Raw genomic sequence first — 71,158 nt, forward strand, 5'->3', positions numbered from 1 at the left:
TCTCGTTCTAAGCTGAGCAAGCTCCCAGCACAGCAGGTTGCTGCGGCCCCTGTCCCACCTGGCCTTGGATGTCGCTGGGGATGCGGCATCCACAGCCTCTCTGCACTGGTCCCTGTGTCAGCGACAAGCACCCTGAGAGTAAAGAACTTCTTCCCATCATCAAATCTCTTCCATCTCTTGCAGTTTGATCCCATTCCTCATTGTCCCGTCACTAAAGTTCCTGACCAAGAGTCCTCTCCCACTTCTCTGTAGTCCCTTCCCTCACTGGAAAGGTGCTGAGGTCTCCTGTGACTCTCTGTACAATGTTCATAAGCTGAAATCTGCAAGTTGAAGCTTGTAGGCCCTCTACAGTTATATAGTGGCACTGGGGTGGTTCCTCAATTGCAGCATGAAATTCTGAGGTATCAATTGATCAGCTGTTTTTATTGTGGTGGGATCTGAGAATTTGGGTCAGCAGAGCCCTATATTGTCAGGGAGAGGTGTCTGTGAGCCTGATACAGAATCCAGCACTCAGACTAATCTTTGCTTGAGTATGGTTGGTTTTTTCATTCCTTTCCTCCTGCCCTTAGCCATTGCTAGAATGTCACAGTGAAAATAGAATTGAGGCCGTTTTTCACTCATTACATGTTCTTGTTTGTTTTGTTTCTTCTGCAAGGCTGGGCAAGGTTGATCTCGATGCAAATTCATTCACATCTGAGGAGCTTAAAAAGGCCTTGGCTAAAATGAAGGAAAGTGAGAAGGCAGAAAGGAAGGTGAGTTTCCCATTTCTAAAGCAATGCACATTGCAGGGATCTGAAAACACCCTGTTACACTCTGCTGAAACACAATGGTTAAAATGATTGCTTGGAAAACACTGTGCAAACTAATTTTGTGGTGAATATGGACCTGAAATACCTTTATTAATCTGTTAGTGATATTGTTCCCTGACTTTTCTGTACGACTCGAAGATTCTGTGAGTGGTTTGGGTTGGATAGGACCTTAAAGCTGATCCAGTCCCACCCCTGCCATGGGCAGGGACACCTTCCACTATCTCAGGTTGCTCCAAGCCCCATTCAAGCTGGCCTTCGACATTTCCAGGGATCCAGGGGCAGCCACAGCTGCTCTGAACAATGTAATTTATCTGTTTCACTGCAGCTCAATTCACAAAAATGTCTGCAGACCCCAAAGGGAACTGGATTGTAGCTGACGGTATTTACAGAGGGTATTTCCCTTTACTCTCCTTGCTTTGGGTTTCCAACCTTGTGCTCTGGATAGCAAAACCCAAGTGGCCATGGGGAAGCAGGGGCTGACGTTTCCTTACACAAGCTCCAAGTTGTCCATTTAGTTACAAAACAACCCACAACCCGAAGTAAATAGGTGGGAAGATGTGTGACTCATCAGGTACATCAGAGCCTCTTTCCCTTCTCCCCCTCAGCAGTATTTCTTTAACCCTCTCTCCTCCTGCTGCCTTGGTCCTTGCTCACTCAAACAAAAACTGAAAGAGGAGTCAAGGCTCTAAAGTTCTGGTGTCACAGAAAGGCTTTTTCTTCCCTTATGTGGCAGCACGGCATGATTTCATTTGCAGGACATTATTTCCGTAGCAGCATTGCTGATTGATTGCAGGGCTGCTAAAAAGGGCTGCTGGAAATGAGGATCATTGAAATGCAAAAATTAGTGATACTCTATTAGGTGAAAATAAGCCATATTTTAAAATCCCCTGTTAGAATAGCTTTTGTCCCAGCAACTGGGCTAAAAGCAGCTACATCTAATGGACCTAAAGTATTCCATTTGCGGTCACTCCTGCAGAGAGCAAATCCATCCCTGAAGGCTCAGTGTCAGAGGAAATGGAGTTACACTGAGCCTCTCTGTGCTCCGGCAGAGGCAGCTCGGGGAGGGATGGGTTTGGTGTGGTACCTCTGGTAATTTATCATTCCATTGACACAGCTTTCACCTCCATTGCTCACTTGTTCTTCCTCCAGTCCTCTCTGATCCCTCATGGGGAGCAGGACAGTGCAAACCCTCCAGCTGAGGCTCACTCCACATACAAACACATCTTGGCATTTGTGACAAATGCCTTCCAAAAGGGGCTTTCTGCCTTTCTCCTGTCCTTGGGGCAGCCCAGCTCCAGCATGGCCTCTCTGCTGCTTCTGTCCCCTGCAGCAGCAGGCTCTGTCCCCAGTGCCACCAGTGCTGATGTTCCTGCACCTCTGGGGCTCTCTGAGATCTCTGACAGAGCCTTTCCTCCTCACCACATGTTTTGTGTCAGCTCTCTGTTCAGGGCAGCCCTTGGGGTGCTGTTACTGCGAGGGAGATGAGCTCAGGACAGGCTGTGTGCTGGCCAAGCCCCATGGCACAGCACGTCAGCTGCCCCCAGCTTATCACTGCTCCTTCTGCCTCCCTTTCTGACAGCTTCTGTCCTCACACCTCTCCCTAGGAGATAGACCCTTCCAGGAATTTGCTCAACGCTTGGAAAGGCAAAAGCATCTTTGTCTGTGTCTGAGAACTCGTTGGAGTCACTGGGCACTTTGGGCTGGATGGGACCTCTGGAGCTCTCCAGCCTCATGTCCAGTTCCAGAGAGGTTCAGCTGTAAGATCAGGGAGGTGCCTCCGGGCTTTTTGCAGCCAGGTTTTGAGAAGATCCACTTGCAGGCAAGCAGAGAACAGCAGTACTGCTGCCTGTGGGCTTGATGTTGAATTGGATGGAAATGGGATGTAGAAATAGTGCACAAATGCTGTAGAGATGTAGAAGTGGTGCACAGAGCTCTACTGTTCTCTCATATTGTGGGTATATCACAGCTAACTGGGTTCCTGGGCTTCTCAGAAGGACCCTGTCCCTGCACCTCTGATGTAGAGCAATAAATCCATTGGCACAGAGAGCCAGGTTCCCTTTGTGAATTTTGGGGCTGGCATTCCTTTCTGTGTCTGTCTTGTCTCTCTTCATCTCCTATCTTCTTATCTCACATCTGGTTTTTCCTCCTTTTGTTTCCAAGGCCCGAGAGGAAGAGGTGAGGAAGAAGTTCCAGCCCCTAGAGCAGCTGAAGGAGGAGTTTGAAAAGCTGAACATGAAGATAGAAACAGATTATGAAATTATGGTTAAATTAATCAGCAAATTCAACAGCTCTGCCTCCACGCTGGATGAGAAAGTCGCGGCGCTTTATGATCTCGAATATTATGTTCACCAGGTAACAAGAATGCCTCAGTAACTACCGTGTAAAATCCAGGGGATACGGTGTCATAAACGGGGCTTTATTTTTCTTATCAGTATCAGGTAATACAAATTGCTTAATTACCATAATCCTGGGACAATAACAGACAGCAGAGGACTAGTGCAGGCTTATTTTATATCCAGGTTGGAATTAATCATCGCTTGTGCCAGGAGCCAGCAGTATCCTGGTGGTTGCCTGATTTGTTGTCTGTTCTCAGGCTGGTTTTCTTATCCTCTCTTTTTCCTTTTTTATCTCCTTAATGTTACAAAATGGCGTTTTAGCTGCCATTTTTGGGTAAGTAGAGTGGTGGTTGCTCAGAAAATAATTATTTTCTCTCTGCTTCCATGGAAAGCTGCCGTGGTTGATGGTAGGTGCCTTTATATCAGTTCACAGAGAACGTCTTTGTACCAAGAAAGGTGACAGCCGCCCAAAACACCCTATTTTGTCTTGGTGTGAGTAAGCAGTGGCAAGCAGAGCCTCGCTGTGCTAATTAGCTCTGTGTGAGGGTGAACATATTTCCTGGCATCTCGCTTCCTGGGGTTTGTGCTCACACTTTCCCCCCCTCTCTCTGATATCTCTTGCTCTGCTTTCAGCTCACACATTCCTACCTCCCCTTGGATGCAGCTGCAGGCACAGAGCTCTGCTCCCCTGGGCTTGGTGCCTGCCTTGGTGCCACCCCTGGGAGGGTGTCTGGGCATCCAGCCTCTGCTCTGCTGTGTGGGAAGGGACTTGGCTTCTCCCTCCCCAGTGACTGGCGAGAGTCTGGAGTGCACTGCGAGAGTTTCCAATGGCACTTTGTCATTTCAGAGGGTGAATAGGACAACTCTTGGGAGGTGCCAGTGCAAGCCCTTTCACTGGAACAGCACTTGTTGAACCAAATGTGGTATTTGGAGGCAGGCAGCTGAAGTGTTGCTGCTGTGAGAGAGAGAGTCCATGTGCCAGCTGATACAAGTGTTATTTCCAGGGCTCTTTGTCTTGAATTTCCACTCTGAATTGTCATTGTGGGCATGCAGAGGCTTCCTTGCTGTTTGTTCTCCCTGCTTTTGTGTCACTGATGGCATCTGTGTGACTCAGAGAATAACTGTGAACAATGGGCACCCAAAGAGCTTCATATTTGTGCTCAGGGCTAATCTTGCCTGATTAAGGGTGCCAGAGCATCAGGCCATTGTGCTAAAAAGCAACCCCCAAATGCCCTGGCATGCCTTGAATTCCAGCATAGCTATCTGGACTATTCCAGCAGAAAATCCCTGCAGCACAGGATGGGGCAAACAATTTCAGAATGGCAGAGGAGCAGGGACTGGAGCATCAAAGGGAAACACATGCAGCATCAAAGGGGTCAGAGAGGGGGAATGGCAGGAGGCTGGCAGGAGCACAGGGGCTCCTTTGTGCGCCGATCACAGCGCTGCTCTGTGCCCGCGCTGTCGGGGCAGATGGCTGGGCAGCACCTTCTCGTCAGGCAGGAAGCTGATAAGAAATATGACTTGTCTCTAAGCCAGCATGGCTTTTCCTCCTCTTCTTCCAGTCAGTTGAATGCGTCCAGAGCATTATCTCTGCTTGGGACTGACTTTAGCAGCAGTGGCTTAATGTAATTACTGAACAGCAGCCAAAGGACGCTGGTGCCGCATAACCCTGGAAGGGCTGAACTGCCAGGACTCCTCTGCAGCGAGTCACAGCCCTGCTGTGGGAGCAGGGGATCCTTGCAGATGTGGGTGGCCAAGGACTTGTGTAGGGCCACTTTGCAAGTCCCACCTTCCCCAGCCTCCATCAGAGCAGTACCATGCCGTGCCGTGGCTTTTCAGAACTGTCCAGCTCCCGTCCATCCTGCTGCTGTCTCCAGGACACGGGATGCCCTGTGGAGTGGCAAATGCCATGCCCTGGAGGGCGTGCAAGCAAAGGCTGCTCCCTGCTCTGTGCCATGGTCACCCTGGAGCAGTGGTGCGGGGCAGCTCGTGCCTCGGAGCGTGCCGTGGGAGCCATGGCTGGTGCCCAGCCCGGGGAGATGCTCTCTCCTGCCTTTGAAGAGTCAGCCCAAGGGCTCTGACTTTGCTCAGCTTTTGGTTGCCAGCTCTGGTTTGCTTCTCCTCAGCCACGATTCAGCTTGGCATGTTTGGGAGCCCGTCTTGGAGAAGGAGTAGGAAGGTTTGGCTTGCTGGATTATCTGTAACGCATAAAACCCAAATGCAAATGTGAAGAGGGCAGAGCGTAACTCATAAACAGCATTCACGGTGCTTGCACAGCAGTGTGTGGAGCCAAGACCCGTTCTCAGGCATTGCAGGCTCTTTCTCTCAATTATTTACTCTGCTTATCTTCCCCTCTCCTCTGCTCTGACATGCTACACCATCTCTCTCTGCTAATTTCCTCTCCATCGTGTGCAGTTGACATGCTGCTTTCCCTCGCTCTTGTTTTCTAACATTTTCTCTCTCACCTTCCCTCCCTATTTTCTTTCTCCTCCAATTCAAACCTGCTCCCTGAATAACTGCTGTCATATTTGCTCTTCTCCCATCCCTCCCCTCGCCTGCTTTGCCTGTGTACTTTACTCAAGAGCTCTTTTGATCTTTGGTTTTTCTTCTGTGGTGATTTCAGTGGACTGAAGTGAGGTAGAAGCTGCTGCCTTGCAGCATACACTGCTCCCCAGAGAGGTTAATGCCTTCAAGTTGTTAATTTTGGGGATTTTGTTAGTTTTAGAACTGGAGCTCTCACAACAGACTCTGGTTAAAAAAGATAAACACATCTTCAGAATAAGCTTTACAGCACAACAGCACAATTTACATTCTGCTGTTGTGGTGTCTCACTGATGCTGGGGCAGCACAAAGGACTCTGGTGCTGCTGAGGTTACAGCAGGGGATGGTTTTACCACTCCAGCTGCTGGATGCAAATTCCTGCCTGTCCATATATTTCCTCTCATGCAGAAGTCGATGTCTGATTCCAGCACTAAACCAGTTTTTACAGAGGCTGAGTAATAAAAGGACCCACTGGCAGATGAAATTGGATTGCTGCATAGATTTCGTTGTAGATAAAGATGGGTCTGCAGAAAAGTGAGAGCTCTGGCAGGCCTGGTTTATAGGGACAGTTAAAAGAACAGCATCTGAAAGGATACAAAAGCTGCTGCAAATCCTGAATCAGCCCCAGCAGACCTGCAGAGAGCAGCTTTGCAGAGGGACAGGTGGGTATTGTCCCACTGGGGAGCAGAGATGAGCTGGAGCTCCCCAGGTCCTGCTTTGGTAACGACAGACCTGTAGGACACAAAGCTTCTTCTTCTCCTGGGTACCTGAAATATCTGACTTAGGGCCAATTTTGATGAAGGTACATGGTTGAGATACATATAACACTGAGCATGAAGTCATTGACTAGAAGAGGGTCCCACATGCCCTGCATGGCTTGTGGTCCTGTTCCACCTCATCAGGGGGTCGGCTTGCCCTGCTGATAACTCATTTTTATATTCTGTTTCCATCAGCCAACGATTGCTGTTGTGTCCCTGTCTTTCAGAGAGATATGTTGAATTTCTAAACCTGATTTTTCTGTGCAGGCAGAAACTGATTTTTCTGTGCAGGCAGTTCTGAGCATTCATCAGATCCTCTTTTAAACTGAAAAAAAAAATCATTGAATACCAAAATGCATTGATTTGACTTTGGACTGAATTTTGTACTTGAAGTAGTTTGTGCTGTTTCTCTAAATTTTGTCTGTGAGCACTCAGAGCCTTTTCTGATCTCCTCTCCAAGAGCAGATGCCCGCTGGGACTGTGCCTGGCTAGCCCCTGATCCACTTAGAGCCAGAGGCTGATGAATTCCCACTAATGTGCAAAGTTTTCCCTACTGGCAGTTAATCCATTATTGTTTGCTTAGAAAAGTCATTGTGGGGTTGCTCCCTGGGGAAGCTCCTGGATGACCCCTCCAAGCTGGGACTGGCTTTTTCCTTCCTTGTCCATGGGAAGTTGTTGATGGAACTCATGGAGAACTCCCAGAACTGCCCATGCTACTCGCTCCCATGCCCCCTTTGCACCCTGTTGATGCTGACAGGCTCCTAAACATCCCTGACTCCTAGTGCTACAATTACAGCATCAATTAATTAACTTCATTTGCAAAACATGCAATTCCCTGGATCCCTAGTAAAGGCTTGCTCAGGGGAGAGCAAAGAGCTGGAGTTTTTTGACATCAGCAGATATATCGAGTTTTTGACACCACCTGAATTGCCAAATACATGTCAAGAGCAGCTTTGATAGCTATAATCAAAGTATTTGAGTTTCCAGTGATGCTTTCTGAGTGTGACAATGTCCTCACACAAGGACACTGTGCCTGGGCAGCTGTGACATCTCTGCTCGTGGGCAGGGCTGTGCTAAGCTCAGCCACAGCCATTCCCTTGGAATTTTTTATTCCTCGTAAAACTCCCTGCTGGTCAGAGCAGGAGGGAAGGGATGCTGTGTGTGAAGGGAGGTGTTCTCCAGGGGCTGGGGCTTTGTGCTGATGGAAGCTGCTCTCTCCCAGGTGGACAATGCCAAGGATTTCCTGTCCATGGGTGGGCTCCGGCTGGTGATCGAAGGGCTGAACAGCAGCGAGGCCTTGCTGAAGGAACACGCTGCCTTTGTCCTGGGAGCTGCCCTGTCCAGGTGAGACCTGCCCTCACCTGGGCTCTGTGCCTCTCTCCACCTCCCTTGGTTTATTTCTGATAGCAGAGACCAAAAGCTGTGTTGTGACACACCACAAAACTGTCTTGTCTGCTTCCTTGCCCTTGCAACATCTGTTTCCCCTTCTCCTCAGTGTGTCCTTATCTTGCTCATTGGACACATCCAGAAGTAATGTGGTGTCAAATCTATGATTGTTTCTTGGTTTCCCTGGGCTCCCTGTTTCTACAAAGTCCAAGGAAGGAATAATTCTCCTTCTGTCCCACTGACAGCTCTCTCTGGGGGAAGATGTAACAGAGGGTACAGTTACAAGCACCCCAGTGAGCACCTTTGTCCTTCCTCATCCTTGCTCCTGGGCTGCCTCAGGATGGCAAGGGGCTGATTTGAGCAGCTCCCGTGGTCTTTAGAGAGAGATTTGGGCCCCATGAACACGTGCCTCTGACATCAAAGGCGTGTTGATTAGATGTGGGGTCAGGAATAAGGGTCAGCAGCCAGAATCCAGAGGAGACTGACCTGCAGAATGTTTGAGGTTCAGGGGAAGGAGCCTGCTCTTCCTTATGCTGGCGCATCCTGTGTAGTGCTGGCTACAGGAGGTATCCTGTGGGCTCCATGGGTTTTCCTGGTGCCCCTTTTTTGATTTATGGGTTTTGGGGCTTTGCAGGGGATGTGTTGCTCATTCAGAGGTGCAGAGGCTTTAGAAATGCTTTGGATAGACTCAAATTCAGGATCAGAAGTGCAGAGTGAAAATTGAAGGTCAGGACTGTTTTATCTGCATATTTCTACACCTAAAAATACAGTCACCTTCTCCAGCATCATAAATTATTTATGGCCTAGTCTAACACATGGTGCATGCACAGACCTGCATTTACTTGGCAATCTCATATGCAATGCAGTTGGCCCTCAGCGTGTGTGGAGTGATGGGCCTCGTGGACAGGAGCAGGTACCCAGGTTTATAGCAGGGAAGGATCCAGCTTCTAGTCTGAAACAGAGCCTGATTTAGGGATGACAGGAAGATACATGAGAAACAAAACCTGCTCTTCATATTCTGGTGTATCTTTGTCTCTGAAACAATACCAGAGTGGTTTGCTCAGGTTCTTTATGTAGACTCTTTCTGCATACAGAGAAGATCATGCAGAGGATCTGGAAACATTTGCAGGTAACTTATGAAATGACAGGGGCTGCTAAAGAGCTTCTTTCCAGATGTACCTGCCATGACATGGCCAGGACTCCAAAAATTCATTGTCTCATGGTACCTGACAGTGTAGCAGTGGCCACGAGAGTCACACTTTTGTGTAGTGTTTCTTACTCAAGTGCAAAAATCTTCTTTGGAGAGAGCCTCTCATCTGATAGGACAACATTAAACTGCTGCTTTGCAAACTTGTGGACCTGTTTTCTTTGAAGGACATTCTGGCAGATGGTAATTTGGAGTGGTTTGGCTGATACATGGTGTGAGAGCTCTGCTCCAAAATGTGAGGGATATTATGCCTTGGTTTGAGTTTGCTTTTTCTCCCCTTGCTGTGCTTAAGCTTTCTCAGTAGACACCTACATGCCAACTTGTCTGCTGTGTGCTCACTTGTTTAATTGGTTTGTTCATATATTTTCTCAGCTTACTCCATGCTCTAGTTAAACTGTTGGGGGCATTTCAGGTACTTCACACAGCATTTTGTGTTTTTCTGAGGGCTTGTTTTTTATTTCCTTCCCTCATGGTTGTTCCTGAGAGCCTTAGAGAGGTGGTAGGGCTTTCCAGTAAATTCCCAGAGGTGTCACAGCTCGCTGGGCTGCAGGGACACGATCTGCTCTGTGCTTGTGTGCCTGGGGCTGGTGTCAGATCCTCTGCTGGATGCTGAGCCTGGGAAGAGGCAATGGTCTGCTGCTCACCAAATGGGTCTGTGGCCACCTCCCAGGTCTCTTCAGGCAGGCTAGCTCAGGACAGTGGTTTCAAGCCAGGCAAACATTCCCAGAGGGAAATCTGGGCATGATGAGAGCAGCTCCAGAGCCTGGCACAGGAGGTCAGTAACTCCTGGCAGGCACAGCTCAGTCTGGAAGAGGGAGTTTGGCCTTGACTGTAGACAAGTGTTTAACACAGGAGGAAACCACTGGACACAGAGTGATTCCAGACATTCCTGGGACACATCCAGAACTTTTCAGCTCTCAGAAATACCCAGATCTTCTCCAGATTTGCACTGTCCTTGACTCTGCTCAGGTAGTCAGGCAGGTAAGGGATGGAACAAACAGCTGCAGCCCCCAGGTCCTGCCTGCACATGGCCCTGCCAGGACCTGGCTCAGAGCTCTGGCTGTGTTGGAAGCCCATTGGAACAAAAAGGTTTTCCAAGGGATCAGCATCTTGAGCCAACAGGCCAGGGGGCTGGCCAAGACTTGGATCAGCAAAGGCAGCAGGAGGAGAAGGCACAACAGGGCCAGCTCAGAATTTCCCCTTCCTGATATTATCGCTCCTATTTATTTGGCTCAAAGCAGACTTGAAAAGCAGCCATAGCACAGCATGACTGGGACATGAACATGCACTGCATGTGCAGCCAGGGTTGTCCTGCAGAGCAGCTCTTGCAGCCCTCATGGCTCTTGGCCAGCCCAGGGCATGTGCCACCTGCCAGGGGCAGCTCTCAGCCTGCCTGGCAGCTGCCCATGGACGCTGCAGGGGAGAAGTTGGAGGTGGAAGGAGCCACCCCCATCAGGGCAGATTCCTCCTGCTCTGGAGATGGTGCTGCATGGCCAGGGCTGCTCTCAGCTTTCTCCTAAAGGGAAGGGAAAGGGGCTGTCAGCTTTGGCTGTGTCACTGAGACTCCTGCACTGTCACCTTGGGCATCAGCAGTTGGGCCTCAGATCTCCCTCAGAAAGCCTCCTTAGCCTCCTCTCCCTACAGACAGCAGCAGCAGCACCTTGGCTTGCAGCATCTCTGTTTGTCTGGCCTGCCCTTAAGGCCCTGCTGCCAGGGAGATGCCCCTGGGCAGTGCCCTGTGCTGGGGGGGTGTCTGCAGGGCAGAGCTGAGCCCCAAGGGCTGGGCTGGGCCCTGGCAGCACTGGCAGTGGCAGGGACAAGGCTTGGGTAAAGAGAAACTGCTCCCAGTAGGCACAACTCGAGGCAGCAGAGAGCCAGGCCAACCCTTGGTATCCCTCCAGCCAACAGCATCAGGGAAGAGTGTAGGGTTTGGAGGGATTGATTTTGAAACTGGAGTGTTCAAAAAGGCTACATTTTTTATAACTACAGTTAATATTTTTCCATTCTGTACTAGAGGGAGGTGAAATGAGCAACGGGCAGCTGTTTAGGATGAGCAGCTCTGACTGTTCTGGGGCACAGGGAGGCCTGTTTTCCCTCTGGGCTCCCCAGTGTTCAGGGTGAGAGCAATGCCAAGAACAGGATTTCTGTCCGTTCTTAAAAACACACAGTTACTTAGCAGCCGAATTCTTAACTCAAAAAAAAAAGTAAATGAAATTTCCACAAAGAAAGAAAAGGAATTTTTATTGCTTGTGTAAGAAAATAGCATAGGACTGACTCAAGGTAATTTGTCCAAATTGTCAATGTGTCTTTAAAAAGCTCACAATGTCCATAATGAAGAAATGTCCAACAGCAGCTCCATGAGGCACTTCCTCCTGCTGGCATTGGCAGAAACGCAGCAGCTGCAGCTCCTGCACTTCTGCCTCTTGCTGGGCATCTCCCTGGCTGCCCTTCTGGGCAACGGCCTCATCATCAGCGCCGTAGCCTGCAGCCACCACCTGCACACGGCCATGTTCTTCTTCCTGCTCAACCTGGCCCTCAGTGACCGGGGCTCCATCTTCACACTGTCCCCAAAGCCATGCACAATTCCCTCTGGGACACCAGGAACATCTCCTATGCAGGATGTGCTGCACAGCTCTTTTTTTGTGTGTTTTTCATGTCATTAGAGGTTTCCCTCCTGACCATCATGTGCTACGACCGCTACGTGTCCATCTGCAAACCCCTGCACTACGGGACCCTCCTGGGCAGCAGAACTTGTGCCCACATGGCAGCAGCTGCCTGGGCCAGTGCCTTTCTCTATGCTCTGATGCACACAGCCAATACATTTTCCCTGCCCCTGTGCCATGGCAATGCCCTGGGCCAGTTCTTCTGTGAAATCCCCCAGATCCTCAAGCTCTCCTGCTCCAAATCCTACCTCAGGGAACTTGGGCTTCTTGCTGTAAGTGTCTCTGTAGCCTCAAGCTGCTTTGTGTTCATTGTTTTCTCTTATGTGCAGATCTTCAGGGCTGTGCTGAGGATCCCCGCTGAGCAGGGACGACACAAAGCCTTTTCCACCTGCCTCCCTCACCTGGCCGTGGTCTCCCTGTTTCTCAGCACTGCCATTTTTACCTACCTGAAGCCCCCCTCCATCTCTTCCGCATCCCTGGATCTGGCCCTGTCAGTTCTGTACTCGTTGGTGCCTCCAGCCCTGAACCCCCTCATTTACAGCCTGAGGAACCAGGAGCTCAAGGCTTCCATGTGGGCACTGATGACTGGATGCTTTCAGAAACATTAAACTACTGGCCTATTTCTGCCAATCACTTGTAATAAAAGTAATCTTCAATACTTTTTGTTAGTTTCACTTTGCAGGTTCTTTACCTTTGTTTTAATTTTAAAGTATTGTTTACAAAGTGATGTCATTGTGCCATTTCTCATTTTGTTTCCCTTCTCCTTTACTGTGACCCACAACCTGTTTCTATGAGGAGCTGTGCTCTCAGTGGCTGTAAGTGAACTAAAGGATCTCCCAGGAAAGTTTTTTGCAGAGATGCCCTTTTGTTCCTTCTCTGGAGCTGCAGCAGCAATGTCTGTGTGCAGAGCTGGGGGCAGATCAGTGCTGGCCCAGCAGCTGTGCCCAGCAGCAGCAGCAGCACTTGGTGTTGCCAGTGCTGCTGCCGTGGCCCTGCCCCGCTGCCCTGGTGGCCCTGGTGTTGCTGCAGGGCCTGAGTGCTCTCGGGGCCAGGCACAGCCCTGGGTGTGGCAGTGCCAGGGCTGCAGCAGGGACAGGCCATGGGCACTGCTGGGGCAGCACTGACGCCTCAGCCCAGGCCCTGGGGGCTCCAGGCTCCTTGCCCAGGCTCTCTCAAGAACACGGCCAGGCCAATGCTCAGCACAGAAAAGCCCCGTGAGCAGCCCCAGGCTGGCCGTGGGCAGGCTGGGGGCAAACAGCATGGCTGGGGCTCTGCAAGGGCCCTGGGGGAGACGGGAAGGAGCAGCAGAGCAGGGGCTGATCCATCCCCAGTGCGCTGCACAGCCCAGGGCAGCGTCCCAGACTGTCCTCATGGAGCTGCCAAAAACATCTCCCCTCTGCAGCCCTGGCCTCTCCCCCAGCTCACACAGTTGCCCCATCCTTGCAGGCACAGACACGGCAGCACTGGCTCAGCAGCCCCTGTTTGCATTGCACACAGCAGGGGGAGCACCCCCATGCTGATGCTGTGGGGACAGGACCCTGAGGGAGCACAAATGCCATCAGCCCCTGGGGCCAGCAAGGGCTGGGGGACACCAGGGAAACCACTCAGCTTTGTCCTGGCCTCTGCAGTCAGCCAGAAAGTTTGTTCCCATCAGCTGGGAGTTTCATGTCCCACTGCAGACGCTGTTGCTCAGAGCCAGGGCTGCCTGGCAGCCACCCCCAAACTGCCCTGAGCATTTCCTTGGCTTCCCCTTTGCTTTCTTTCCTCTTCCTGCTGCAAATTTCTTCCTATTGCCCACCCCTCTTCCCTCCCCTGCAAACAGCCCATCCCTGTTTGCCCTTTTCTCTCTGGCCCCACTCCCCATTGCAGTTCCTGACTTGGCCCCATGGGAACGTCCCTTGGGCATCAGGATCATCCTACAAGTGCTGCAGGAATTGTCTGCAGGCTCCTGCAGTGCCTGGTGCTGCTCCCTTGCCAGAGGCACCCCAGGCCAGAGAGGCACATCTGGGCTGCTGTGTCTGGCTCTGGGGCTCCCTGTTCTGGGCAGTGGAGGAGGAACTGCAGAGGCTCTGCAGGACTGACAGGATGGGCTTTGGGGCTGGCAGGAGAAGCTGAGGGACCTGGGCTGCTGGAGTTCCTGAAGAGGAGGCCCAGGGCTCATCGTGCAACTGCTCCAAGGGTGGTTCCAGAGAATCCCAGAATCAGCAAGGCTGGAACAGGCCATGGAGAACATGAAAACCACCCTGTGCCCTGACACCGCCTTGTCTCCCCTGAGCCTCCACTTCTCCAGGATAAACAACCCCAGCTACCTCAGCTGCTCCTCACAGGACTTGTGCTCTCTCCCCAGCCTTGCTACCCTTCTCTGGACATGCTCCAGCCCCTCCATGTTCTTCCTAAATATGGGGGACCCAGAACTGCAAACAGCACTTGAGGTTCTGCCCAAGCAGTGCTGAGCACAGGAGAAGAATCCCTGCCCTGCTCCTGCTGGCCACACCATTCCTGATCCAGGCCAGGAGCCATTGGCCTTCTTGGCCACTTGGGCACACTGCTGCCTCATGCCCAGCCAGCTCTCCATCAGTCCCTGCAGGTCCCTTTCTGCCTGACTGCTCTCCAGCCACTCTGTCCCCAGCTTGTAGTGCTGCAGGGGTTGTTGTGGCCAAAGTGCAGGACCCGGTACTTGGACTTGTGAAACGTCACCTTCTTGGATCTGGGCCCTGGATCCAGCCTGTCCAGGGCCCTGTGCAGAGCCCTCCTACCCTGCAGCAGATCAACATTCCAAGACAACTTGGTGTCACCAGAGTTCCATGAGGCCCCCGAGTGTCCCAATGCTCTCCATGATTCCATGAGGCCACCCAGTGTCACAATGTCCCTTTGGTTTCAAGGGACCCCTTGATGTCACAAAGTCACTTGGATCCTTGCGCCCTGCAGTGTCACAATGGCCATTTGGTCCCCCAAGGCCCTGCAGTGTCACAGTGTATCCTTGGTTCCATGAGGTCTGGCAGTGCAGCAATGCTCTCCTTGGTTCCACAGTGTCACAATGGTCTCTTGGTCCCAAGGGCCACCACCTTGTCAAACATGTTTCCTTTATTCCAGGAGTACCTGAGGTGTGGTGGTTTTCACAGGGGTCACAGAACAAAGGAAGAGACAAGAAACTTGAATCCATGTTTCAGAAAGCTGATTTATAAATTTATGATATATATTATATATATTAAAATAAAATTATATACTAAAACTATCGTAAAAGAATAGAAGAAGGGATTTCATCAGAAGGCTAGCAAGCAATAGAAAAGAATGGAATGATAATAAAATCTTGTGACTGACCAGAGAGTCCGAGAAAGCCAAACTGTGATTGGACATTAAAAACCACCACATGAGACCAATCAAGGTCCCCCTTTGCATTCCAAAGCAGCAGATAATTATTGCTTACATTTAATTTCTGAGGCGTCTCTGCTTCTCAGGAGAAAAATACCTAGCAAAAGGATTTTTCATAAAATATGTCCACATAAAATATGTGACACTGAGGAGCAGCACTGTCCCCTTGGTTCCATGGGGCCCTGCAGTGTCACAATGGCCCCATCATGACACCAGGTCCTGCTCTGTCACAATGCCCTGCATGGTTCCACAAGGCCCTGCAGGGTCACAGTGGCCTCTTGGTTCCCTGAGGCCTCAGAGGGCCACCATGAATTCCTTGGTGCTGCAGTGTCACAATGGAGCCCTGGTGACACAAGATCCTGCAGTGTCACCAAGGACCCTTGCTTCCATGGGGCACCACAGGGTCACAATTTTTCCCTCAGTTCCCAGAGTCCTTGCAATGGAGCAATGGCCCCTTGATTCCATTGTGCCCATGCTCTCCCAACGGTCTCCTTGGTTCTGCAGTGGCACAATGGCCCCTTGGTTCCACAAGGTCCTGCAGTGTCACAGTGACTTCTGTGGTTCCACCAGGACCCAGACTGTTACAATGGACTCCTTGCTTCCATTCAGTCCCACAGTGTCACAATGGCCTCTTGGCTCTGTGCTGCCATGTCGTACACAATGTCACCATGGTCCTCTTAGTGCCACCAGGCCCCACAGTGTCACAATGGCCCCTTGCTTCCCCAGGCACCTGCAGGGTCACAATCATGAGAGAATCAGCCAGGCTGGAAAAGACCTTGGAGAGCATCAGGTCCAACCTGGGACCCAACACCACCTTGTCACCCAGACCATGCACTGAGTGCCACATCCAGTCTTTCCATAAACATTTCCAGGGACAGTGACTCACCCACTGCCCTGGGCAGCCAGTTCCTGTGACCTAACAGTGTGCTGCCCAACCAGTACTGAGCACAGGGGAAGAATCACTGCCCTGCTCCTGCTGGGCACACAATTCCTGATCCATAGGAGTGCCAGGGGTTGGATAAGGGAAATGGTGGGGAGGAAATTGTGATTGATTGATTGATTGTCAGCCATAAAGGGTCTTGATTTTCATATGTATTCATGCTGCATTAGGAGGTGCTGGGGGTCAATATCAACTGGACACTGCATTGCTGATATCAATCTATAAACAGGAAAAAACTAGGACAAAACAGTTCTCTCTGCATTTTTTTCAGTACAGTATATTCACTGAATACATTTCTGAAATGTGTGTAATTAATCACAGAAGAACTGAAAACTTATATTATTCCCAAGGGCTTGTCTTGTTTGGGTGATTTGAAGAAATGTTTAACAGCCTTTTCCAGTGAATTCCTGAACTGAAGAGCTCAAGACAGAAGAGGCCTCTGGAGTAGTAAAATTCATCAGCAACCTCCAAGTGCCAGCAGATCCATCCCCATCAGAGCGGCAATGAACAGAAATGGGCACAGCTTTGTGGCTGCCCCAGCTTTGGCATGGGCCCTGGGCCTGGAGCAGGAGCAGCTCTTGAGGGCCCCAAGGCCGGGGCTCTTGTGCTGCCCTGAACAGATGGGATGGCAGCAGGGGCTGCAGAGCTCTCAGCACCTCAGCCCAAGGGGAGCAGGGAAGCCAGGGAGCCTCCTTTGGCCTTGGCCAAGCACCTTCCCCCATGGTGGGGCTGAGTCCTGTGGCAGCTGCAGCTGCTGCTGTGCCCTTGCCAGGCGCTGAGGCTGTGGGGCAGTGCCCAGAGCAGCCTGGCCTGAGCAGAGCTGTGGGGCCAGAGCCAGCTGGGCTGGGCTGGGGAGAGGCTCTTGGTGCTGCCCAGAGCTCAGGGCAGCTGGCAGAGCTTGCAGGGAGCTGGGCTGGCCTCAGAGAGCCTGGCCCAGAAACCATCAGTGTCCACCTCAGCCTGGCTGAGCGTGCAGGGACAGGACTCAGGCCAGGCCTTGTGGGGCAGGGCCAGCGCCTGTGCAAGGCATTGCAAACAGGCAAGTGACCCAGAGAGGAGGCTGCTCTGTGCCCTTGGTGGCATGGACGGAGTAGGGAGGGGGCCCAGGACATTTGTCAGTGCCAGCCTCTGTGCCCGTGTGTTGGCAGCCCTGGCTGCTGAGGCCAGCTTTGGCCTGGGCTGAGTTTGGCTGTGGCCCAGCTCCATCCTCCTGCGGGGCTCAGGGCCTGTTCCCGGCCATGGCCGGCCCTGGCTGCCTCTCTTCTGGCCCAGAGGCTGGCAGAGCCCGGGGCAGGGCTCTCTGTGCAGCCCCACAGGTGCCAGGGGCTCTGCAGGAGCTGGCAGAGGCTGCCCAGCAGGGAGGCCATGGGGCACAGAGCCCCCAGGCTGCTGTGGGCACCACGGCACAAGGGCCGTTCCCAGTCGCAATGCTCCTGGCCTGGCCTGGGCCTGCACAGGGGCTGGGCCACCATGGCTGGGCCGGCACAGGGCCACAAAGGGGCCACGCAGCCGCTGCCGGGGCTGACAGCAAGGCCAGGCACACACAAGCAATTGCTGAGCATGGCCTGTGCTGGCCAGGCCTGAATGTGCCAAAGGCAGAGCTCAGCTGCCCTTGGGGCTGCAGCAACAGTGCAGAGCCCAAAGAGCCTCCATGGCTGTGCTGGAGACCAAGGCTGCAGCAGGGAAATGCAGGGCTGCTGAGGGATGGGGAGGGCATTGAATTCCAGCACACACCTCAGCTCTCTGATGATCCCAGCACCATGCTGGGCCCTGTTTCAGACTGGAGCAGAGCAGATGTTTATGGGACAGGAGCCCTGCGGGGCTGTCAGGGACCTGCAGCTTGCAAGGTGCTCTGCTCTCCCTCAGGTGCTCTCTGAGTTATCCAATCCCAGCTGGGCACCTCAGGGCACAAGTGGCACTGCCTGTTCATGGGCACACAACTGATGTCTGCCTGGAAAAGGCCACTGGTTTTAATACCTGTTAGTTTCATAATATACCAGCAAATCTATATTATCTGTATCATTTGAGTACTTTTCAGAAATGGCAATGTTTTCCCACCAGGAACGGGGATTTCCTCAAAGTGTACTGATGGGAGGAGAAGAAATACTGATCTTCCCATCTACTTGTGCCACCAATATTCAGTCTATTATTTTCTCTCCCTTTTCCATCAGATGTTTCCAGCTCTCCTGTTTGAATGGCCATATCTAAGGACATTTCTTCACTTGACTAGCTGGATCTATGTCCTTTCCATTCCTCCCAGATTTCCTCCTCCAGATGCTCTCTGATCATTTCAGTTCCTCTCAAGTTACTGCTTTCATGCTTTGAGCTCCAGGAAGTTGCCCAGTCTTTCTGATGTTAAAATAAATACCACATTAGTCAACATCTTAATTGTGTTTCTATTAATCACAGAATTGCGTTTTCTTATAATTTTGTCTAGAACTGTTCCGGTTTGGAAATCCCTTGCAGATGGGGGACATGACAGATTCTGCAGGGACATCACAGAGATCTGATGGAAGAGCTGTGATGGCTATTCAAGTGTTCAAATGTTCTTCTTGCGTTTGTGGGCAAGAAACCTTTCTGTGCCTCTGAGTGTCACCAGGCCCTGAGCACAAAGGACACAAACCTGAGGAGTTGTGGTTCATGCTGCAGGGGCTGCACTTGGACCTTGGCTCTGCACAGGAGAGCTCTTCATCCCCTTTCTCTCTTTTCATCCCTCTGGCTATGGAGGGAGCTCCTGACTTCAGTGTGTGACTCGTGTTCAAAGAGCAAATCTGGGCAGAACTGGGGCAGGGAGGGTTTAGGGGGACCTTGGGATCTGTGCTGGGCACAGAAGGTGCTTTCCATTGATCTGAGGCTGTCTTCTGTGGAAAGTGGATTTAATATCCAGCAGAGGAATGACTTTTGCATTTGATAGAGCTGTGCCTTCCCTTGTCTTTGCTGGCTGACAAGAAATGAACATCTCTCTGTGTCTTGGGCAGCTCCTTCTCCAAGGAAAGGGAGGTGGGAGTTGGAGCCAAGGAGCTGAAAGCTGCAGGTGCAGCCTGGGCTGGAGGGAGCTCAGATTTGCACAAGGCTGCTCTGAGTGCCAGGGCTTGGACAGGGGAAATGGTGGGGTGGGGGTAGGGACAGAGTCTGATTGATTGTCAGCCATGGAGGGTCTTGATTTTCATATCCATTCAAACTGCATGAGGAGGTACTTGGATTCAATGTCAGTTGGGGACTGCGCATATTGATTTATGAACAGGAAAAAATCCAAAACAGGACCTAAACAATGTTTTCTGGCTGTCTTTTTAAATATAATGCATTCACTTTGAACACACTACTGAAATCTGTCAAATTAATCTCAAAAGTTTTGAACACTTACATCAAAATATTCCCAGAGGCTTGGCTTGTTAAGGTGTTCTGAATGTTAATGAGCCCTGGGCCACTGAATTCCTGAACTGAAGAGCTGAAGGCTGAACAAGCGTCTGGAGCAGTCAAATTCAGCAGCAGCCTCCAAGTTGCTGAGGATGTCAGCAGCCCCCACTGAGGCCATCCCTGCCCAGAGACCGTGGGGGAATGGGCAGACAAGGAGAGCGTCCCTGGGGCTGGGGCAGCACAACTCAGAGGCAGCAGCGGCTCCAGCTGGGCAATGGAGTGTGGAATGTGGCTGGGAAAGCCCTGCCTGGGCTGTGCCAAGCAGGACAGACAAGCCCTGACTCCCATTCCCCAAACAACTCTCTCAATGAGACATTTAAAAGGAATTACAATTGTTTGTGTACTCTGACTTGGAGCACTGGAGAAATACTGACAAGAGATACTCAGGAGCTCAAAAGAACACAACAGTCTTTACTGGTAATTTTAGAAAATTAGGGAACCTTGGCAAATGGTTTAATATTATATTCAATTAAAAAAAAAAACCACTTATCAAAGATTTAAATTGGACCATTCAACTTCACAAACTCTAAGCCTGCTCAGTTTTAACATACTTAAAATTTGCAAGAGAATACAAATAGAAGAAATAGACAGAGAAAAAAAAAGAAGATTTAAAGAAGCTTACACACAGCTACCAACTCCTGGATCACAGCACTGTTCAGATGGAAATTCCATGAGGAGGTAGCGTCAAGATGTGTGCTTGCCTTGTGGTCAGCCTTCAATACCCCTTGGTCTTCCTGGGCCCTTCCCCCAGGTGAGACTTGGGCTCATTTGGTCCGTCAGGAGCTGGGCTGGGGGCTGCAGAGGTGGCTGTGGAGCATTGCCTGTGCTGTGCCAGGGACTGGCAGACACTGCTGGGCTGGGATGGAGGCTCTGGGGGCATTGGGGTTCCAGGGCAGGGCAGGGCTGGTTTTGCTGGGCAGGGAAAGGCTGGACCTGCCCCTTCCTCCCTTACACATGAAATGTCTTGAGCCAAGAAACTCCTCCAGTCTGTCACAATAGGGAATACTGCAGGTGAAATCCAAATTCTGCCGATGGGCATCTAGATAAGAAGGACAGTTCTTTTCCTTAGGAAGGAAAACCCCAGTTCTCAGTTTTTTTCTGGTTTGATTGTCTGGATTCTGTTTGGTTTTGTTGTTGCGTTATTTCCTTGTTGTACCTGAAGTGTCCAGACAGGAGCAGATTGACTCTTGCCAAGGAACTTTGTGCTGCTGTCCCTTAATATTCAATCTGGTTTTTGCTGCTCCCGTGCTGGGGATTTTTTCAGCTCTCTCAAGTCCTCGTTCGTAGCAGGGTGGAGGAGCCCTGGCCCAGGCTCTGGCCCTGGGGCACACGGGGACGCTGCCGGGGGGTCCCTGTCCCCCTGTGCCACCCCCAGGGCCCCGGCCCCCTGTCCCCGTGTCAGGCTCTGGGGTCGATCTCGTGGAACATCCTCTGGCGGAGGCTCCGGGGCCGGGGGCGGGGGGACCTGGGGGGAGAGGGGACCCTGCTGTGCACGAGCAGGGTTGGACTGCTCTGGGGGGAACTGTGAGGGGGGCTGGTGCAGAGTGACCTCCCCAGTGACCTCACACAGCCCCTGTGATGTCACACAGTCCCCTATGATGCCACACAGCCCTTTTGCAGTGTCACACAGTCATCTGTGATGTCACAGCCCACTCTGGGACATCATGCAGCACCCTTGTTATATCACAGAGCCAGCTTTGGAATGTCACTTTGGAATGTCGTGCACCTGCACTGTGAAACCACAGAAGACTCTGTGGTGTCAGAAAGTCACTATGTGATGCCACAGCCTGTCCTATGATGTTACACAGCCACCCAGTGATGTCACAACCCACTCACTGATGTCACAGAGCCACCCTCTATGATGGCAGCATCTGCTCTGTGGCCCCTCATCCTACCCTATGATGTCACAGAAAGCTGTGTGATGTCACAACCCCCTCAGTGATGTCTGAAAAACCTCTCTGTGATGTCATACTGCTACTGTGTAATGGCACAGCACACAGTTTGACCTCACAGACAGCTCTATGATGTCATACAGCCATGCCATGATGTCACAGCCTGCTCTGTGATGTCACAGAATCTCCTCTATGATTGTCTAGCTGCTTGATGCCCTCACACAACAAACTCTGTGCTGGCCTTGGCCTCCTGGGGGCCACCTCTCATCTGCTTTCAAAACACTGGGGTCCTGTGATTCTCTTCTCATGGAAAAAACCGTCTTCCAACTCCAGGCATCCATGGCCTAAATTGAGAATCAGCCTCTGAAATTCTCTATATCCAAGGATAGCTCGCAGACAAAATCTGCCAGGATGGTCAAGGTTCCCTTGCCTTCCTGAGGGCCAGCTCTCATCTCCCTTTGAAAAACTGGGGCTCTATACTTTCCTTCCTATGGAAAAGAACTGTCCCTCTTGTCCACATGCCCATAGACAAAAGTGGGTTTGGCCTTCTAAATTCTGTCACTCCAAGGATTCTTCCCCTGACAACAGGTCTGGCTGGCCTTGGCCTCCTTGGGGCTGCCTCTAATAAGCCTTTGGAGCACTGGGGCTCTGCCCTGTCCTTCCTATGGAGAACTGCCATTCCAGTCCAGGAACCCATGAATGAAATGGAATTCCACCCCCAAAACTCCCCATATGTATCCAAAGGCTGCTTTCAGACAAAAGCTGCAAGGACAGCAGGGTCTGACTGGCCTGGGCCTCTGGTGATTGCTTCTCATCTTATCACAGACATCTTTTCGTAAAAATCCTTTCTTTAGGATTTTTCTCCCTTCTGAGAAGCTGTGGCCTCAGCAACAAAATGTAAAAAATGGTTATCTGCTGCTGTGGAATGTAACAGGTGGATTCGTGATTGGTCTCCGGTGAATGTTTGGATTTACTGACCAGTCACAGCAGAGCTGGGTCTCCTTCTCTGCTGAGACACAGATCTTTGTTATTCATTCCTTTTCTATTCTTAGCTTAGCCTTCTGGGAACTTTTCCTTCTATTCCTATTAGTATAGTCATAATGTAATATATATATATATATCATACAAAAATAAATCAAGCCTTCTGAACATGGAATCAACATTCTCGCCTCTCTCTTCATCCTGCAACCCTTGTGACCACTGTGACATCATCTGCCTTCAAACTCGGGGGTTCTGTGGTTTCCTTCCTATAAAAATAAAAACTGTCCCTCTTGTCCAGCCATTCTTGGCCTCAAGCACTTGATCACTCTATAGGGACAAAGGAGCTCTGTGCACAGTGGGGTGGAGACTGAGGACAGCAGAGGAGAGCCCTGGCAGGGACTGGAGGGCGGATTCAGAGAGGTTGGATCCTTTTCACATAGTAGAGAACAGCCAGAGAAAGAAAGAAAGAAATAATTCTAAGAGCAGCTGGGAAGACCCAGACTGGACACCAGAAAAGGAATTTCCCTGCCAGGACAGGGCTGTGGTGCAGCACATCGCCCAGAAGGAGCCTGGAGCAGCCCAAGGCTTTGTGTGGGCAGGCAGGGGCAGGCAGGAGGCAGAGCTGTCAGCAGAGGAAGGGCCCAGCCAGGTGGGGCAGCCGGGGGATGATGACAGCCTGGAGGGACAGAGGCGCAGGTTTTCTCAGCATCAGAAACACCTTTCCCCTGCTTGCCCCAAATTGTCATCACTGCCACCAGTTCTCTCCTCTACCTGGAGACCCTTTGTCAATCTTGTGCCTCACAGGGATCTACTGAAACTACAAGAAACTTCAGTGTTTCAATCTTACATTGTGTTCTTGAGAAAATTTTTGAGCCCTCTTTGAGGGACTAAGTCTGATGCAAAGAGCACCAAAGCCCCAGAGGGTGATTAAAGTCCCTGTGCTGTGTCTGTGCTGCTGAGCTGGGCCGGGCTCCTGGCCCAGAGGCAGCTCCTGGCAAGGGCAGCGCTGCAGAGAGACAGCTCTGGCCAGGAGCAGCTCCTGTGCACAGCCCAGCAGGGCTGGGGCACTGCCAGGGCCCCTCAGGGACACCAGCAGGGCACAGACAGAGCTCACAGGGGCTCAGCACTGGCAGGGGCTGTGGCATGTCCCAGAGGGGGCTGTGTCACAGCAGCACCTCTGTGGCTGTGCCATAGAGGCACAGAGCAGCTGTGATGTCAGCAAGGGCTGTGTGACAGCACAGAGTTGGCTGTGTGAGGTCATTGAGCAGGTACAGCAACATGGAAGGGATTGTGTGACATCACAGCAAGTTGTGACATCATGGCATGGCTGTAGGGCATCATGGAGCAGGCTGTGATGTCAAAGTGTGTGCTGAGACATTACAGAGTGGCAGTATGACATCACATCAAGGGTTTTGTGACATCACTGAAGGGATTATTACATCACAGAGCTGGCTGTGATGTCATTGAGTAGGATGTGACGTCATAGTCCAGACTCTGCCATCATAGAGGGTGGCTCTGTGACACCAGAGACTGGGTTGTGACATCACTGGGTGACTAAGTAACATCACAGAACTGAATGTGACACCATAAAACAGACTATGATGTCATGGTGTGATTGTGTGATATCACAGAGCCTTCTGTGACATCACAGAGTGTCATGGACATATTTTATGAAGAATCCTTTGCCAGGATTTTTCTCCTGAGAAGTTGAGAGCCCCTAGAAACAAAAGGTAAAAAATAATTATCTGCTGCTGTGGAATGCAACCGGCATATCTTTGATTGGTCTCATGTGATTGTTTCTAATTAGTGGCCAATCACAGGACTGTCTCAGACTCTCTGGTCAGTCACAAGATTTTATAATCATTCTATTCCTTTCTACTCCTTGCTAGCCTTCTGATGAAATACTTTCTTCTATTCTTTAAGTATAGTTTTATTATATCATTTTTTTAATGTAACATATATAATAAAATAATAAATCAGCCTTTTGAAATGTGGAGTCAAGATTCTCGTCTCTTCCCTTGTCCTGGGACCCCTGTAAACACCACCAAATCAGAGCAGCTGTATCAGATCACAGGGTGACATCTCAGAGTTGGCTCTGGGACATCACTGGGGCTGTGTGGCAGGTCACAGGGGGACTGTGTGACATCATACTGTTGTTTGTGTGACATCACAGGAGGCTGTGTGACATCACAGGAGGCAGTGTGACATCACAGGGGAGGTCACTCTGCCCCAGCCCCCCTCACAGCTCCCCCCAGAGCAGTCCAACCCTGCTCGTGCACAGCAGGGTCCCCTGTCCCCCCGGGTCCCCCCGCCCCCAGCCCCGCAGCCTCCCCCAGAGGATGTTCCATGAGATTGGCCCCAGAGCCTGACATGGGGACGGGGACCTGGGCTCTGGGGGTGGCACAGGGGGACAGGGACCCCCCGGCAGCGTCCCCATGTCCCCCAGGGCAAGACCCTGGGCCAGGGCTCCTCCACCCTGCTACCAACGAGGCCTTGAGAGCGCTGAAAAAATCCCCAGCAAGGGATCAGCAAAAACCAGACTGAATATTAAGGGACAGCAGCACAAAGTTCCTTGGCAAGAATCACTCTGCTCCTGTCTGGACACTTCAGGCACACCAAGGAAACAAAGCATCAACAAAACCAAACAAAATTCAGTCAATCAAACCTGAAATGAACTGAGAACTGTCCCTGTGTGTGTGTGAGACACAAGGACAGTGAGGGCAAGGATAAAAGGAATACGGCCTAAAAGCTTAACGGAGCTCAAACTTAACAGGACTAAACATAACCTTGACTGATACTTTAAACTTGACAATTTAACAAAAGAACATCACTTAACACTATTTCACCTGACTTATAACCTATGAGTTTGCAATTTAACAGAGGAAAGGCATTTAACAGTATTTAACTTAGCTAATAACCTAAACTTAACAACTTCGCTAAAGAACAACTCTTAGCAGCATTTAACTTCACTTAGACCTTGTGACTTAACCTTACCTACACGCCTGACTGACTCAGCTATCCAAGGCACACAGACCCCTCAGAGAGCAGCATTTCTGCCACATTTCCCCAGCACAGGCACTCCTGTGTGCACACAGACACAAAGAGTCAGTGCAAGGCACCTATGAGAAATTCCCCTGAGGGCAGGAAATGCTCACTGGGGATGCTTTGGCATCTCCCCAGCAGGCAAAGGGCTGAGCCTGGAGGAGTGGAGGAGTTGGCCCAGGCTCCTTCCCTGTTCAGGATCCCCGAGTGCAGCAAACGGGAGAGTTCTCAGCTGGGAGAGGCCCCACTCAGAGGGAGTGGATGGCCCAGGATTGTCACTATAGGACACAAAAGAACACAAGCTCACATAATTGTTCTCAAGGTGAAGACAAAAGGGGAAGTCTATTTTCTGACTCCAACATTTACAGTTTTCCGAAAGTGACAGTGGATTGGAGGGTCACAGTCCCACCTCTCCAATGACACTGGTCAAACAACAGTCCATCAACTCTCTCCTCCTCCATAAAGAAATGCAAAGCAACGAGTTATTTACAGAAAGTGTGTGAGAAAGTTCACTACAAGAATGTCAACATCAGAAGGCTTAGAAAATCTTAAAAAACCAGGGCGACATCTCACCCTTTTCCGTTTAAAAAAGAAAAAAAAAAACATGAGCAATATGAAAAAGAAAACATGCACACTGTTCAGTGTCCACTTGTGGAGGAATCATCAGAGTGATCACTCTCATCATCTGCATCTGAGACATCACTCAATGATTCATCCGCTTGATGCCTTTCAGAATCGGCTGGATTCTGTCTCTGCGGTCGCAGGTCAGGGCGAATACTCTTCGAAGGTGCCCTGCATACCCCAGTATCTGTGGATACACAAGCATACCCGCGCCCCAAAGCGATAAGGTCATAGGGACCTTCCCACTGTTTGGTGACTAAATTCCGCACCCGAACCTTCGCTCAAGGCTGCTCTGCCTCGTCCGCAGCCTGCAACAAGAGATGGTGATTCAAAATGACAGGATTATTTGAGTTCTGTGGCACAGTGAGATGACTGATTGTGCACAAAGCTTTTGCCAACTGACTGTGTGGGGTTTCACCCTGCATTCCCCATTTTTGTTTCTGAAGAACTCGCTCCAGAGTACCATGAGCGCGTTCTACAATAGCTTGACCAGTCGGAGAATGAGGGATACCAAACTTGTGCGAGACACCCCACAACTGCTGGAACTGCCGCACCTTTTGTGATGCATAAGCAGGACCATTGTGGTTTTCACAGTAGAAGGTATGCCCAGAATGGCAAAGGTCTGCCTCCAGTGGGCAAGGACATCACGCGCCTTCTCCCCAGTGTGAGCCAAAGCCCACATCACAGAGGAGAACGGATCCACCGTGACATGCACATACTTGAGCCGGCCAAACTCGGCAATCTGGGTGACATCGGTCTGCCAAAGCTCCAAGGCCCTAAGGCCTCTGGGGTTTACCCCTGCTGGCAAAGGCGGAGCAAGTGCGTGGCAGTCATCACATGACTGGACAATGTCACGAGCCTCAGTTGGCGTCAGCTGAAACTGCTTCTGCAGGGTTTGTGCGTTTTGGTGGAAAAACCCATGCGATGCCTTGGCCTGCACGAGTGTATCAGGCTGAGGTGCTACCCACGCTGGGTTAGCCAACTTGTCAGCCCTCGCGTTACCTTCCACTACAAACCCTGGCAAACTGGTGTGACTCCTCACATGCAGAACATAGAATGGATGAACCTGGGCCTGAATGGCACACCACAAGGTCTTCAGTAAATGAAACAAGGCAGGATTACTGACCTCCTTCAAAACCGAATGACCCAACTGCTGTGCGATATCAGCCACATAGGCGGAATCCGTGACCAAGTTGAAAGGTTCCTGGGAAAATCTCTCAAATGCCATGACAGCAGCCCTCAGTTCAACCAATTGGGCTGACCCATCCTCATAAGTGGCCTTCCAGAACCTGCCACTCAGATCCGTCCCTCCAGGTAACAATGGCCTTTCCCGTTTTCCCTGAACCGTCAGTGAAGACAGTGGGTCCTTGCATGGGTTCCTGGCTATTCTTGGGCCGCAAAGAGATTTGTGTGGATTTTGCCATATGCAGTAGCCTATGGCTGGGCAGATGATAAATGATCTGCCCTGAAAAATTTTCCAGAGCACTCTGCAGGGACACACTGTTTGCAAAGCTCCAGTCAAAATCCTCCCATTGCACCAGGAGTGTGATCTTTGCAGGATCCGCACCCATCAACTGCAAACACCATTGCCGGAATTTGATTACCAAGCAAGCAATCAGCTCAAACAATGCAGTTGTCGTCTTCTGCCGCTGATGGGGCAGGAAAACCCATTCCAAAATCTGCAAGGAATTGAACCATTTGTCACTCCATTGGCCAATGATGCCCGTGGGATACAAATCTGGAGTGGTGATGAACACAGTGACATTAACAGAGGGATCAATGCGATAAACTTGGCAAGCCGAAACAGCTTGCTGAACCACCTCCAACGCCTTACACGCCTCAGGGGTCAGTGTGCGAGGCGACTTTAGATCAGAGTCTCCTTTCAACAAATCATACAGAGGAGACAGCTGTGCGTTGGTTAGTCCCAAGTATGGACGTAACTAAGTGATGACACCTACCAATTTCTAAGCATCATTCAGTGCCTTCACAGAACGCACAAATTGCACCTCCTGGTGACAGATCGTTCCAGAATTTTGACCCCCAGGTACTTCCAAGGTGGTTTTTGTTGAACCTTTTCTGGAGCCACCTGCAGTCCATGAGCATGCAACGCATTGAGCAACCGAGGCTGAATCCTCAGCAGCTCATGCTCAGTGGACACGGCCACCAAAATGTCGTCCATATAATGATACAGACGCGCATCAGGAAACTGCTTGTGAACTCCAGACAAGGCACGCGCCACATACCACTGGCATATGGCAGGGGAATTGCGCATGCCCTGAGGCAATGTCCTCCATTGATATCTCTGTGCAGGCTCAGCCTCGTTAATCGCTGGCACCAAGAAGGCAAACTCAGTCTGTCATCAGGATGCAAAGGAATTGTAAAGAAACAATCCTTCAGATCCACAATGAGGACCGGCCAGTCCGCGGGAAGCATGGTAGGCGATGGCATGCCCACCTGCAATGATCCCATGCTTTCCATCACGGCATTGACCTTCCTGAGGTCTTGCAACAACCTCCATTTCCCAGATTTCTTTTTGATACAGAAGACAGGAGTGTTCCAGGGACTGGTACAAGGCTCCAGATGACCCTGGTCCAACTGCTCCTGCACCAGATTCCAAAGGGCAACTAGATTATCTTCAGGGAGGGACCACTGCTTCTCCCAAACTGGTTTGTCCACCAGCCACCGTATAGGAGGCATAGGACACTCTGCACCCTTCACTGCAGTGGCCCCCATCAAAAATCTGTCCCGATACGCACCCCCCAGGCAGACAGAACATCCCTCCCTTAGGGGTTGGCAGGAGTAGAAGTAACATGAGGCCTAACCCAGGCCATCTGTCCCTCCGGGTTCGTGACCAGCACGCACTGCTGGGTCATGTAGCATTGTGCCGTCCCTCCCAGGCCCACGACAGACATCCCCACCGGATCCAGGGGCCACTGGGGGCCAGGCAGCAAGGGAGAGAACTGTGATGTCAGCATCGCTGTCGAGAAGCCTGTGGAGGTGGATTTCCGACAGTGTCGCACCAGGAACGGACAGGGTACACAGCATCCTTGGTCAGGACAGCAGTCCAGTGAACCAGAGGCAGCCCAGTGGATCCAAAACCACCAGCTCCACGCGACCGGTCAGTTGTCCTGCGAACAGAGGACTTAAAAGGCCCAAGTTGAGAAAGTCACGTCCCTTTCGGGATTGTGGCCGGGGGGCTGGGTGTGGAGATCATGGCACAAATCTGCCCTGTGAAATCTGCATCAATGAGCACCAGGTGCACAATGATGCCCTGAAGGGTGGCACTAGACCTCCCCATAAGGAGAGCACTCATGCCCCCACCCAAGGGACCAAAGGCATCCAGGGGAACCTTGCATATCTCAGACAAGTCTAAGACAACTGTTGCTGTGGTGCAGACATCCACAACTGCTGATCCATGGGTGCTGGCTGCAAGCCGACAAAGGAGACCTCCATCAGCTCCAGGGTCTGGAGGGAAGCTTGTGTCTGAGCGCGCTCCTCCTGCTGCGCGTTCCGCTTCACGTTTCCCGAACCTGGTAAAGCCTGGCCATTAACATGAACAGTCACCTTGCAGATACTGGACATGTGATTTGTCCTACCACACCGGCTGCACAAGAACATGGTGAATTTGACCTTCTGCACCTTCTTCCCCCACTTCCTGCTAGCCTGCATATTCCCCTGCTGTGGCCGCCCGCCCCGCGGTGCTGCCCAGACTGGCTGCACAGTGGCAGCCACAGCGGCCAACTTCCGACGTGAGGGAATGATGTTCGCACAGGCCTCCACCATCTCCCGGATACTAGGATCACCAGGCATAGCCGCTATAACCTTACTACAAGCTTCATTACAATTGCACTTGACAAGGTTTGCAATCGAACATCCCTAGCCAGAGGATCAGGCACCTGCTTCTCCACGGACGCAATCAACCTCACCACAAATATCATAAAAGGCTCATCATCCCCCTGGACAATGGTTGGAAATGGCTGCTTTGGAGCAGCCATTTCCAGGGTCTGAACAATCGCTCCCATGCCCAGTGTGTTGCACTGCTCAAGCACAAGGGGATCATATCCGACCTGCCTCTGAACATTCTCATAACGCCCTGTCCCCATCAGCACGTCAACAACAACTCCATGCCTGGGGTCCTGCGGTGCCAGCGCACCATTCCGCCTCACCGTTTGGGCCGCCAGACGAGCCCACTTGGTCTCAAAACCACCAAATTGCACAGGGTCAAAAAGAGAATGTGCCAAACGACGGACATCGTGAGGTGTCAGCACATCCTTAGCAAGCCTCCGAAGAGTGTGCATAACCTCAGCAGACCCCAAACCATGCTGAGCAAACGCTTTACAGAGTTCCTTCTACAGCTTATATGAAAGGGGTTCATGGGTGTTATGAGTAACGCCCCTGAGCACAGGGAAAGCCTGGGGACCCCCTGGCAAAGGCACCGCACCTGCTGTGTCCCGATACTTGGGCCCCCGAGAGACAAGAGGGAGTGATTGACCCGGAGCCGGGGCAACACCACTCATCCCTGTGCCCCCTGCAGCACCGGCAGAGCCAAAGGAATCTGCCCCCCGACCCTGCAGATGCCGCGAGGAGACAAGTTCATTCATCTCATCAGTCTTGGTTTTGGCCTCTCGCCAGAAACGTTCGGGGTGCTTCGGACGCACGGTCACCTGGCACGCAGGAAGCGTCCAACGACTTGACGAGAAAGCGCCATGGCCCCAGGCACCCACCGTTCTCCCGCTGGCCGTGTCAGCAGTTGCACTAAAAGTAAACACCCCAGCGCCCTGCTGCGCTGCAGCTCCGGCAGGGGCTGCCTCGGCGGCCGCAGGTGCCAACACGGCCCACAAATCCGGCACAGCCCCGGACGAGACCATTGCAGGGCCCCCATCCCCCGATACGAGGGCTGGGTGGGATGCTGAGGGAGGCGCGGCCCGCGGAGCCACGTCACTGCGGGGTGGCACAAGCGAGCTGGGCAAGCCCCCTATGAGAGCCCGCCCCAAACCGCAGGATCCCGCAGCGGGCACCGCCCCCACCGAGCGGAGAGGGGCGGGCTGCCCGCCCACCGGAGCGGGGCCGGGCGGAGCACCGACCGACGCCCCGCCCTCGGCTGCCTTCACCAACTGCGCATGCCCAGCAGGCTGCACAGACCCAGTGGCGGGCGAAGTCGCCCCCCCCCCCGCTGAGGAGCCCGACTCGGGGGCGGGAGAGCCCACCCCCACCGCGCTCAGGGGGAACGTGGTGGACACACTGCAGTTCGGACAAAAAGTCGTCACTGAAGCAGCCTTAAGTCGAGGTGGAGGCTGACCCTCAAAGGCCAGGAAGGCACAAAGAGAGGGCAACCCGTCCCCCGCCCCGCCACCCGTGCAGGGTGAGGTGGAGCGAGTACAGCCCGCCGAATCCAGAGAGCCCCCCGGACCCGGGACCAGCTGGCTGTGAGCCCAATCCACCCCGGGCGAACAATGGCCACTCCCCAGCACACCGTCCAGGGACGGGGAAGGGAACTCCACATCACACAGGAGCTCAACCTCCTCCTCGTCAACGTCCCACATAGAAGGGCTTCCCTGGGAACTCCGAGGGGTACATGAACCAGACCCCAGCCAAAGCTCCTCACATTTCTTCCACTGCACCAGCAGCGGTCCCATGTCTACAGTGCAATCATCAAAGAGGGCATCCATGAGGTGGACCCCCAGGAGAGACCACTCCTCCCTGGAGAACACCTTCCCAGGGACCGAAAAGAACCCTCGCTCTCGGGCCCACAGAATCAAACTTTCAAAATCATCCCAGGAAACAGAAACCTGTTCCCACTCCAGGACCCCCTCCAGAGATCCAAAATGAGGGAATCATCCTGGAAAACCACAGAGGTTTCCATTGTCCCAAGAACAGCAGGCAAAGCACCAAAAAGCGGGGGAGAAACCTCACCGCAATGCCCTGTCCGTGTCTCAGCCTAGGCTGCAATACACTTCGGCGGTCACCAGACGTCGCTAAAGGACACAAAAGAACACAAGCACACCACCGTTGTCAAGGTGAAGGAACAAAAAAAGGGAAGTTTTATTCTCTGACTCCAAAATTTATAGTTTTACAAAAGTGACAGCGGATTGGAAGGTGACAGTGACACCTCTCCAATGACACTGGTCAAACCAACAGTCCATCAACTCTCTCCTCCTCCATAAAGGAATGCAAAACAATGAGTTATTTACAGAAAGTGTGTGAGAAAGTTCACTACAAGAATGTCAACATCAGAAGGCTTAGAAAATCTTAAAAAACCAGGATGACATAGAGAGACACAAGAAGCTTCCCTCAAAAAGCTGTTAGACCCCATTGGCTCCTTCCCCTGTTCCTGTGTCTGTTCCTGTGTTCCTGAGCCACACCTTCCCTATTCCCTGATTGCCTCCCTTATCTTTGTACTGCCCCGAGATCAGGGTCAGCCCCCAGGCCCCTGTGGAGACAAAGTGAGACCCTCTGTGTGTGGGTGCTGGGACCTGAACACCTCCCTTCATGGCTGAATAAAACATCTGTGGAGATTAAGCAAAGGTCCTTTTTGCTTCTTTACCCTGGACTATGGTAGCAGCAATTCAGACTGCTCCAGAGGAGAAGCTGCAGTACTGGCACCAAGATTTTGGCAACTTGACCATAGGCACAGAGGGCGTGCAGGATGCTGCTCTATGAATTCCTTAACCAGCCATCTCTGGTGCTGGCATATTCCCTCCAGCTTCTGGTGCAGCCAGGGCCACCTTTGGTCCAGCAGATGACATTGTTATTTGAAAAATTCGGCCCACTCCTTGGGCAGGAGGCCATGCACAGGCTCTGGTCCTGCAGCCCCCTGCTCAGCTGGGGACAGTGTTTCCTGTGGGGAAGATGGAACAGCCATCACAGGGTCTGGGGGGCTGCTTTCAGCAAGGGGGCCAGGCTCTCTCCCTGCTGGACTCTAGCAATTGTTTGGGGGAGCTGATGGCACATTGTATGTAGTCCTGTTCACCCTACTCAGAAAACGTGACAGCTTCTATCATTCTTCTGCAGAGTGGGCACGATGGATTTCTCTTTGCCCACTGCAGGATGCAGCCCAGGCAGAACTGGTGGTGACAGGGCAGAGAAAAATTCACATCCTTCTTAGTGCCCTGGCAGATGGGGCAGCTCCATTCTGTCCCCATGGCCATGTCTGTCTGTCCCAGCAGGAGGGAAGAGCTGAGGACCATGAGCTGCTCTCATTTGCAATCTTGCTTGGCCAGAGCCCAAGCTCGAGCCAGAGTGGTCCAGGCTCTGTCAGTGCCCAAATAGAAGCAGGAAGGGATGTTGTATCACAATCCATTCCTTGGTGAAGGAGGTCCATAGCAGCCTCAAGAGGCACCTCAGACACTCAACAGTCAAGGCAGTAACATATGGACAGGACACAGATGGCAGTTCATGGCTGGGAGAGCATTCGTAGCCATATCCAAAGACAAATTTCCCAGGAACTCTCCACAGTCTGCCCATCAGCTCTGTCAGAAGCTTCAGCAGAACAACCAAAGTCCTAAAAAGCAATTTCCACACACTTTTCCTACCATCCTGCCTGAGTAGCCGGGTTGCTTGCTGCAAAACACTCTTTTTCTCCTCTTCCCCAATGCCCTGTGGACACTTGCAGCCAAAATAAAAAGCTCCTGGCCCTCTGTGTGATGTGATAATACAGTTTTTATATTTCCATGCTGGGATGAAAGAAATCTGTGCTGTGGGTCAGGAGAGGCCAGGACCCACTTGGCCTTCCTGCAGGCTGAGGGGGTCCCAGCAGACATCCTGCTGCTTTTTTGGGGAATGTGTGAGGGGGAGTGGAGGGGGTGACAGAGAGGCTGAGATCATAGAGTGGAAACTCAGCTCCAGAGTGGCAGTGCAGACTCTCCCTGCTGAATGCCTGCTGGGGCTGGCAAAGAAGGAAAAGGCCCCAATAACAGCCTGGTGGCACTGTGTCTCGGGGACAGGTACAGGGAGGTGACAACAAACAGCAGCATGGCCCGGTCTCACAGCTCCTAGGAAGCAGTGACAGAGGGGCCTCATGTGCCAGAGATTTCAGAAAGGCTGTCATCTCAAATGGCCACTCTGAAACCCCTCTCTTTGCCTCTTGGGTTTCTGAATGCTTTTGACAGCCACAGCATCCTGGGGCAACGCGTTCCACGATTTCATTAAGCACTCCTTGAAAAGCACCTCCCATTGTTCAACTGAGCTGCCAGCCTGGCCATTTCAGAGGGTGCTGCCTTGGTGGAGAGAAAAATCAATCTTCTGCCTTTCAGGGAGCTGAAGGAGAAGGGACTCCTCACCATCAAACACCTGGTTGGGTCCCATTCAGAGCTCCTGCTTTGTAGACTTGGTGAGGTTTGCTTGGCAGTTACCAGCGAGGTGAGAACATTGTTCTGAATTGTCCCCCATACTTCATACATAGTGTGTACAGTAGGTATGTGCTTGTTCATCTCCATGTGAGCTCAGGGTCTGCCTTCATTTCTGGTTTTAGACCTGAGATTTCCAATGTCTGTCAGCTATCTGTAGGATCTGTGGGTACATGCAGCTGTATTTACTGGCAGGTCAGGTATCTGACACTCATCTTTGAGTGTGGTGCCTTTATAATGCAATGTGCAAATGCAGAAACTGAGACACTAATGATATTATTTGCCAGAGTCCCAGTCTCTGCCCAAGCTGTAATTCAACACTGCAAATTATTCTGTAGACCTGAGCCTGTGTTTTCTGTTTCCTGGCTGAGTGCTTCAACTGCTGGTGTTGCTTTTTTGAACAGGAGCACCTGACTCATTTATCTTTATGACATGTGCCTTTGTGATTTGAAAGCATTCTTTGCTTTAATTTTCTAGTAAAAGGGCCTGAAATCAAAGCTGTGGACATTTTACAAGGGTTAAGTAGAACACTTAATGAAATTTTTATTTTAGGCATTCAGTAAAGAGGTCTGAGGCCAGAAATTGGTGCCTTTCTGTGCTTGTGCTCTCCTGCTCTTCCTGTACTTGTATGTTCCTCTGGACACAGTGGGACATGTTGTCATTTCCTGGGACTTCTGTTGAAGGCAACTGGTTTTCTTTTCAAGGTGATTCTTATGTTTCCCCTCATGGCTTCCCCAGGTGGCCAACCTCCATTCCAAGGTGTCCTACTCTGCCATTGTCACTCTGGGAGAGCTCTCTGTGACCTTGAAGAAGGACATGGACTCTGAGGTGGATGAGGTTGCTCGGGTCCCTCTCCAGATGGTGTCCAACTCCCCAGAATTTGTTCAGAAAGCAGCCAGTCAGAGCCTGGGGATCCTGGTGGAGAATGTGACTCCTGCACGAGCAATGACTGCTCTCATGTGTGGAGAGTTTTGTTGAAGAGTGGCTTGAGGAAAGGGGACACAGCCTAATCAACTTGGTAAAGAAGTCTTAACTAGAGCCGAGGCCCCTTCAAGGCTAGGGTGTCCTTGTGGATAAGAAGAATGCAGAAGTTGCTGTGCTTGCTAACCACAGGAAGGTGGCTAAAGGCTAAATTAAGCGAGGCTGACATGTAGCTGAATAGCCAATCCTGAGCTCAGCTTTTGCAATATGTATGAGACTCATTAGGCACTGGATTTAAATTGCTTAATCAATCAATAAATCGGACCTGTGATGAACCATCTGGTGTCCTGGTCTCCTTCCTTCGACACTCATGGACATGGGAGTCAAGTAGGTTCTTTTTCTTTTAGTAATGTTCTTCACCTTCGTGTGTGTGGGAGGGAGAAGGGATGAGACAGAGAATGGGAATGCTGGGAGGGAAGGGTCCTGTATCCTGCATCTTCTGTGAACTCAGTGACTTGATTCTCCAACCAACCTCACTTCTTTCCTCTTGTCACCAATTTCTGCCCTCCTGCAGCCTATTGGTTCTCAGAATCACAGAAGTGTAGAATATCGGGAGTTGGATGGGCCCATCAGGACCATCGAGTCCAGCTCCTGGCCTTGCCCAGAACAGCCCAAGGGTCACACCAAGTGCCTGAGATTGTTGTCCAAATGCTCCTTCAACCCTGTCGGGCTTGGTGCTGTGACCACTGCCCTGGGGAGCCTGTTCCAGTGCCCAACCACCCTCTGGGTGAAAAACCCTTTTTCCTGATGTCCAAACTAAAGCTCCTCTGACTCAGCTTCCTGCTGCTTCCTGGGGTTCTCCCAGCCTGTCAGATTTTCCTAGATGTGGTGATCAGTGGGGAAGGGAAAGTGCCTGCAAAGGCCAAGGATAGAGCCTTGTGCTTTTGTGGGCAGAGGGACAATTGCAATTGCAGCTGTGAGCAGTGTTTGGTATTTCACAGCTCTAACCACAGAGGCCCTGGGAAAACCATGTCTCCTCATGATGCCATTACCTTAAGAAATGAAGAGGGTCCTTGCTGGGGCGTGGAGCACGTGGGGGACAATCTGCTGGGTGTGGCACAGCTTGCACAGCAGGTGCAGCTCCTGCCAAAGGAGTCTTGTATGACTGTCCTGGCCTTAGAGCTCTACTTTCTATTCCAACTGATGTTTCATGTTAGCCTGGAGATGATGAATCACTTTACAGGCACCTTCACAGGCTGACTGCCATGGGACAGTTGGAGCAAATGCTGCCTTAAATGTTGGTGCTGGGCCTGATAGTTCCCAAGAGACACTCTCTAAAGCAGGACAGCCCGGCTAAACTGCCTGCCACCCTTTCTTCAGCTTTGGAATAGGGTAAAACATTCAGATGGATCCATTGCCAAGCCTCACAGAAGAAACAGGCTGCATTGCTGCATATTCTGCAACTTCATGGCCCACAACGTGTTTTCCCTGCATTTGCTCTTTTCCAAAGTTCTGCAGATTTGGGGATAAATGGCTGGAAAGAGCCTCAATCCTGCTGCAGCTCTGTGTAGTGAGTGCCCTCTGATGGGTCAGCATCAATTGTCCTTAATTTCTAAATTATTCATGTGTCATCTATTTCTTTAATCTTTCTCAGAGTAAATACTGTGAAAGAAACTGAGTATCAGACAGAGCAGGGAGACTGAACTCCTCCCTCTTCCATGCAGTCAGGCCTTGTGTGCAATGCTACCTTTGTGTTTAGCTGAGGACAGAACCTTGTGCAGGTGTCTGAAGGTGCAGGGACAGCCCAGGCTCCTTCCCTCAGCCAGGGCAGGGAGCAGCTCTGGCCAAGGCCGGCGCTGCTGCTGCTCCTTGTCCCTGTGCCCAGGGTTTGCTCTCTCCTCCCCAGCAGCCGCCCCGCCCCGGTGCGCGAGTGCGCGGCCCAACTCCTCCTGTCCCTGATGGAGAGAATTGGAGTCACCCAGCTCGCAGGCACAGCCAGGGCTGAGAGGCTGCCACACGTGGCAGGGAAGCTTGCTCAGGACTGCCACAAGGACACAAGGTAATGATCTTCATTTCACCTCCCAAAACAGGAAAACCCTTTTGTGTCTGGCTATAAAGGTGAAACCACACAAGAGTGGAAACTAAAGGGAATATGAAGTTACCTCACAGTGTGAAAAAGGGTCATAGAATCATGGAATATGCTGAGTTGGAAGGGCCCATCAGGATCATCTCCTGGCCATGTGCAGGACACCCCAAGAGTCACTCCATGTGCTTTAGAGCATTGTCCAAACTCTTCTTGAGCTCTGTCAGCCTTGGCACTGTGACCACTGCTCTGGGCTACCTGGGCAAATGTCTGTGCTGGGAAACCTGAGGTTGGCCAGCAAAAAGGAACATTGGCAACTTTTTCCTATGGCTTGAAGAGTTTCCTTATTCTAAGACACACACGTCCCTTATGACGAGGCATTTAAACTTGGAAGTAGTGTCTCTCTTTCTCCACAAAGCAATGTGACCTGTGTGCCCTGGCAGCCATCTGAAGATAGATCAGATGCATCTCATCCTTGGTTTTCCTGAGTGAGCAGTGGTGAGAATGTCACTTGCAGATTGTCTCCTGTAATGATTGTCATGAGGTCCATGTTGTTCTTCAGACCCTCATGACTTTCCAGCTTGAAATGACATAATTAGGAAAGCTGCTCAAGATGTTTTGCTCACAATTAACTGAAGGTATTGTCTGTGGCTGCAGCTCTCTCACCAGAGAGCAGCAGCCACAAATTTTCCAAGCATTGTCCTGGGGAAGGCTGTGAGAAGATCAGAGAAAAGAATGAGAAACAATTCTTACCTGCACTTGCTGCACCTGTTGTTGTGAACATGTGGAATGTGTCATGGAGATTTGTTTACCAAAGGGTGATTTCTTAATTGGCCACTGGTGATGGTGTTTTGGATTCAATTGACCAATCTGGTCTGTCTGTATCAGACTGTCTGTAAGGGCAATGAGTTTCTGTATAGTATAGTATAGTACAGTATAGTATAGTATAGTATAGTACAGTATAGTATAATAAAGTGATTGATCAGCCTTCTGGAATCATGGAGTCAATGCTAATTATTTCCACAATGGGGATGCCATGCTACGATAATTATCACCACCAGGTCCTCATTTGGTTTTATTTTCCAGGGTGAAATCTCCCTCTGATGGACACCTCCTACACTGTGCAAAAGCCCAGGTCACGTCACCTCCAGCTGTGGAAGAAACGGAGCTGCTCCAGAAGCTTTACCATCTCCTGGAAGCCAAGGGGTTTCAGACAAGGATGGAAGGAGTGGAACTCCTCCAAGCCCTGTGCAAAACCAGCCCCCAGCTCATCTCCACTAACATTGCCCAAGTATGTAGGGTATCTTCACTGCTCCTTTCCTTTAGCTCCTTTCCTGAGCCTGTAGCAGCAAAGTTAATTCAGTGTGTCTTGGCACTCTGTCCTGGCTGTCTGGGACACTCTGGTCCCTCTTACCCAGAAAAAATTTAATTCAGGTCCAGGCTTCAGGGCAAGTTGTTTCAGTCCAGCTGTATTTGTCTGGCGGGTGCCTATTGATGCTGTTCATCAGATGATGGCAGAATTTTCTGCTGGTGTAACTGCTGCTCTCTCCTACTCCCAGCTGGGTGAAGTGAAGGGAATCCAGCCCCTGAAAGCATGGCAATTGTTCTCTAGTCCAAAAATGGGTTTGCATAGGGAAGAGAAGTATCAGGCTGGGTTGGTTTAAACCCAGTTGCTTTTTTTAAGAACACTTCTATATACTCCATCTTGTCTTACACAGGCACAGCTCTGGCTACTCATTTCCCTCCTTGTTCCTATTCCTCTTGGTAAAGACAGTGCTCTCCCTTCTTGGGGGTCTGTTTTTCTCTTTGGAAAAGGAGGAAAACAGCTAAGGACTCATCTCTGCCTTCTCCTCCCAGTAGCTGCTTTTTCCCTTTTTCCAGGAAAAGGTGCCTGATAATGTGGCTGTCAAGGGACTGAACCTGCTCTAATGAGAGCTGTACAGCACATGACATTTCAGAAGTCCACTTGTTACTTAGAGAAATGGTCCGGATCCTGGAAGAGTTGATCATAGCCCTGCACTGCTCCAGACACTGGCTCTGAGACAAACAAAAGAAAACTTAGATCTCCTCCAGCCATAGTTTTGGCAAAATCATAACTGCCCTCAGTACTTGAGGCAACTGTATAGAAAACCGGGCATTGTAAACACCTGCTTCCATTCAAAGCAAAGGTACTCTTTAGCATTAATAAATTGAATTAATTTACTGATTTATAGATGGAGAGAAATACCATAGGAACTATTCTGTCCCCAGCCAAACCTCTTAAAGACAGAAGAAAATCTTTCAACCAGCATGAGGTTGTGCCACCATTCCAGTGAGTTGCCCCCAGGAAAACAGAGAAATTGTGCAAGTGAGTGCTGACCTGACAGAAAGAATCACTTTCATCTTTGACATTGCTGACTGCTACAGCCACTCTTCAAACAAGGACATTTGAATGCAGCTTTCACGTTGCTTGTTCTCTTCACAGATTTTTGAATATTTTGTCCTGAGAATATCTGACAGCCACAAGAAAGTGAAGCAGAGGGCGCTGGATGTGCTGGCTGAAATCACAGGAGCCCTGAAAGATGCCCTGAACCCGGTGATCATTGGTTTGGTGGAGGGAATAACAAAGAACCTGAACTCAAAGGATCCCAGGGTTCGTGGGGCAGCTGTGAAAGCACTGGAAGAATCCATTGCTCATTTGGGTAAGGCTGAGCCCTGGCAGGGACTCTCCTCAGCTTCGTCTCTGTCTCTCCTGCACAAGAGAGCGCTGAGTGCCTTGACAGCTGCTCTTGTCTGTGGAACACTGCAGCTGACACCCACCAGAGGCTGTGCAGGTGCAGTCCTTATGCACCATCCCCAACAGGCTGGAATGGGATCAGCATTTCCCAACAGTCCCAGGAGCCCTTGGCTCGGTGCTGCTTGTCTGAAGGGCAAGTCCTGGACTGGAGCTCTGCTACAGTTCAGAGGCAAAGGGGGTTTGGAGTTTGCTTGGGCCCCGTCTGACTTCCCAAATGAACAGCTTTGCTGTTGGCATGAAGGGACACTGACCCATCAGAGCTTCTGCAGAGCAGCCACCTGGGAGGCTCTACATTAGAGGCATTAGCTGCCTATTTTCCACTTTTCTTCTTTGTCTTCTGTTTTCAAAGGGGAACTTGTGATTCACCAAGTTCATTTCTTTAGAACAAAGAGGTATAAACCCAGCTGTCAAGGATGCCTTGTTCCACCTGTTGATTTGCATGGGGCAAGGTGGCCACAGCAATTAACTGCATAGGCAATGGCTGGTCCAAATTCCTTTGCCACACACATTTATGTCAGCTCTGAAAATTCCGTACTGGTGGAATATGCCTGAACAAAGGAGTGTTGAAGAGGCAGGTCTTCAAGAGGAGTTTCCACTTTCTCCTCCCCAGCTGCTTTGTGATCTCAGGAACTGCCTGACTCAGTGCCTTTCTGTGACCCAAGTATGGGGCTCTTCCTTTTTGCTATGGGATGCAAAACCTTTCACTGCTTCCATGTGACTGAACTCTTGAGGTCCCTGATGTGAAATGTTTTAACACAGCTCCTGCTACAGCAGACAAGTTTGGATTTACAAATGTGAATGGAGAGCTTATCTTTTGGAATTTAAAACCCTGCCAAGTATGCTGGAAGGAAAGAAGAATAGGATTCAAACATCTGCAGAAATGTGCTTGATTTTATAAAATGGGGTTGGCCCTGCCCTTTCTCCTATGACCTGAGGAAAGTGAGCAGAAACGTGTGTTTCCCTTGTAGATAAAGTGTCACTGCTGAAAGAGTCCAGCCACCAATGGAATCACCTGAGTGGCCAAGCCCTGCTGGATGTCACCGAGCGTATCACAGGTACGGCCTCCCCTTCTGAGCCAAGAGCTCTTCCCAGGGAGCATTTACAGGGAATGCCCGTGAACAGACAGCAGAGCAGCTCCTCCAAACCAGGAGGTGCTGAGCGTGTCCCTGCTGCCCCATAGCCAAGGCAGGTGGGTTTGGCAGGTTTTCCCTGGCTGCTGCAGAGCTGGGCAGCATCTGAGATGGGGGCAGCGCTCGGCCTGGGGCTGAGCTCTCACTGGGGCATCTCAGAACCACCTCCAGCAAAGGGAGGGCTAAAAATGCCCCAGCTTGCTCCTCTGGGAAGCTCAGGGACATCTGTGATCTTTGAGGGGAAATGGTGGCCAATGCTGTTTCAGGGTATCAGTTTGTTTTGTCCTCACAGAATTCTTGTTTTTCTCTTGGAAAGTTTTGAGGCTGAACCGGTCAGAGCCTGGGGGTCACAGCTTAGGCCAGAACTCAACAGAGGTATCAGAGGCACGGGTTCAGTGCAAGGCACCTCTGGGGCACAGGGACAGAAGCAGAGTGCTGAGGCTCCCTGCCTGTGCTGTCACAGTGGCCTTGGACTGAGCCTTTCAGCGTGTGCAAACAGTGTCTGCCTGTGTCAGCGCTGTCCAAAATGCTACAAATGCAGCTGATAATTGATTCCTCAGAGGAGCTTGCTGTGTCAGCAATAGCCAAGGAATGGAAAAAGGATAATCTCAATATATAGCAGAGAGGATGATTGATAGCCTTGCTTTAACTGGGGCTAAATCCACTGCTAATTATGCCAACATCTTTAAATGCAAGGTTTAATACACTTTGTGTCTTCATTAGGAATCTGAAATGGGCATGTTCAGCGATTGGGAATGTCAAAGGTCCTTAAAGAGCATTTGAATAAAGTATATCTACAGCAATAGGGCATTTAGTTTAGCACTTCTTTTGATCTCTTTTTCAAATAAAGGAATTACCCATAAATTAGGACTACTTTAGAAAAAGCAGATGTTCTCTCTGAGATTTAGCAGGACTGGACAGCTGTTCCTCACATTCAGTAGTCACTGATGTCTTTAATTGCATTTAAATTCAAATGAATTCCCATTTTAAAATGGGTACCATAACCCTTTCCTGCTTAGCAGAATTGGTTTTGGGTACTTGCAGGAGCTCTTTCAATGTTGATGACTGCTGGTGGATTAACAGCATAGAGAAAATGAAGTCTCTTCCGCCACAGAATATTAAATTGCTGCTAAATAACATTTTGTCTGATCAGAAAATAAGAATGGTCTCCAGAGCATTTCAGGTTTTCATCTCTTAGCCAAATCTGACTGTTGCAAGGAGCCTGTTGCTAGTAAACATTTGTCCGTGTTTGATACAGTTCAGTTCAGAAAATGGGCAGAGAGATTTCAGGGGAAATCTCTGAAAGTGAGAAAACACTCGTGTTTTGGTTACATTTCAGTCCCCTGTGTAGCATTTTTCTTTCTCTATGCCCCTATTTCAGTGGACATATAAGAAAAAATGCCATTAACATTGGGAGAGGAAGTGGCATTAAAATGTGGAGATGCCCAAATGCCAAGGCAATGGGATCTGGGTAATTCTCTAGAGATGCCCTGAGGTTTGAAACAGCTCTTTGTTGGAAGCCCCAAAAGCATTCTGCCAAAGACACCAGCTGGTCACTGATGTTTCTCATCCAGCTGTCAGGCAGCAGCCATCTCTGGTGGGCTGGAGTTTTGAGGTGTGTTTTAACCCTGCCCTTTGCTGTGTGCCAAGGGAAGAGCCAGATTAGGCATCTGGCACTTGACATCAAAGTTACAAAAATGGAATCACCCCTTTTATTAGAAATCTCTCCATTTCCTCTCTATGGTACATTTCCAAATCTTCAGAGTGGGTTTAGACAACTTCTTAATGGAAATCAAAGGCAATTGGACATTTCATTCATTGTTCATACAGAGATTGTGACATAATTTAGTAAAGGTAGGAAGTCTGCCACAGGGACAAGGCTCTGGTTGGAGCAATTAGTGCTGAGAGGTTGGTGGCTCTCTTTCCAGGATGCTCAGCTGCTTTGCCCGTTTCTGGACCAAGGGGCTCTGGGTGCTATTTTGCTGCTCTTGGCCAGAGAGGCTGGCAAGAAGCAGAAGCAGAGGCAGATCCTTGTTTGCAGTGAGGCTGGTGGGTAAGGAGCTGTGTCTCTGTCCCGGCAGTGCTTGTGCAGGGGGTTCATGCCAGGAGCCCTGAAGTCGCCCAGCGCGACGCCCTGCCCGTGCTCTGGTCCTGCCTGGAGAACAAGGCGCTGCCTGTGCGGAGCGCCAACGTCTGCACCGTGGCCACCAAGCTGGCCTCTGCCCTCTGCAAGGTGATGGGCACCCAGCTGAAGAAATGTGCTGCCAGCAAGCCTCCACATGTGCAGGAAAACCTCTCCAAAATGTTGGGCTGGTGAAGGCGAGATGTTCTCCAGAGAGCTGAGGAAGTGCTGAGTTGGACACCTCTGGATTTGCCTTTTTAGCTGTGCCAAAAATGATGAAATCCTAAGGAAGGGTGTGCATCTGCCCCTGCTCTCTCCATTGCCCTTCCTAGTCATGGCATGGGGAGCCTGAAGCAGCTCCAGATGGAGGACAAGGTGAAGGCAATCATGGCTCAGCCTCACACAGAGGTGAGGGGGGAGCTGGGCCAATCCCTGCTGGGAGGAAGGGTCTTGTGGCAGCCCAGAGAGGCTGTGCACAGTGCCAGGGAACAGCTGTGCCCTGCATGTGCCCCTGCAATGAGCTGTGCTGCTGCCAGTGCCCCTGGAGCTGTAGGGCTGCTGAGCTGTGGGGCAGGCAGAGGAGCAGGAGGGTGCATGTGCAGCTGAGCCATTCCTGGAGAGCACAGGGCTCTGGGCTCCCTGCTGTCCCAGGGCAGCCCAGGGGCCAGGCTGTGCCTGTGCCGGCTCTGGGCAAGTGGCTCAGGGTTTGCCCTGGCCTGCCTCAAGTGTCTGCCAGCAGGAGCATGTTTCCCTGTGCAGCTGTACAGACATTTCCAGGAAATGTGTCCCAGGAAATATGGAGCTTCAGCTGCTTTAGGTTTGCATTGTGGCCTCTGTTAAACTTTGTGTCTCCATTTTGCAGATCCGACTGGTTACAATCTTATCGAGAAGTTTTCTCCGGACACTTCCCAAGTTCCCTCACCCACAAAGTCCTCGCCTCCCGTCCAGAAAAGCTCTCTTTCCTCCAAGCTCAGGAAGAAGCTGCTGCCTGTATGGAGAGTGTTTGAAGAATAGGATTGATGCATTAGGCTTCATAGTTACAGCTGTACATAGATTCAGATCTTTAGATGTAGTTTTGAATTAATGTGATTTGATTCTGTCTTTAAGTTTTGATGACGTATTTTTAATTCTATATTTTTTATTTTGATGATGAAAAAAAGTAAATAAATAAACAAAATTGAATAAACCAAAAGGAGAATGTGAGACCAGGACCTGCTAGCCTAGAGATTATGGGAGTGCAGCTCACTCAATGTGCCAGTGTCTCACCACATCCTTTCCTCATTGGGCCTCTCCTCTGCCTCTTTGGCCATGTTTCCTTTGTGTCATTTGTGCTGCTCTTTGTTACTTGGCATTACAACAGGGCCACACATTGACCTGTTTGAGGGACAATGGATCCAAAAGATCCTGTCTAGTCAAAGGTTTTCTACCTAGGTGTGTTTGTGTGCTCACTAAAGGCCTGAGCAAAGAAACCAAGAGAAGTGTGCCCAAATCCCAAAGCTTTGCTCCTTTGCAATCCCCACAGATCTGGCTCACAGGTGTCTTCAATCACAATTCCACAGGTAAGAAGAGGTAATGTATTTCACTGGGAAAAGATGCACTGCTTTGGAAAAGCCACCTGTATGTATATTTACTGGGGACAGCAGTGCAGCTGTGTTGTTTGCACCTTGTTTGCAGAAGGATGAGTGCACTGGGAGGCCAATAACAAGTGACAAGGGTTCCTCCAATCTGCACTGCAGCCTGGCTGCCATTCAGCCCAGAGTTAGGGGATAATTTGTTCCCATTGACCAGTGCTTGCCAGTGGAATGAATTCCTGCACAGCTGGAAGAAGCAATTCTGGATTCAGCTCCAGTTCATGGTGGGCTGCATGATCATTGACAATGCTGCTCATCCAGAAATTATTCTGCAGTTTCCTTTCATAGTAATTTGAAGCTTTGAATCTTCACATTTCAATTTACTTTGCCTTAGGGAAAAACACTTCTGGGCCCAGTGCAAACTGTAACCTTTTGACAGCAAACTCCTCATGGTTGCCAGCTTCTGTTGTCACACAATGTCACCTGGCTGCCTGTGCTTGCTTAGCTCTGGGTCTAGTCCCAGCCTAGTAAAGCCCAGGCAGGGTGGCACGTTGCAGGGAAAACTGGTCCGTGAGCTTATGGGGTTGCCATCAGCAGCAGAGTGAATGTGCCCTTTGGGGATTCCTCTGGAGACAAATTTAGGGACCTACTCCATGCCACAATATTCTCTTAGATCTTTCTGCAATATCCTAGAAAAGGCTGTGAAACTTCACACCTCCTTGCACAGCCACTGTTTGAAGAGGGGCATTTTTGTCCCTCCTCAAAGTCATTGATCTTGCACACCAGAAACATGAACATCCACCAACAGGAATGATGCATGGTCCTGCTGCTGCTGCTGCAGAGCACTGGGTAGTGCAGACCTGGGTGTTACCAATATGAGCACTTAATTAGCATTTCGTGCTCCTTCAAGCTGTCCAGATCCCAGGGCTCTTTGTTTCAAAGCAGCCACTGCACCATCTCTAGGGAAGAACAGGAAATGGGAAACAGCGACTGCCAGCCTTGCAGGGGTGTGGGGGAAAACCTGAAGTGCCTGCATAAAAAGATGAATGGGAAGAGTGTAATTGCCAAAGCAAATGCTCTGTTAGGATAGCAGGAGCAGTTCTTTACTGCATGCTTGCATGAAGATCATTTGGGATCTCCTTTTTGTGTCTCATGCAGAAAAGGAGCTCTTAATAATCCCACGCTACTTAAACCAGATTGGGATGTAGCTCTGCAGTGATTCACAATGAAGCAGACTGCCTGCTTAGTCACTGCCAGCCCTGGTGAGCCTGCGAGGGACTGTAGTGTATCCCATGCCGGTTTTGCCTCCAAGCAAAGCTTGGTTTTCCTTATTAGTGTGGAGTAAATACAAGAGTAATAAAATGGACAATTAAACTGGCCACTTTGGAGGATGTGCTCATGCTTTTGGATGTCAGTCCTGCACCTCATGCTCCCAAGGCTTGTTATTCATCATAAAGCATTTTAACAAAAAACCTCAGCTCTCATGTTATACCTGAATAAAACTGCATCAAATCATCAAGAATTCTGCTGTCAGGAACAAGACATGAGCCTTCCGACACTCACCTGCAGCTGTCCTGGATTTCTGCAGCCCTTTGTGAAAAGCTGCAGCAGACAGAGTGTTTGGAGTTGGTTTGGGCCTTTATGAAAGATCTGTGGAGCAGTGTGCAGGGCTCTCCTGGCAGGAAACTGTTTGTCCAAGCCCAGGGACACGGTGCCGGCAGGAGCAGAGCGGCCCCGCTCCCAGCCCGAGAGTCTGTGAGCTGAGCCACGCCGGGGAGAAAAGGCAGCGAGGGGCTCCAGCCCAGCTGCTTCACTGCCCTGCCCGCCCCATGGAGCTCTGCCATGGGAGAAAGCCGACGCCGGACGAGCCCCCGAGCTTCCATCAGCTGCTGGAACTGCTCCGTGACAGCTCCTGTTCTTCCGAGAGAGACCTCGGCGCCTTCTTGTAACGCGTGTCATGGGGGGATTCTGTTTGTTAATAAACTGTTGGGGGTTTTCCACTTTTATCTATTAGTAATAATTTCCTATTGCTGGAAAGGGATTGTTGGAACACTTTAGAGGAAACAATTTATTGCACAATATCCTGTTTGAAGTTGTCTCAAACTGTGGGAGACAGATGGCTTCACACAGGAGCATCCCCAAGGCTGCTGAGGGGAAGGCACAGAGAAAGACAAACCCAGTATTTCTGAGAGAACTCCTTGACACCAAACCAACCTGAGTTGTCAAACAGCAGACCTGATGTTTTGAGACATGGGCCAAAGGGGAAACCTTTCAGTGTGTTTGGTCCAGGCTGGGTTATGCTCGAGGCAAAGGTGTGTCAGTGTGTTGGATAATCCTCTTTTCTTGACCTAGAGATGGGGCAACTGAGAGGTGTTTTAAAAACTTGTATTCAATTTTCAGTCTTATGAGAAGGGTGAGACAATACAGATGTTATAATTCACGCCATCACAATTAAGAAGCCAACTGTTTCCTAATTACAGTATTTCTTGGTCTATCAGCTTTTTGCCATGCCATGTTGTAGATGCCTTAAAGCCAATTATTTAAAACCACCCCTTGTGTGTCCCACTACAATGCATCTTTCATAGCTCTGTTTTTCCAAAGTCTTATTTGCAAGGCCATCTTTTAAAACTTTTTTCCAGCTCCATTTCTCTCTCAACAATATCTGTCCTATTCCATGGCATTTTTAAGTTAGCGTTTCCTGTCTCAAGATTTATATACTGATGCATACTTTGTGGGCCTTCTATTAGGCCCTAAAAGCTTTCTAGATATCCATTTCCCACATCAGTGCACTTGGCTCCTTCTCTCCTCATTGTGCCTGGCAAGCACAGGAGCCCAGAGCTCCTGCAGAACCCATCACAGCACTCAGTGGGAGCAAACTTGTGTCCCGTCCTCACCTGGAGCTGTGGTGCCCAGCATTCCACCACGCTGGAATGAGGAACTGTTCCTGCTCTTTCAGAAGGAGCTAAGGAGCTTTGGCCTTCAGATCAATTGTCTGCAGGCTCCTGCAGTGCCTGGTGCTGCTCCCTTGCCAGAGGCACCCCAGGCCTGGGGGGCACATCTGGGCTGCTGTGTCTGGCTCTGGGGCTCCCTGTTCTGGGCAGTGAGGAGGAGCTGCAGAGGCTCTGCAGGACTGACAGGATGGGCTTTGGGGCTGGCAGGAGAAGCTGAGGGACCTGGGCTGCTGGAGCTTCTGAAGAGGAGGCCCAGGACTCATCCTGCAACTGCTCCAAGGGTGGTTTCAGAGAATCCCAGAATCAGCAAGGCTGGAACAGGCCATGGAGATCATCAAGTCCAACCTGTGCCCTGACACCGCTTTGTCTCCCCTGAGCCTTCTCCAGGAAAAACAACCCCAGCTCCCTCTGCTGCTCCTCACAGGACTTGTGCTCCAGACCCCTCCCCAGCCTTGTTGCCCTTCTCTGGAAACGCTCCAGCCCCTCCATGTCCTTCTTAATTGGGGGCTCCAGAACTGCAAACAGCACTGGAGGTGCTGCCCAACCAGTGCTGAGCACAGGGGAAGAATCCCTGCCCTGCTCCTGCTGGCCACACCATTCCTGAGCCAGGCCAGGAGCCATTGGCCTTCTTGCCCACCTGGGCACTCCGCTGGCTCCTGTCCAGCCTGCTGTCCATCAGTCCCTGCAGGTCCCTTTCTGCCTGGCTGCTGTCCAGCCCCTCTGGCGCCTTGCTTAGGGAGGGAGGCAGGGAGGGAACGGGTCCAGATCCAATCCTTCCTGAAATGTGGTGCTTGCTGGCACTGCCAGTTCCCAGATCTTGGTATTTCCCTATTCTGGCACAGCCCAAGTGCAGCAATTTGCTGGCAAAGAAAGTCAAAACCAAGCAAAGACCTGGTACCTACAGCAACCCGATCTCATGTTTGCTGACACCGCCAGTTCCCAGATCGGGAATGTTTCAGATGCCTGCACAGCCTAATTCCAGCAGTTTGCTGGCACTGCAAAATTAGCATCTGGAAATTTCTCACTGCCAGCAAAACCTAAATGCAGCAATTTTCCAGCAAAGAAAGCCAGAACCCAGCAGCTTCCCGGTGCTGCCACCAGCACTACCCAGGTCTGGTGTTTGCTGCGCAAGTGCCCAGATCCGGAAATTTCCCAGCGCTGGCACAGCCCAAGTCCAGCAATTTGCTGGCACAGAAAGCCAAAATCCGGCAATTTCCTGATGCCAATACAGGTGCCCAGGCCTGGTGTTTGCTGCCACTGCCAGTGCTCAGATCTGGAATTTCCCTGTTCTGGCAGAGCCAAGTCCAGCAATATTCTGGTAAAGAAAGCCACAATCTGGCAATTCCCTGCTACCGTCATTGGCAATGCCAAGATCCGGTGTTTGCTGGCACCACCAGTGCCCAGATGCGGGAATTTCCCAGTGCCAGCACAGCCCAAGTCTAGTAATTTTCTGGCAAAGAAAGCCAAAACCTTGCAAATACCTGGTACCTACAGCAACCCAATCTTGTGTTTGCTGACACCACAAGTGCCCAGATCCAGAATTGTTCAGGTTCGTGCACAGCATAAATCCAGCAATATGCTGGCACTGAAAGTTCACATTTGGTAATTTCCTGGTGCTGGCACATTCCCCACCTAGATCTGGTGTGCACTGGCACTGCCAGTGCCCACATCTGGCAATTTCCCTCTTCTGGCACCACCCATGTCCAGCAATTTACTGGAAAAGAAAGCTAAAACCTGGCAATTTCCCCTTGCCAGCACTGCCCAATCTGGAGTTTGCTGGCAGCAGGATCCCAAGAAAGAAGGAAGGAAAGAAGAAAAGAAAAGAGGAAGGCATCCAGATCCAGTCCTTCCTGGAGCCTGGAGCCTGAAATGGGCTGTTTGCTGGCACTGCCAGTGCCCAGATCTGGAAATTTCCCTATTCTGGCACAGCCCAAGTGCAGCAATTTGCTGCCACAGAAATCCAAAACCTGTGGCAGCTTCCTGCTACTGGGTCTGGCACCACCCACATCTTGTGTTTCCTGCACAGGAACCCAGATTTGGAAATTTCCCAATGCCACCGGAGCCCAAATCCGGCAGATTTCTGTCGCTGGCAATGACACCACCCAGATCTGGTGTTTGCTGGCAGTGCCAGTGCCCAGATCTGAAAACTTCCTGGTGCTGGCACAGCCCAAGTCCAGTGATTTGCTGGCACAGAAAGCAAAGTTTGGAAATCTGCAGGTTCTGGCTCCAGCGCCACCATGATCTGGTGTTTGCTGGGACTGCCAGTGCCCAGATTTGGAAATTTCCCGATGCCTTCACAGCCCGGGTCCAGCAATTTGATTTCAGTCACCTTAGGAAGAGAAGTTCCTCCGACCGTGACTTTCCTTTTTCTTGGAACTGTTTAAAACTGCTCTGGACTCAAAACCCAGACAAACACCGGCAGCTCACACCTGTGGCCCCCCCGAGCTCTGGGACGCTGCATTCCAGAACCAGAGGGACTTAGAAGAGACCGAGGGAGCCAACTACAACCCACAAAAAGGACTTTCTGAATTTGCCAACTCTTCAGCACTGTCCAAGGTTTTATTTAATATTATTCATTTTCCATGCTTGTGAATACTTTACTTGTTAAAAAAACTGGGTTTTTTTTCACTTTTCTCGAGGGAAGTCTTTCCCTGAACTAGTAGGGGGAGGGGCCACTTGAACTTGCTTTCTAGACAGACCCCTTTTGGAGGTTTCCTCCCTATATTTCCCCTAAGCCAGCACAAACAGTCACAATGAAAATTTCACCAGCGGCGTAATTTCCTGGTGGCAAATCTTGTGACAGAAGCTTGACCTTGTTCTCCATGAGAGATTTTTGGGAAGAGCAGACAAGAGAAGATTCCTGGAAAACTGAAACAGCTTTCCAGAAGTGAAATGAAAATGAAAGAAACAATCCAAGATGTTTTCCTCTATTTATTTCTATGCTCCCCTTTTCCATGTTACACTACTTCTCCATCCCAGTAATTCCAGATGCACTGCACCTCTAAAATTGGTGACTTGGTGATTTTTAGACACTCTAAAATCCCATGAGCCACACACAGTTTTCCTTCCCCTGTTTTTACTGGAAAGCAACACTGGAGATGTAAGTGCAGTGCTTGGGTCAGGTAGGAATCCTACCCCAAGGGAAGGTGGCCCGACAGTGTTTGACCCTCAGCAAGGACAATGCACAGCAGCAAGCGAGGGGATCTCTGTGCCAGTGCGCAGGAGTCAGGGCTCTGCATCCGGGCTCAAGGCTGCAAAGTTCCCGTGTTTGGGCAGACGGAGGGGCTGTCCCCGGAGCGCGCGGGGCTCGAACGTGGGGCTCGTGGGGCGAGCGGGGAACGGACACGGGGACGAACGGCCCCGGTGCCTCAGTTGCAGCAGCGGCAGCAGCAGCGGCAGCAGCAGCGGCAGCAGCAGCGGCGAGAGCAGCAAAACAGATAGTTTAAAACTCGCTTTCTCCTATTTTTCTTCCTCTTTCTCTTTGTCCCTTTATTTCTCTTTCTCTCCCTTTCCCGCTGTCGGGCGCCCTTCTCTCGGGGTCCCTTGCCCGGCGTCCCTCTCCTCTCCCCGCCTCCCTCTCCCCTGCCGGGCCGGGCCATGCCCCCGGCCCGCCCCCGGCCCCGGGCGGGGCTGCCCCGTGCCCGGCCCCGGCCGTCCCGCCGCGGTCTCGCCTCCGCCTGGTTCTGGCCGTACTGGCGGTGGCGCTGCTGGGCGGGCATCAGTGCCTGGTGCGGGGGCGGCATCGCCGCCCTTCGGCTCCGCCTGGCCCGAGCCCGGCCCCGGCCCCGACGCAGGGTCCGGTCCCGGCCCCGGCCCCGGCCCCGGCTCCTCCCGGGGCCCGCGGAGGACACACGCGGCGCGGCCGCTCCCGCCGCTTCCGCTGCGGCTTCCCCGGCCCGAGCTCCGCCGCTCGGCAGCGCGGCCGCCAGCCCCGAGCCGCCGGGGCCCGGGGCGGGTGGGGATGCCGGGCCCGGGGCGGGTGAGGGGCGCTCGGGGGTGGTTGCTGGCCCCGAGCCGAGCGCTGACAGCCGCGTCTCGCCCGCAGGTGAGGCGCAGGAGGCCCTGCAGGAGCGGTACCGGCTGGGATCGCTGCTGGGGCGCGGCGGCTTCGGCAGCGTCTTCGCGGCCACGCGGCTCTCGGACGGCGCCCCGGTGAGCGGCGGGGCCGGCGGCGGGCGCAGGAGGAGGGGGCGGAGGAGGAGGGAGGAGGAGGAGAAGGTCGGGGCGCGGCGGGACGGGCGGCGAGCTCAGCCCGCTGCTCTCCCTCGCTCGCAGGTGGCCATCAAACGGGTGCCGCGGGATCGCATCCGGCACTGGGGCGAGCTGGTGAGTGAGCGGCAGCAGCCGGGCCGTGCCAGGCGGCGAGGAGCCGGGGCCCGGCAGGGTGGGAGCCGCCGGGAGCCCTGCGGGGAGAGCGGGCGTGGGCTGAGCGGGGCGTGCAGAGCATCCCGGGCTGGCTGAGGGCTCGCAGAGCCCCGGCACGGCCTCGGCCCCACTGACGGCACCGCGCTCCTCCCGCAGCCCGACGGCACCAGCGCCCCGCTGGAGATCGTGCTGCTGGCCAAGGTGTCCCGTGGCTGTGGCGGTGTCATTCAGCTCCTGGAGTGGCTTGAGCTCCCCGACAGCTTCCTGCTGGTGCTGGAGCGTCCGGAGCGGTGCCAGGAACTCTCGGGTTTCCTGGCGGAGCGGGGGTTCCTGCCCGAGGAGGAGGCGCGGGGGCTGTTCCGCCAGGTGCTGGAGGCCGTGCGGCACTGCACCAGCTGCGGGGTCCTGCACCGGGACATCAAGCCCGAGAATGTCCTGCTCGACCTGGCCAGCGGGCAGCTGAAACTGATCGACTTTGGCTGTGGCGCCTTCCTCCAAGACACAGCCTACACCCAGTTTGCAGGTGAGCCCTCGCAGGGGATGCTCCTGGGCATCTCGTGGCCCAGCCTGGGTGCAGCACTGGGGCTTCCCCCTATTGCAGCCGGGTTGGGATTGATGCTGGAGCCGAGTTTTTCTGGGTGGGGTGTGAGGGCGGCCAGCTCCCAGCCCTGCTGACAGCCTTCAGCACCCACTGTGGCCTGGGCTGGGGCTGGAGCTGGGGCAGCCAGCCCGACACAAACCCCCATTGGGGTAGCAGAGAGGGAGGCCTGACCGCGTGCCCCGGATGGTTTGGTGTGCAGGCGAGGAAGGGCTGGACTGCTCCGCTCTCCTTGTTTGCCTTGGCTTATTAACATTTTTGGGGGCCATGGAGGTGGGGAGGAGAGTGAGTTTTCTCCACTACTGGGTGGGTTTCTTCTTTGAGTGTCATGGTTGGGCCTTCCCAGGGATTGTGCTGCCCTCTTCCAGCACCAGTGGCTTCTTTTCCAGCCCCGAGTTTGTGCACAAGTCCCAGGTGCTGGTGAGAGGGCAGCTCTCACTCCATGTGCCTCTGGGGCAGCCCCCACATGCCCAGGGATGCTTGGGCCAGGCTCTGGGAGCAGGAGCATCCCCCTGCTGATCTCTGTCTGTGTTCCACAGGAACCCTGTCCTACAGCCCACCAGAGTGGATCCAGCACCAATGCTACCACGGCGAGGCAGCCACGATCTGGTCCCTGGGCCTCCTGCTGTGTCACCTGGTCATGGGGAAGCACCCGTTCAGGAGGGGCCAGGAGATCATCCGGGGGCGGATCTTGTTCCCACGATGGCTCTCTCAAGGTGGATCCTCATCTCTGGGCACGGGGGCAGTACCATTGCTGGGAGACAGCAGCGGGCTCATGGGCATCCCGCTCTGGCAGCTGCTGAGGAGGTGGCACATGTCCTGCTCTCCTGCTCTCCTCCAAAACAGAGCATCCATGGGGAAGTTTAGGCCCAGCTCTGGGCACACCCAGCATGGCCTGGGCATGGGAACGGGAGGGCAACTTCTCCAACTGACTGGTGATTTCTGGTTTCTCTCCCCAGAGTGCCAAGATGTCATTAAGAGGTGTTTGTCCATGCAACCCTCGGACAGGCCATCCTTAGAAGAGCTTTTCTGTCATCCTTGGGTGCAGGGTGTTCCTCTGCCCTAGAAGATGGGAGAGATCCATGTGCACAGTTGGATCCAGGGGCCTGGCAGGTACCAGCTCCATACATCTCTTGGCAATCAGTGGCAAAGCAAACCAGGCTGGTTTTGTCCTGCCTGTAGCTCTGAGCAGGGGTCAGCAGAAGGGAATATGCAGCTCTTGGGCTGGAGCTGAGCTGCAGACCTGGTGTGGCAAGCACTGGTGGCCACCATCCCCCTGGTTTTGTTTGTCCTGTTCATGGATGGCTGGGGCCCTGGGCAGAGCCCTGACAGCCTGGTCTGGCCCCAGGGCAGGAGAAGGAGCCCCTGGAGAAGCTGTTCCAGATGGGGCTGCTGCTGGAGACACCAAGGACAACCTCAAGGATGACAATCTCTTCCCAGCCTGGCCAGCTGAAGATGATGGACTTGGATTCTGGCACCTTCTTCAAAGCCAGGCTCCAGGCCCAATTTGCAGGTGAGTCCACAGGCAGGGGGATGCTCCCTGATCTGGGCATGGCATGGTCTGGCCGGGCACCAAAGGTTCCCCCTTTGCTGGGGCAGATGTAATGAATTCTTCAGTCGGCTGCCCAGCTGCTTTTTGACTCTAGGAAGCTACTGAGGGCTGCGTGTGCCATGGCTGGCTGCAGGCTGGGCACATGTGCTGCCCTCCTGCTCTGCTGCCAAAGGCAGCAGGGATGGGCTGCTCTGGGCACAGCTCTGGGCACAGCCAGCATGGCCTGGGCACCGCAGGCCTTGGCACAAGGGCACAGGAGCCCTCAGCTGACAGGCGGTTTCTGCTTTCTCTCCTTGCAGCCAGGCTCTGCGGGTGCTGAGGCTGCTCTGGGCTCTGCCAGGGCTCTGCTGGGCTCAGCCCTGGGCACAGCTGGGCTGGCTCTGCCCTCACATTGCTCTGACAGCTTTGCATCAGACGAGCCCCTTGCGAGCACAGTGCCTGAGCTTTCTGCTTTGGCAGGTGAGTGAGACTCTGCTGCAGGCCCAGAGATTGCAGCTGGGGACACACATCCAATTGGCAAGGACCCAAACTCTCCACAGTCCCAGCTGAACGCAGGGATCTCTTTTGTCTGTCCCATTCTTCCTTCTTGATTGGCTGGAATTGTGCAATTGCACTTTCTTCCTCCTCTAGAAGTGCCACGAGTGGGCCAAAGCTGGCGAGTGGGCCGTGCTCCTGAGGCAGTGCAGTCTAGAGCTGGTGAATGGAGAATTGCCCTTCTGCACTGCCAAACCAGAGCAAAAAGCTGTAAGTGGGACTTTGTCAGGGATTTCTTAGAGACACAGTTTCAAAGGGAATGTGCAGCTCATTCCCAGGCTGAGAAGGAAGGTCATCTTCTAAAGGATTTGGCGTTTGACAGAGTTTCCATTCCCAGTCCTGCTTGGAGCTGGAAGGGCACAAAGCAATTTCCTCTTGCTTCAACCACAATTTCAAATACCAGTGTTGGAAACAAAGCCCAAAATCTTTTAAAAGGCTGCTGAGGTCAGTAAGATGGATGCATGCCATCAGCACATTTACAATGTAAATAACTGAGTTATCTTTTTAAAAAGATCATTTACCTCTTAATGCACAGAATTTAACTTTGCCTTTATATTTTGGTTTTTTTCACTAACATTATGTTTTTTTCACTAACACTTGGATTTTACTCTTATCTTTTACCATTTACCTATTTTTCCCTTTTTCCTTTTTTTTCCTTTCAATAGAAAACATGTCCTACAAAAGGAATGTCCTTTGCTCCTGGTTCCTGTGTGGAGCAGCTCCCTTCCTGCTGGCTGAGCTGCTCAGGCAGAGCCCGGCTTTTCCCCGTTGCTGGGCACAGACTGATGGAGCAGCACTGCTGAACACGGGCACACAGAGGGATCAGCAGCAGCTGCCTTTGGCCACCTGAGGCTCCAAGGCCCAAACTCTGAGCAGCCAGGGCTGGAAGAGACTGGCAGGATCTGATCCCTGACTCTGGGCAGACAGGGCTGCACAAATGACCCCACAGCAGCAGCAGCAGCAGCAGCAGATGGAGCTGACTTTGAGCACAGCCCCTGCCCCTCTTCCCTCCCGTGTGCAGCGGTGTCACAGCAGCCTGAGGCACCTGGGAACCCCCAGTGCCAGCAGGGACTGGAGATGGCAGCCCGGGGCTCCTGGAGGCTGTGCAGGGAACGGAGCTGGGCACTCCCTGTCCATGGGGAGCTTCCAGATGGAAAAGGCTGCTGTGCCCAGGCAGCTCCAAGGGCACAGAAAGGAGGCTCTGGAGCACTGGATCTGTGCCAGTGCCACAGTCCTGAGCAGCAGCCAGCGAGCCCTGGGGGAACAGAGGGCACAGCACGAGGGACAGAACCAGGCAAGGGCAGAGACTGGAGAGAGCCAGGCCTCGGAGCAGGAACAGCTGCTCCATTGCACTCTTGGAGAAAGCTCTTGGCTGGTTCAAAGCGCTGAAAGGCGTGAAGGGCAGAGAGGAGGCCACAGCAAACAATGCTCCTGTTTGCACAGCCTCCCCTCTCCGTGTCCCAGAAGGAATTGCATGGACTGTGTTCTTCTCTCCGAGGCGTCTCGTTCAGCATGAGCAGGTCAGCACCAGGAGCTGAAGGAGCTGAAGCCTCAGGCCACAGGAGCTGGGCAAGAGGGAACTTTTGGAGCAAAGTAATGCTGCTAAAATAGCCCCAGCTGGATGCAGTGGATAGAATCATGGAATCAAAGAATCCTTTCTGTTGGAAAATCCCTCTGAGCTCATCCAGTGCAGCCGCTCACCCAGCAGTGCCAAGCCCAGCACTAAACCACGTCCCTGAAGTGCCAAGGCCTGGACACCAGCCCTGAGTGAGGCCTGGACAGCAGGCCCTGAGCCAAAGGTGGCCTCTGGATGAACCTTCCAAGCAAAGGTTATCTTTGTATCTGCTCCCTGATGAAATATGCATGGTCATTAGCAGTGAGATAGATGCAGCCACTCCTTTGTGAAACATGTCTTGACCTTTGTGTATTTAGAAGCCAGACAAGGCCATGAAATCTGACATCTGGCCTTGTTTGGGGCTGTATGGTCAAAGTCACCTCCCTTGGTTCCTCCTTGAGCCCTGGCCAGGCTTTGGGAGGGACCCAAGAGGAGGATGAAAGCAGATGTTGCCACACTAGCAGTGCTGTCAGTTTGTTCATTCAGCACTGTCAGAGCTGGGCCCTCTCCCAGCGGGGTTCGAGCCTCACCTGGGGCTGGAGGCACCTGCAGGAATTCCCAGTGCCCAGGAGTGGCTCTGCAGCCCTTGGCTGTGACAGCTTCCCCAGCTGCTGTGTGGGTCTGGGGGGTGGTAAAGCCTGAGGGTAAATGCTGCTGGATCTTTCTTAATCACTGCAGGTAGTCTTTGGTGGGGATGGTTGGGTGCATTGCTGAGCTGCTCCTTTTGTGATTCTTTGCTGCTCTGAACTGCAGGAAATGACACTGATTCCTTCAGTTGGAGTCTGTGTCTTTGGTGCTGACTTTGCCCACTGGTAAAACAAAACTGGCACGGTCTGGCCAGATCCCAACAAAATGTCACTTGTTCAATGTAAATGTGAGGAATCAGTGCCATCAGAAATTCCCAGCTGGGAAGCCCTTCCCTGGAGTTCCCTGGCTCTGGAGTGGGCTGAGGTTGGAGCCCCGTGGGAGCAGTGGGGCAGTCGGGTAAAAGAAGCTGCACCCCTGGATGTCTTCAAATGCATCCAAAAATTGTATATAGAAAAGGAAAAGACCTTGTGGATTTGGGCAGACAAAGATGAATTTGTTGAGAGTACATAGGAAACAGCACCTTCAGAAGGAACAATGATTGTTGGAATGTTCCCACATGGAGCAACAGAAGAAGGTTTTCACCTTGAGCTCAGATGCCCTTGTGCAAGTGAAATATCAATATAACAAATAACTATATACATATTTATAGTATAATAAGACCTTCATATTTATATTTATAGCTTTTAATGTATATATGTCTATATCTACATGTCTATATCTGTATTTATATATAAATATGTACATATAATAATAATGTGAAATAGTGCTGACAATACTAATTTGGTATCTTTGGCTGCTCAGGGATGTAACACGAAATACCCTACAGAACAGGATTGGCCAGGACCCTAATGTCAGTGGTCAACTTTGTGAGATTGTATACAATGGAAAAAGGAGGAAGGGAGGAAATTGGCTTTTTTACAGGGTGTGCTGATACTGTGTTGCAGAGTGTTTTGTCTGTTCCTGTGAAAAATACAGCGATTTTGTCTGCAGGGTTTTTCATGTACGAGACTATGCACAAGCTGCAGGATTGGTTGAAAGGGTGAAGGGGTTGTTAAAAGAGCAGTTGGAAAGATGAGAAGATGGGAACCTTTGCCCATGGAGAACCCATCTCCCAGATGTGCTCCATGCCCTTCACAATGGCGCACTGGGGAAATGAAACCCCCTGGCTGTGCACGGCTGCCCCCAATTTGCAAATCCAACCTTGGGCAGTGAGACTTGGGCTGCCTGGGAAATTGTTCTGGCTGTGATGGCCCCTGGCAGGGCCAGCCCAGAGGCTGCAGGGCTGGGCCTTCATGCATTGGAATTCATTAGGATAAATTCAAAGCAAATGAGTCCTGTCAATACTGAAACAGGAATTCAGATTCCTCCAGGACACTTTGCTTTGGTAACTGCTCCCTTGGAGCTTGGCCTTGCAAAGTGTTCCTGTCATGGCAGGAGGAATTGATGCAGAATATCCAGGAGAAATTACAGTAATTCTGTAAACAATAATGAACAAGATTGGATTATTCAACCCTGTGACAGGGTAGCACAATTATTGATATTGCAACTCTAAGAGCAATTGATAAAAAAGGAGATCCAGCTCCAATCACCACCTTTTGTGGAGATAAAGGGTTTGGATCCAGCAGCCCTAATAATGGAGCCAGAGTGTGGGTCGGAGGCCAAATGGCCTTCCCGAGGCAGCTGAAGGAGCAGCTCCTAGGAAAGACAACTCTGAGTCCTGGGCAGGAACAATGGGAATGTGTCCCTGCAGCCAAGAATTCTGTGTGAGAACAAGTAAATCTGACAGGATATTGCCTTACACATCCTGCCAGACCAGATCTCCCTGTTTGCCCCAAGGGACCCTTTGGGAAATGCTCTGATCCACGGGGCTCCCTGTGAAGGCTGCTGTGACACTGAGGGACTTGCACAGGAATTCCATCCAGGAGCCTCGGTGCCCCTCAGGGACTGGGACCCGGCCCCTTCCAGCCAGAGGGGAAAGGGGCCCCCAAGCCTTGTTAGCCACAGACAGCATGGGAAAGCTGAACATCAAAGGGCCTGGGGGCATTATTCTGGAATTAAAAAGGTGCCAGCTTCATGGGCAACAGAATTCTTGTTCCTAATTGGAATGAGATTGAGAAAAAAAAATGAAGAACGGTGTCGCAAAAGTACAGCTGATGTCTGTAAGGTGTACCTTGATAGTCAGCCAGAATCTTTGTCTGCCACAAACACCTCTGGTGTTTCACCAAGGGATTGGTCATCAAAATGTAATGATGGCTTATGATGGATTGCTGAGCTTCTTTTGTAATTCTTTGCTAATGATGATGTGCTTTGCTGAGCTTATCCTTTTGTAAATCTTTGCAGCTCTGCATGATATAAATGACACAATTCCTTAAGTTGGTGTCTGTGTTTTTGGAAGTGACCCTGCCCACTGGTGAAACAGGGCCCCCTCTTGCCTAGGTGTTCCCTGGGAAGGCAAAAGCCCTCCCTCCAAAATTCCCCCCTTCCTCCCTGTTCCCCCCTTCACACCCTGAGCATGATGTGCTCTGGTCTGGGGTACCCTGGGGTCAGTTGGGCTCCCCTGTCCTGGCTGTGTCCCCTGCCCAGCTCCCCCACAGCCCCAGCCCCTCCCCAGCGTGGCTGGACGAGGGGCAGGACAGGCCTTGGCTGTGCTGCAGCTCAGCAAGAACAAAACCATCTCTGCGTGCTCAGCCCTGTGCTCAGCACCCGGCCCAGCAGTGTCTCAGTGCCAGGGCTGTGCCCTCAGTCCCTGCCAGGGGTTTCCATGGCAACTGCCAGGACAGGTGACCCAGGTGTTCCCCCAGTGCCCATTGCCATGGAAACAGTGCCCAGCCCTGCCCCTTTCTGTCTGGCTGACCTGGCCTTTGGCCCTGGCAGTGCCGTTGGCTGCTGGTTCCTGGTGCCTGAGCGGCCAGTGCGGCACAGGGCAGGTGGCCATGGCACAGCCCCCAGCAAGGGATCCCCTCTGGCTCTGGGCACTGACACCAGCCCTGAGCAAGGGGCCAGGGCAGCTTTCTATGGCCACTAACCATCACAACGGGGGTGGGCATTGGTTGCCATGGCACCAAACCAAGGACCAGGCCCCATGGCCATTGCCATGGCACCTGGTGGCACCAACGAGTGTGACTGCAATTGTACCTGGAACAGCCCTGGCACCGCTTTGTCCTGAGGGTTGCAATGGCAGCTGAGGGCAGCAACAGCTGGGGCTCTGCAAGGGCCCTGGGGGAGATGGAAAGGAGCAGCAGAGCGGGTGCTGATCCATCCCCAGTGCGCTGCACAGCCCAGGACAGCGTCCCAGAGCGTCCACATGGAGCTGCCAACAACATCCCCCCTCTGCAGCCCTGGCCTCTCCCCCAGCTCACACAGGTGCCCCATCCTTGCAGGCACAGACACGGCAGCACTGGCTCAGCAGCCCCTGTTTGCATTGCACACAGCAGGCGGGAGCACCCCCATGCTGTTGCTGTGGGGACATGAACCTGAGGGAGAACAAATGCCATCAGCCCCTGGGGCCAGCAAGGGCTGGGGAACACCAGGGAAACCACTCAGCTTTGTCCTGGCCTCTGCAGTCAGCCAGAAAGTTTGTTCCCATCAGCTGGGAGTTTCCTGTCCCACTGCAGACGCTGTTGCTCAGAGCCAGGGCTGCCTGGCAGCCACCCCCAAACTGCCCTCAGCATTTCCTTTGCTTCACCTTTGCTTTCTTTGCTCTTCCTGATACAAATTTCTTCTAATTGCCCTCCTCAGGGGACCCAGAACTGGACACAGCACTCGAGGTGCTGCCCAAGCAGTGCTGAGCACAGGGGAAGAATCCCTGCCCTGCTCCTGCTGGCCACACCATTCCTGATCCAGGCCATTGGTCTTCTTGCCCGCCTGGGCACACTGCTGCCTCATGCCCAGCCTGTTGTCCATCAGTCCCTGCAGGTCCCTTTCTGCCTGGCTGCTCTCCAGCCGCTCTGTCCCCAGGCTGTATTGCTGCAGGTGTTGTTGTGGCCAAAGTGCAGGACCCGGGACTTGGACTTGTTAAACCTCACCGTGTTGGATTTGGGTCCTGGATCCAGCCTGTGCAGAGCCCTCCTACCTCCATCCTCCATCAGATCCACACTCACACCCAGTTTGGTGTCATCTGCAGATTTGCTGATGTTGGAGACAATCCCGTCATCCAGACCATTCCATGCAGACACTGAAATCCACGCTGGCTGGCTCTGACCCCTCGGCCATCCTTTGGGTGCCCTGTGAGGGCACTCAAGGTGATCTGTTCCATAACTTTGCCGGGCACCCAGGTCAGGCTGACAGGCCTGGAGTTCCCCAGCTCCTCCTTCCAGCCCTTCTTGGGGATGGGCTCACATTGGCACCTCCAGTTCTCTGGGACCTCCCTGCTGAGCTAGCACTGATGGTAAATGATGGAGAGCAGCTTGGGGACCTCATCCACCAGCTCCCTCATCCCCCTGAGATGGATCCTATCCAATCCCATTCACCTGTGAGCATCTGAGTGGCTCAGCAGGTCACCAGCTGCTTCCTCCTGGATTCCAGGGTGGCTGTTCTGGTCCCTGTGCCCATCTACCAGCTCAGGAGAGCACTTGTCCTGAGGACAGCCTGTCCTAATATTGAAAATTGAGAGAAACAAGATGTTAAGTAGCTCTGCCTTCTCCTTATCTTTAGTTACTATATTCCCCACTGCATCCAATAAAGAGTAGAGTTTCTCCTTATCCCATGTTTTGCTATATTAATTTAATTGTGGAAACATTGTCTACTTTTTTTCACAGAAGTGGTCAGGTTAAACTCTAATTGAGCTTTCACCTCTTGACTTTTTTTCTGCCCGACTTTACAACATCCTAAACATTTCCTAAGCTGCTTGACCTTCTGTCCAAAGTTGATGCACCTCTTGTTACCCTTGAGTTCCCACAAAATCTCCACGGCCAGCCAGGCCAGTCATTTTCCTCACTAGCTCATCTTTTGCCACACTGGGACAGGCTGCTCCTTCCCCCTTAAGATTACTTTCTTGAAATGTGTCCATCCTTCCTGGACCCCTTTGTTTGTAAGGGATATTTTCCTTAAAAAAAATCAGTGCCTGATTCATTACTCCCCAAATCTGCATCCTAAATAAGCCAAAGTCTGCCCTTCCTAATTGTTAATAAATTGTTTCCTGTTCAACTGTGGTCTGTTGGCCATGAAGGGAAAATTTCTGTGCCTCTGAGTCTCACCAGTTCCTGACCCCCAAAGGACACAAACCCGATGAGTTGTGTTTCCCACTCCAGTGGCTGCACTTGCACTTCCCTCCATAGCCAGAGCAGAGCTCCCTTGTCCCAGAAAGTTCTTGGCAATGCAGGGATGAAGGAAACAGGACAGGCTCTGGGGATCAGGGGCAGGGCACAGCCAGGGATTTGGAGCCTGTTGTGAGCCCAGGGCAGGACCCGGCCCTTGGCCTTGGTGAACCTCATCCAATTGTCCTGGGCCCATGGCTCCAGCCTGGCCAGATCCCTCTGCAGAGCTTCCTGCCCTCCCAGCACAGCCACACTCCCACCCAGCTTGGGCTCACCTGGGAACTGACTGAGGGTACCCTCAATGGCCTCATCCAGATCAGCAATAAAGAGATTGAACTGACCTGGCCCCAAACCTGAGCCCTGGGGACACCCCTGGATGTGACCCCATTCCTCAGCTGCTCTGACTGCCAGGGGTTGGATGAGAGAAATGGTGGTGTTGGGGTAGGAACAAAGTGTGATTGACTGTCAGCCATGAAGGGTCTTGATTTTCATATCTGCTCAAACTGCATTCGGAGGTGCTGGGGATCAATATCTACTGGGGATTGCTGATATCAATCTATAAAGAAGAAAGTAAAACAGGGCAAAAGAGTTCTCTCTGCATTGTTTTCAATATGGTATATTCACTTTGAATAGCCTTCTGAAATCTGTCTAATTAACCACAGAAGATCTGAAAACTTAGATTATTCCCATGGGATTTTCTTGTTTTGGGTGTTTTGAACAAATGTTTATGAGCTTTTCTTACTTAATTCCTGAAGTCAAGAGGTGCTGGGGATCCATATCAACTGGATACCAATCTATAAACAAGATACCAATCTATAAACAAGAAAAGAAAACTGGACAAAACCAGTTCTCTCTGTTTAGTTTTCAATATACCATATTCACTTTAAATACACCTCTGAAATCTGACTAATTAACCACAGAACAATTGAAAACTTCAATATTTCCCACGGGGTTTTCTTGTTGAAATGTTTTAAACAAATGTTTAATAGCCTTTTTCACTGAATTCCTCAACTGAGTAGCTCAAGAAAGAAGAGGCCTCTGGAGTAGTAAAATTCATCAGCACCCTCCAAGTGACTGAGGATCCATCTCCATCAGAGCAGCAATGAACAGAAATGGGCACAGCTTTGTGGCTGCCCCAGCTTTGGCATGGGCCCTGGGCCTGGAGCAAGAGCAGCTCTTGAGGTCCCCAGGGCCGGGGCTCTTGTGCTGCCCTGGGTAGATGGGATGGCAGCAGGGGCTGCAGAGCTCTCAGCACCTCAGCCCGAGGGGAGCAGGGCAGCCAGGGAGCCTCCTTTGGCCTTGGCCAAGCACCTTCCCTCATGGCTGAGGCCGAGTCCTGTGGCAGCTGCAGCTGCTGCTGTGCCCTTGCCAGGGGCTGAGGCCGTGGGGCAGTGCCCAGAGATGCCTGGCCTGAGCAGAGCTGTGGGGCCAGAGCCGGCTGGGCTGGGCTGGGGAGAGGCCCTTGGTGCTGCCCAGAGCTCAGGGCAGCTGGCAGAGCTTGCAGGGAGCTGGGCTGGCCTCAGAGAGCCTGGCCTAGAAACCATCAGTGTCCATCTCAGCCTGACTGAGCGTGCAGGGGCAGGACTCAGGCCAGGCCTTGTGAGGCAGGGCCAGAGCCTGTGCAAGGCATTGCAAACAGGCAAGTGACCCAGAGAGGAGGCTGCTCTGTGCCCTTGATGGCAGGGATGGAGGAGGGAGGGGGCCCAGGACATTTGTCAGCACCAGCCTCTGTGCCCATGCATTGGCAGCCCTGGCTGCTGAGCCCAGCTTTGGCCTGGGCTGAGTTTGGCTGTGGCCGAACTTCATCCTCCTGCAGGGCTCAAGGCCTGTTCCCAGCCATGGCCAGCCCTGGCTGCCTCTCAGCTGGCCCAGAGGCCGGCAGAGCCCAGGGCAGGGCTGTCTGTGCAGTCCCACAGGTGCCAGGGGCTCTGCAGGAGCTGGCAGAGGCTGCCCAGCAGGGAGGCCATGGGGCACAGAGCCCCAAGGCTGCTGTGGGCACCACGGCACAGGGGCCGTTCCCAGCCGCAATGCTCCTGGCCTGGGCTGGGCCTGCACAGGGGCTGGGCCACCATGGCTGGGCCAGCACAGGCCCAGCCGCTGCTGGGGCTGACAGCAAGGCCAGGCTCACACAAGACATTGCTGAGCATGGCCTGTGCTGACCAGACCTGACTGTGCCAAAGGCAGAGCTCAGCTGCCCTTGGGGGCTGCAGCAACAGTTCAGAGCCCAAAGAGCCTCCATGGCTGTGCTGGAGACCAAGGCTGCAGGAGGGAAATGCAGGGCTGCTGAGGGATGGGGAGGGCATTGAATTCCAGCACACACCTCAGCTCTCTGATGATCCCAGCACCATGCTGGGCCCTGTTTCAGACTGGAGCAGAGCAGATGTTGATGGGCCAGGAGCCCTGTGGGGCTGTCGGGGACCTGCAGCTTGCAAGGTGCTCTGCTCTCCCTCAGGTGCTTTCGGAGAGATCCAATCCCAGCTGGGCACCTCAGGGCACAAGTGGCACTGCCTGGTCCCGCCCCCCCCCCCCCCCCCCCCCCCCCGGCAGTCTTGCCTGGTGGGGCGGGGAGGGAGGCGTGAGTGGGGCTGGGGCACTTTCGCTTTTGGCTTGCTGGCCTGCTTGCTTGCCTGCTTGCTTGCTTGCTTCTGCCTTAGCCCTAGCTGATAGCTGCCTTTTTTTTTTCCCCTTTGCTGCTTTCTGCTTTCTGCGCTGTTTTTTTTCTTTTCTTTCGTCCTCTCTTTCTTACCCGCCCCTGAAGATACTGGACCGGCTCCGGACCTGACCTGGGACGTCCGGCGGGATCTCCGGAGTCAGCGAGAGAAGCTCAGAGCCCTCCACAACACTGCCTGGTTTCTTTTCTTTTCTTGTGCTGGGGAGTGTTCTTTTGTTACTTGTCAATAAAGAGGTTTTGTTTTCCACTTTGCTCCTCCGAGAAATTCCTTCCCGAACCCGGTATTGGGCGAGGGGTGGTTGGAGGTTTGTCTTTTGGGGGGGGCTCCCTTTTGGAGATTTCCCCTAATTTGTCCTAAACCAGGACAATCTTTTTGGTGCGTTGGCCAGGAAACAGAGGCCAAAGCCAGTGGAAAAAAACCTATAGCAATAATGTTTTGGTTTTGGTTGTTTTGTGGGCATATTGGTAATTCATAATGTCATTTGGGGTGAAAGCTTGCTGGTATTTCTGGTCCCTTGGGGTTTTTGAAGCTTTAATAACTTTGTGGTCCCTAGGGTTATTTCCTTACCCAGAAATAGCTCTGGTGTTGTCCCTAATAAGTAACCATTGTAAGCGGGGGGCACTAACCAGAATAGTCATTGGGCTGGTCGTATGTGTGCTGATTTGTCGGAGGTTTATGAAAGACTTTGTTTCAGGAATGTATGGATTGCTGTCATGGCTGTGTACTCAGTTTGTTTGGGGAGAAGAAGGGGAAGGGGCTTCTCAGCTTTTGTCTTCCTTCTTCTCCTCCAAATTGTTGACATCTCTATTAGAAAATATTGAATTTCCCCTGAGTTTAAAAGAAACCATCTTTCTGGCATTTAATTTATTAAGCCTTTTCTATACTGTCTGGAGTGTATATAAAATGAAAGCCGAGATTTCTAGAGGGGTTAGAGAGACTCCTGATTCAGGAGTAAAACAAAGCAGGAAAAATCTCGACTGGAGTGGGAAATGGGAGGATATGGGCCAGACTTTAAAGGAATTTTCTGATCCTATAGACTGGGACTTTCCATCTGATCAAATTCAGAACCCAGTCGAGGTGGCAAAGTATTTGAGGGAGAAGTGTCATGGTAATACTAAGGAGGAAAGGATTACTGCAGCGAGCTGGGTCTTGGCGCTTGTTTACCGTACTCTGCTAGATACTGTGGAGCAGCAGATAGCAGAAAGGGAACAGGGAGATAAGTTAGTTACTATCCCAGTGACCCAGGCTGCAGCTAACATCCCAGGCTCCAGGCTAGCAGCTGAATCAGACAATAGGCCTCAACCCATGGCTGTCGCAGCTAATACAAGAGGTGGAAAGTGTAAAGGCAAGACCGATCGAAAGGTGGAAGATGATGATGATGATGCAGGAGAAGGACCCTCACCAAAATCAGAGGCCACATCAAAGGGCACAGATTCTGGAGCTAATATTGACTCCTTTTCTCTGAAGGACCTCAGAGGCCTAAGAAAGGATTACAGACGACAACCTGACGAATCTATAATTAGTTGGTTAGTCCGCCTTTGGGATGCTGCAGGGGAGGTTATGATTTTGGATGGTATTGAAGCGAGGCATTTGGGATCCCTGTCACATGATCCTGTCATCGATCAAGGTATGATGAGCAGGGCTAGCCCTCACAGCCTCTGGGAACGGGTCCTGGATAGTGTAGCACAAAGATACTTATGTGCAGATGATCTCTATATACAGCAGACACGGTGGAAGACCATAGAACAGGGGATCCAATGCCTGAGAGAGATGGCGGTGGCAGAGCTCATTTACTCAGATGATATAACAACTAGGAATCCGGACCTGGTACCATGCACACCTGTAATGTGGAGGAAACTTGTGCGACTTGGGCCACCTGAATACGCTTCTGTCCTAGCAATAATGAAGCGGGATGATACATATGAGACTGTGCTCGATATGGCGAGGAAGCTTTGAGTGTATGCAGATGCTGTGCATGGACCAACTCATGCCAGAATTGCAGCAGTGGAAACCCGACTGCAGAAACTAGAGGACAATATAGAGGAGAATCATAAGAAACTCCGGGAAGAGATTAAGGAGGACCTTATTCAAATCTCGGCTGTACAAATTAGAGGCCCTGGTATCCAACGCTGGCGCTCCTTTGATGGGGAGAGAAGGTACACCGCACGGGCTGAGTTATGGGTCTTTCTGCATGAGTCTGGAGAAGACATGAGGAGATGGGATGGAAAACCCACCGCTGCTTTGGCACAACGGGTGCGTGATTTGAAGAAAAGAGGAAGTATCACCAAAAAGAGAGCAGCTCTGGTTGCTCGTAGCTGAGATGTTGAGTATGACGATGACATGTCCGATCCCCTTGAAGGAACTTCTAAGGCATACGCCCAAGGAAAGAAGGACAATCTGGCTTAGAGGGGCCCTGCCTCTAGCCAGGAAGAGGCACGGGAAAACCGGGTTTTTTGGAAGGTGTGGATCAGATGGCCTGGCACATCAGAGCCACAAGACTACGAAGCATTGGTTGACACTGGATCACAGTGTACCTTAATGCCATCGGAACACGTGGGGACGGAACCTGTTTCCATTGCTGGAGTGACAGGGGGATCACAACAGTTGACTTTATTGGAAGCTGAGGTGAGCTTGACTGGGAAGGAGTGGCAGGAACATCCGATTGTGACTGGTCCAGAGGCTCCGTGTATTTTGGGCATAGACTTCCTCCGGAATGGCTATTACAAAGATCCTAAGGGATTCAGGTGGGCTTTTGGAATAGCTGCAGTGGAGATAGAGGGTATTAAACAATTGAATACCTTGTCTGGACTATCAGAGAACCCATCTGCAGTAGGACTCTTGAAGGTAGAGGAGCAGCGAGTACCAATTGCCACCTCAACAGTGCACCACAGGCAATACCGGACGAATCGAGATGTCGTGATCCCCATCCACAAGATGATCCGAGAGCTGGAGAGCCAAGGGGTGGTCAGTAAAACCCACTCACCCTTTAACAGCCCTATCTGGCCCGTGCGAAAATCTGACGGAGAATGGAGATTGACTGTGGACTATCGTGCCTTGAATGAAGTGACTCCACCACTGAGTGCGGCTGTACCGGACATACTGGAACATGGCATCGAGTGGGTATACCATATCCCCTATCATGCACCAGCTGCAGGGAAAGTGGAAAGGTATAATGGATTGTTAAAAACCACCTTAAAAGCATTGGGTGGGGGTCTTTAAAAAACTGGGAGCAGCATTTGGCAAAGGCTACCTGGTTAGTTAACACTCGAGGTTCCACCAACCGAGCGGGTCCTGCTCAGTCTGAGCTCCTTAATATAGTAGATGGGGATAAAGCCCCAGTGGCCCATGTCAGAGGTTTGTTGGGAAAGACAGTATGGATCAACCCTGCCTTGAGTACAGACAAACCCATCCATGGGATTGTTTTTCCTCAAGGACCAGGTTATATATGGTGGATAATGCAGAAAGATGGAACAACACGGTGTGTACCTCAGGGAGACCTGATTGTGGGATGAGACTCATATATGAATGTCATTGTTTGTTGAATGTGAGACAGAAGGAAACTGTAAGTGTCAAAGGTCTGAGCAAGTAAGATGAGAGGAATGCGTAAGTGTCAAAGGTGTGAGTAAGTGAAATGAAAGTTTTTTATTGTATGTTCACGATATGGGATAAGGGGTGGAGTGTCATGGGGTGACAGCCTTTATCCCAGTATTGTGTGTTGAGTCTGGCAGCTGTGTTTTTTCTCTCTCTCTCTCTCTCTCTCCCCCCCACCCCCTGGCCGTCTTGCCGTGGTGGGGCGGGGAGGGAGGAGTGAGGGGGACTGGGGCACTTTCGCTTTCGGCAGTTTGGCTTTGCTTGCTGCTTGCTTGCTGGCTGGCCTGCTTGCTTGGCTTGCCGCTTTGCTTGCTTGCTTGCTTGCTACTGCCTTAGCCCTAGCTGATAGCTGCCTTTTTTCCCTTTGCTGCTTTCTGCTTTCTGCGCTGTTTTTTTTCCTTTTCTTTCATCCTCTCTTTCTTACCCTCCCCTGAAGATACTGGACCGGCTCCGGACCTGACCTGGGACGTCCGGGATCCCCGGAATATGCGAGAGAAGCTCGGCGCCCTCCACAACACTGACTGGTCTCTCTTCTTTTCTTGTGTTGGGGAGTGTTCTTTTGTTATTTGTCAATAAATAGGTTTTGTTTTCCACTTTGCCCCTCCAAGAAATTCCTTCCCGAACACGGTATTGGGGGGAGGGGTGGTTGGAGGTTTGGTTTTTTTGGGGGGGGACTCCCTTTTGGAGATTTCCCCTAATTTGTCCTAAACCAGGACAAGCACATAATTCCTGCCTCTTCCTGAGATTTCATTGCTGGATGAGGAGCTCAGCAGTGCTGAAAGCTGAGGCCTGTCCTTTGTGATCCCTTTGGGATGGCAGTGGAAGTGCCCTGAGTGCACATTGAGAGGCACCTTCATGGCTTCTCATGCCACGACACCAAAACTAAATGTGCAAGGTGACTTCCTTGAATGACATGTAGTCCTTTGAAATATCTGCAGGCAGTGGTCTGAAACTGCTTTGTGAGCCTGCTCCTTGGGATCAGCTGTGAGGGGCTAAAGGCTGGCCTGAGCCCGGTGCTGTGTCCCAGTGGGAGCAGCCCCACAGGCTCACGTGCAGAGCAGGCAATGCCAGAGGCCCTGGAGATCTCACCTGCCCTGCATCCACCATTGTCAAGGTGCTGTAAGCATCAGCTGGTGCTGACTTTCCTCTTGGACCCCTTGGTTTCGTCACTATGGGGTATTTTTTCCTGAAGCCCGTGGGATTTCCCCCTGGCAGATGTGATGGGGATGCTCAGGGAGTGTGGGGCTTGGGGGGCAGCTGCCCAGGCAGAGGCTGAGCTTGGGGCCCTGTTGGGCCCTGGCCCCCAGCAGCAGCAGCAGCAGCAGCAGCCCCATGGGCCAAAGCCCCGTGCCCCCTGCCCAGCACAGGCTGCCCTGTCCCTGCAGCTGTCACCCGAGTAGGGCCCAGGGGCCAGTTGCCACTGGCAGCAGCAGGAATGCGGGCAGGGTGAGGATGCCCTGGCCTGGCTTTTCTCTCTGGAACAAAGCGGGCTCAGGGCAGTGCAGAGCAGGCTGGGAAGCAGAGCCCAGGGCCTTTGGAGGCTGCAAGGCTTAAAGATCAGTCCCTGCAGCAGCCCAGATGCAGGTGGCCCAGTTGCCAAGGCTGTGGTGGCCTTGAGAGCGTGCAGGTGGATTTTGCATGGCTGTGGCCTGCTGGCGGCTCTGGGCCCAGGAGTCCCTGTGGCTGCAGCAGGAAGGGTGGCTGAAGGTTTGCTGCCTGCTTTGGTGGCATGGCTGCAGGGGCCAGTGCTGGGAGAGCCCCCTGTGTGAGAGCTGGTGAGAGCTGAGCTCTTGGGGACAGCGCTGTGCCCCAGGCCAGGAAGAGCAGCAGTGCCCAGTGGCAGGAGTGGTGTCAGTGGGAGCCCCTGTGCACAGGGACCCCCAGCCCCAGGGTGGCCGTGCCAGCACCCCCAGGGACCTCCAGCCTGGGGAACGTGGAACAAGTGGAACCCACAAGTGTGCAAAGGCTGCCCGTTCCCAAAGGAATGGCCAAGAGAAGTCAGGTTTTAAAATGAAACAGTATTTATTTGCCGAAGATCAGCAAATCTAGGATTTACAGAACATGTGTCATTATACAATTGTTATAACAACAACAACAACAATGTACAGAACATATTTACTTGGGATCTGAGGGGCTAAAAATCTTCAAAACATATTTACAGGAAACTTCTAACGTAGTCAACATATTTACAGGAACTTCACAACTTTCAAACGTATTTACAAATGCGTGGCATCTGTGCCATCATGGGCATGAGTCCTGGAAGAAAGGAAGCAGCAGAGCTGGACTCAGCTGGCAGCACTGGGCCCAGCAGGGCTGGGAGCTGGGCCCCAGGGGCTGGGCTGGGGCTGGCAGGGCTGGCGTGGCCCCAGGCAAGCGCAGGGCAGGCCGGGGCTGGTGCTTGTGGCAGCACAATCCAGGCCCCCTGCGGGCACTGTGTCCCTGAGCGGGGCCATCCAGCCCAGCCCCAGCCTGGCATCAGGGGACCCAGTGTGTGTGTGGACAGGGCGTGGGAATCATCTGCCTG

The sequence above is a fragment of the Melozone crissalis genome, unplaced genomic scaffold, assembly GCF_028551555.1.
Source record: "Melozone crissalis strain CALT ecotype California unplaced genomic scaffold, PUWL_Pcris_2 ptg000159l_1, whole genome shotgun sequence".
Classification (NCBI taxonomy): Eukaryota; Metazoa; Chordata; class Aves; order Passeriformes; family Passerellidae; genus Melozone; species Melozone crissalis.